Source organism: Oncorhynchus kisutch, linkage group LG4 (genome assembly GCF_002021735.2).
Source record: "Oncorhynchus kisutch isolate 150728-3 linkage group LG4, Okis_V2, whole genome shotgun sequence".
Lineage (NCBI taxonomy): Eukaryota > Metazoa > Chordata > Actinopteri > Salmoniformes > Salmonidae > Oncorhynchus > Oncorhynchus kisutch.
This window is the reverse complement of record NC_034177.2, coordinates 52,986,123-53,040,162: the sequence shown is the minus strand read 5'-3', so window position 1 is coordinate 53,040,162 and position 54,040 is coordinate 52,986,123. Positions and strand designations below refer to the sequence as shown.

Below are 54,040 nucleotides of genomic sequence, written 5' to 3'. Positions count from 1 at the left end.
CCGATCCAACTTTGATGTAATGTCCTTAAAACAAGTCAAAATGAGGCTCAGTAGTGTGTGTGGCCTCCACGTGCCTATATGACGCCTGGGCATGCTCCTGATGAGGTGGCGGATGGTCTCCTGAGGGATCTCCTCCCAGACCTGGACTAAAGCATCCGCCAACTCCTGGACAGTCTGTGGTGCAACGTGACGTTGGTGGATGGAGCGAGAGATGATGTCCCAGATGTGCTCAATTGGATTCAGGTCTGGGGAATGGGCGGGCCAGTCCATAGCATCAATGCCTTCCTCTTGCAGGAACTACTGACACACTCCAGCCACTGAGGTCTAGCATTGTCTTGCATTAGGAGGAACCCAGGGCCAACCGCACCAGCATATGGTCTCACAAGGGGTCTGAGGATCTCATCTCGGTACCTACTGGCAGTCAGGCTACCTCTGGCGAGCACATGGAGGGCTGTGCGGCCCCCCAAAGAAGTGCCACCCCACACCATGACTGACCAACCGCCAAACCGGTCATGCTGGAGGATGTTGCAGGCAGCAGTACGTTCTCCACGGCGTCTCCAGACTCTGTCACGTCTGTCACATGTGCTCAGTGTGAACCTGCTTTCATCTGTGAAGAGCACAGGGCGCCAGTGGTGAATTTGCCAATCTTGGTGTTCTCTGGCAAATGCCAAACTTCCTGCACGGTGTTGGCTGTAAGCACAACCCCCACCTCATACCACCTCATACCACCCTCATGGAGTCTGTTTCTGACCGTTTGAGCAGACACATGCACATTTGTGGCCTGCTGGAGGTCATTTTGCAGGGCTCTGGCAGTGCTCCTCCTGCTCCTCCTTGCACAAAGGCGGAGGTAGCGGTCCTGCTGCTGGGTTGTTGCCCTCCTACGGCCTCCTCCACGTCTCCTGATGTACTGGCCTGTCTCCTGGTAGTGCCTCCATGCTTTGGACACTAGACTCCGTCTCATGCTACCACTAGAGTGAAAGCAGAGTGAAAGCACCGCCAGCATTCAAAAGTGACCAAAACATCAGCCAGGAAGCATAGGAACTGAGAAGTGGTCTGTGGTCATCACCTGCAGAACCACTCCTTTATTGGGGGTGTCTTGCTAATTGCCTATAGTTTCCACCTGATGTCTATTCGATTTGCACAACAGCATGTGGATATTATTGTCAATCGGTGTTGCTTGTCAATACCAATTATGTGATGATCTGACCGCATTCTGTCCCCTATCAACACTTTTTGTGCTAGAGAGAATGACATAAGAAAGTAATCAAGATGACTAGGTTGATTAAGCCTCTGCCATGTATATCTAGGTCAGGGTATTTAAGCCTCCATATATCCACTAATTCCAATATATCCATGACATTCATGATTTCGGTAAGTGCCTGAAGGTGATAGTTTGTAGTGTGATTTCCTTTACTGTCCATAGAGGTATTTAAAACTGTATTAAAATCCCCCACCATAATAATAGTCTAGTGTTGCTTGTAGTGTTGATAAATTCTTATATATATTTTCAAAGCTTGGATCATCATTATTTGGACCATATAGCCATATCTGTTTATTGTCCAATAACATATTTAAAATAATCCATCTACCTTGATGATCTGTTTGGACAATTTGCACATTTGGATCAAAATTACTGTTAATTAGAAATAGAGAAATAGTTATTTTTCCACAAAACTTCATCTAAAATTGTTGAATGAGTTTTCTGTAAACAATAGATATTATATTCCTTCTCTTTTAGCCAGGTAAATACCGTCTGTTCTTGTTATCTGTTAAGCCATTACAATTGTAACTGGCTATACTTATTTCACCAGTTATCATAATGAGACACAAGTTTCAATTCTATTTATCATACTATATGTTTGTAAATGTATCATTAAAAAGGAACATGAATGAGGGTCTATACAGCTGTACCATGATATTTGCATTGCTACTAAGTAAACCTCCATTTGGTCCCTACTATTCCACCCACTAAAACCCCTCATCCCGAGTTGGGTTGTCATTCTAATGCCTGGAAGACCACCCCTGACCCCCTGGATCCCATGGCCCCGAAATGTTCGCAGATTATACCTTTAGCTCAATTCAGGTAAGCATTATTTGCCCGTTGTTCATATTGTGTGTGTGTGCGTAAATTGCTTCTGTGTGTGTTTGTCTGTTCAGAATACGGCATATTGCTACGGCACTGATACTATCCCGTCTCTGTAATAATAGAGGAGATCCAGGACACCAGAACTTCAGACAGCAAGGAAGAGAGGGGAGCTGTCAGGACAGAGCGAGTATGTAGAGAGAGGGGAGGCCCACACAAAACAAATATCATATATTCCTCTCAAGCCAGAGGAAGTAGTCCTTGGTAATCATTACCTCTCAAAAAAAGAATGATGCCACTTCTGACATGTCCTGTGTGTATAAATTGTTAGACCCTGATATGTTCACATCACTGAAAGCAATCATACAGGCCACACTGACAATCCCAGTTACCAGCTGTGAGAGATCTTCAGTGCATTAAGATGTCTACAAACCTGATTTAGGAGCCCAATGACCCAAGATAGAAAGAATCATGACAATTGACAAAGATATACATACTCACACACTTGGGAAAGAGTGAAGTCATAGACAAGTTTACACCTACATTTTATTTAATTACTAATCTTTATATACAGACGAACATCCTAGTTGTGTGTAAAATAACTCACAAACATTGTGAATATTTATCAAAAAGAAAGGACCAAGGCACTCTTCATATAATTAATTAAAATGGCATGTTCAATAGAAACAAGGTTTTAAAAATCTGACGTGTTTCGGCTGCATGACCTTCGTCAAGGAGTACAAAGAAATAATACAAATGTCCTCTTTTGAACAGCTTTTCCAATTAGCCCTAATTTGAAGAGGGAGTGGTTACAAAATTGATTGTACACACCTAGTAAGCAATACTATACACATTAAAAAGTGAAATACTGTAGCTATGTTATCATAAAAATACAACTCCAAGCTAGATGTATCAGAACACTTAGAAAGGTAGTTCTAACCTAATATGACTGGGAGAAGTGTCAAGAATAAGAAAGCAATACAGTGCCTTGCGAAAGTATTCGGCCCCCTTGAACTTTGAGACCTTTTGCCACATTTCAGGCTTCAAACATAAAGATATAAAACTGTATTTTTTTGTGAAGAATCAACAACAAGTGGGACACAATCATGAAGTGGAACGACATTTATTGGATATTTCAAACTTTTTTAACAAATCAAAAACAGAAAAATTGGGCGTGCAAAATTATTCAGCCCCCTTAAGTTAATACTTTGTAGCGCCACCTTTTGCTGCGATTACAGCTGTAAGTCACTTGGGGTATGTCTCTATCAGTTTTGCACATCGAGAGACTGAATTCTTTCCCCATTCCTCCTTGCAAAACAGCTCGAGCTCAGTGAGGTTGGATGGAGAGCATTTGTGAACAGCAGTTTTCAGTTCTTTCCACAGATTATCGATTGGATTCAGGTCTGGACTTTGACTTGGCCATTCTAACACCTGGATATGTTTATTTTTGAACCATTCCATTGTAGATTTTGCTTTATGTTTTGGATCATTGTCTTGTTGGAAGACAAATCTCCGTCCCAGTCTCAGGTCTTTTGCAGACTCCATCAGGTTTTCTTCCAGAATGGTCCTGTATTTGGCTCCATCCATCTTCCCATCTTCCCTGTCCCTGCTGAAGAAAAGCAGACCCAAACCATGATGCTGCCACCACCATGTTTGACAGTGGGGATGGTGTGTTCAGGGTGATGAGCTGTGTTGCTTTTACGCCAAACATAACGTTTTGCATTGTTGCCAAAAAGTTCAATTTTGGTTTCATCTGACCAGAGCACCTTCTTCCACATGTTTGGTGTGTCTCCCAGGTGGCTTGTGGCAAACTTTAAACAACACTTTTTATGGATATCTTTAAGAAATGGCTTTCTTCTTGCCACTCTTCCATAAAGGCCAGATTTGTGCAATATACGACTGATTGTTGTCCTATGGACAGAGTCTCCCAGCTCAGCTGTAGATCTCTGCAGTTCATCCAGAGTGATCATGGGCCTCTTGGCTGCATCTCTGATCAGTCTTCTCCTTGTATGAGCTGAAAGTTTAGAGGGATGGCCAGGTCTTGGTAGATTTGCAGTGGTCTGATACTCCTTCCATTTCAATATTATCGCTTGCACAGTGCTCCTTGGGATGTTTAAAGCTTGGGAAATCTTTTTGTATCCAAATCCGGATTTAAACTTCTTCACAACAGTATCTCGGACCTGCCTGGTGTGTTCCTTGTTCTTCATGATGCTCTCTGCGCTTTTAACGGACCTCTGAGACTATCACAGTGCAGGTGCATTTATACGGAGACTTGATTACACACAGGTGGATTGTATTTATCATCATTAGTCATTTAGGTCAACATTGGATCATTCAGAGATCCTCACTGAACTTTTGGAGAGAGTTTGCTGCACTGAAAGTAAAGGGGCTGAATAATTTTGCACGCCCAATATTTCAGTTTTTGATTTGTTAAAAAAGTTTGAAATATCCAATAAATGTCGTTCCACTTCATGATTGTGTCCCACTTGTTGTTGATTCTTCACAAAAAAATACAGTTTTATATCTTTATGTTTGAAGCCTGAAATGTGGCAAAAGGTCGCAAAGTTCAAGGGGGCCGAATACTTTCGCAAGGCACTGTATATTCCATAGAACACAGCAAAACATGAACAACAGTCTAAACATAGCTGAGGGCAATTGAGCAAATGGACCAATCACAACCCTACAGGAAGGGGGAGAAATCCATATCTTCATTTAAACCAGGGTATTTAGTGGCCTGTAGTTTGTAAATCCAAAAACGTTCCCTTTGGTTTAACTGTTTAAGACGGTCCCCTTTTCTATTAGAGGCCGGAATTTGATTAATACCCATAGCCTGTAGGGAGGCAGGGTTGCCTTGGTGTTAGGACTTGTAGTGCCTTGCCATGGGGTAGTCTTCATTGCCTACCCGTATGGCGTACTTGTGTTCCGCTAAGCGGTCTTGAAGGCGTCTCTTTGTCCATCCAATGTAGAACACCTTGCATTCCAATCTATAGATGACATGAGTGGTTTTGCAGTTAATGAAATGCTTGATGTAGGAGCAGGAACAGGGCGTACTGGACTGCCGAGGCGCACTATAGGCCTGGTGCCGGCACTGGTGGTACCTTGTCGTGGAAATTTCCTCTATTTACCAAATCATGAGTGCAAACCACACACAAGTCAGAGTTAGTTATCAAAGTCCATCTTTAATTATATCAGCTCTATCACAATCCTGTGACTCTCAGATAAATTCAGTGTCTCTCAATGAATTCTCTGAGAGCCCCCTCTGCATTGCAACTGCGATCCTTTAATAGCAAAGAACACACATAGTCAGACAGCATAGACATAATAAATTGTTCAGCTTTGTCTCCTTACTCAAACCCTAGAACCATAAACCAATCCTCCATATCAACAGGCATATATCAAATTGTCATTTAGATACAACCAACTTTAAATACAACCAATCCTGGACAAGCTCACGGAGAGGATAGAATGATTCCAGACACTGCCATCCTCCTTTCCCCGATGGGAAAAGTAGGGAGTGACTGGCACACAGACACAGTGGAGCAAAAGATATGTTTTCACATGATGACACTTTGACCTCTCCCCTCTCTGCGGCCCATGCAACTTAGTCTTGACATAGAACAGACACTGCAACCCTGCCATAGTATTATACAAAAACAACATTCTTGATGAGAAGTAACTTACAAACATATGATGAATATAAAACATCTTACCTATGTTACCCACCAATTCTGATTATTCCCCAACAACCTCAGGGCGAGTGCAGGGAGGAGGAACAGGACGTACTGGACTGTGGAGGCGTACTGGAAGTCTGGAGTGTAGAGCTGACACAACCCGTCCTGGCTGGATGTTTATTTTTGCCCTGCAAATGCAGAGCGCTAGCACAGAACGTACTGGGCTGTGTAGACTCACTGGAGACACAGTACGCAAAGCCGGCGCAGAATATCCTGGTCCAAGGAGGTACACTGGAGACCAGGAGCGCTGAGCAGACACCCTCCTTCCTGGCTGGATGCCCATTCTAGCCCGGACAATGCGAGGAGCTGGAATAGAGCGCACCGGGCGCTACACCGTGCGCTCCACCGCATAACACTGTGCCTGACCAGTAACATAAGCACGAGGAGTTGGCTCAGGTCTCCGAGTTGACTCATGCAATCTCCTTGTGTGCCACCCCCCAAAAAATGATTGGGGCTTCCTCTCAGGCTTCCGTGCTAGCCGTGTACTCTCATAACGTCGCCGTTCCTCCCGTGCTATCTCCAACTGCCTCCATGGTAGGCGATCCTCTCCTGCCAGTATTTCCTCCCACGTCCAGGATCCTATACCGTCCAGTATTTCGTCCATGCTGTCTGCTCCCTCAAACGCTGCTCCTCCTTTTCACGCTGCTTGGTGGGTTGTTCTGTCACGTTCATCATATTGAGGAGACCAAGGCGCAGTGTGATAAGAGTACCTAACTCTTTTAATGAGAAGAACGAACACTCAACTAAACGACCCATTACGCTATATGACTAGTGCAAACAGGCAACTAAACATAGTTTGTGGGTTGTTATTCTATCCAAGGAATATGTCTACCTAAATATGGTCCCCAATCAGAGACAATGAAAAACAGCTGCCTCTGATTGAGAACCAATCTAGGCAACCATAGACATAAAAACACCTAGACTAGAAAACCCCATAAACATACGAAAACCCCTAGACAATTCAAAAACTAAACAAACCACCCTTGTCACACCCTGACCTAACCAAAATAATAAAGAAAACAAAGATAACTAAGGTCAGGGCGTGACAGGTAGTGTACATAGGTAGACGTAAAGTGACTATGATAAATGCATAGCATAAGAGTTTATATGATATTGTGACCAACTGTTTGAGATTTTTTTTTATATGTAAATATGGTCACTGCAGCCAACGTGAGTAAAACATTTAAACATGATAAGCCTCGCAAGGTGGCAGGCCCAGACGGCATCCCCAGCCGCGTCCTCAAAGCATGCGCAAGAGGGCCACCATTGTTCCTGTTCCCAAGAAAGCTAATGTAACTGAGCTAAATGACTATCGCCCCATAGCACTCACTTCCGTCATCATGAAGTGCTTTGAGAGACTAGTCAAGGACCATATCACCTCCACCCTACCTGACACCCTAGACCCACTCCAATTTGCTTTACCGCCCCAATAGGTCCACAGACAACGCAATCACACTGCACACTGCCCTAACCCATCTGGACAAGAGGAATGCCTATGTAAGAAAAATGTTCCTCGACTACAGCTCAGCATTTCACACTAGTACCCTCCAAACTCGTCATTTATATCTCGAGACCATGGGACTCGACCCCGCCCTGTGCAACTGGGTCCTGGACTTCCTGACGGGCCGACCCCAGGTGGTGAGGGTAGGTAACAACATTTTCAACCCGCTGATCCTTAACACTGGGGCCCCACAAGGGTGCATTCTCAGCCCTCTCCTGTACTCCCTGTTCACCCATGACTGCGTGGCCATGCACGCCTCCAACTCAACCATCAAGTTTGCAGACGACACTTCAGTGGTAGGCTTGATTACCAACAACGTTGAGACGGCCTACAGGGAGGAGGTGAGGGCCCTCGGAGTGTGGAGTCAGGAAAATAACCTCACACTCAATGTCAACAAAACAAAGGAAATGATTGTGGACTTCAGGAAACAGCAGAGGGAGCAGCCCCCTATCCACATTGACGGGACAGTAGTGGAGAGGGTGGAGAGTTTTAAGTTCCTCGGTGTACACATCACATAGAAACTGAAATGGTCCACCCACACAGACAGCGTGGTGAAGAAGGTGCAGCAGCAACTCTTCAACCTTAGGAGGCTGAAGAAATTCGGCTTGTCAACAAAAACACACAATCGAGAGCATCCTGTCAGGCTGTATCATCGCAACTGCTCCGCCCATAACCGGAAGGCTCTCCAGAGGGTAGTGAGGTCTGCACAACGCATCACCGGGGACAAACTACCTGCCCTCCAGGACACCTACACCACCCGATGTCACAGGAAGGCCAAAAAGGCCATCAAGGACAACAACCACCCGAGCCACTGCCTGTTCACCCCGTTATCATCCAGAAGGCGAGGTCAGTGCAGGTGCATCAAAGCGGGGACCGAGAGACTGAAAAACAGCTTCTATCTCAAGGCCATCAGACTGTTAAACAGCCATCACTAACATTGAGTGGCTGCTGCCAACATACTGACTCAACTCCAGCCACTTTAATAATGGAAAAAATGATGTAATAAATGTATCACTAGCCACTTTAAACAATGCCACTTTATATAATGTGTACATACCCTACATTACTCATCTCATACCATCTACTGCATCTTGCCTATGCTGTTCGGCCATCACTCATTCATATATTTTTATGTACATATTCTTATTCATTCCTTTACACTTGTGTGTATAAGGTAGTTGTTGTGAAATTGTTAGGTTAGATTACTTGTTAGATATTACTGCATGGTCGGAACTAGAAGCACAATTATTTTGCTACACTCGCATTAACATCTGCTTAACCATGTGTATGTGACAAACAAAATTTGATTTGGATCTGTATAAGAGCCCTTTTTTTGTAAGTGATAATGTGTTATTTGTTGTGACCAACCAGTCTACAAAACTATTATACAGAAATCCAAAATAAGTCTGTCAGTATAGACCTGTCTACAGAATAGTTTAGTAAACAATATGATTTATCCAGATGTCTCTAAATCATAATTTCCCAAACTAAGTCCTTGGGAGCGCAAGGGGTGCACGTTTTTTTTTGTTTGTTGCCATAGCACTACACAGCTGATTCAAATAATCAAGTAATCATCAAGCTTTGATTATTTGAATTAGCTGCCTAGTGCTAGGGCAAAAAATAAAGAAATGTGCACCCCTTGAGGTCGGCAGGCCCGAGTTTGGGAAACACTGCTCTAAATTATAAAATTATGTCCTGCACTGAATGGTGTAAGGGGGGTCTAGACTAGAGGAACTAACTGCAATACATGAAATGCAGGCTAGAAAATACATTACATGTATTTCAGTCATGTCTCTGTTTGAGCTGTCTTTTACATTGCCTCTTATCTTTTGATAATAAAAATGGGTTGTGTGCCTATAAAGAAGTTTTGCCTCTGGTAGTGTTCTTGGGCCAAAAGCGGTGCTTAGTCTCCAGAAATGACCTCATTGGACAGAAAGGGGGACTCCTCCACGCAGCCTCAGCAAAATACATTTATTTCAAATGTAATTTATATAAATAATAGTACAAATAAAAAGTCAGTTTCTTTACATTAGGATGTTTGATAATTGACTGCAAATCAAGTCATTTTAGTAAAAATTATTAAATAAATAGAGGCACCGGCAAATAACAATCTCATTCATGTTTTAGCGCATCGGTTCACTCTGTGTTCTTTGCGATCTGGGCTCTGCTCATGTGACTGTCTGTTTCCTAAACTGGGAAATAGTATACGGATAGCTAGTACAACGAAATAGCGCCATGCAAGAAATTATGTTGAAATAGCTTTTCCAGAGGATATGAATGTAATCAATCGCAAGTATACTAGATTGTTATTTGTCAATCATATTGGTAAATGCATGAATGTGTCAAAGCTAAGTGTAGCCAGTACTCCCCGTACATTTGTGCTTGCTAGCGAATCAGCTAGCTAGTCTCAGCTAGCTTTAGTTGGTCCGCCTACGATGACAAATTTCAACAGAAATACAATAAATAAAGGTAGGCCATGGCCTCTGTAGACTTTTAGCAGATTGTTTGTTAGGTCTCATGTGTTAAAATACTTGTATAGCTAGGTAGTTATGCTAATATCCGGGACTGGCACTTAGGATTGCTAGCTACCCCCTCCTAGCTAACTTTAGCTAGATGCTAACTTTAGCTAGGTAGCTAACTAGCAGCTTTTTTTGTATTGGCTATTTACCAAGTCTAGCGGGTTAACATTGCTAGTTAGCCGTTTTCCCTGGGTAGCCACACACGCAGAGTCTGACAAATTAGCGAACGGAAGTTATGAAAAAACATTTGCAATTCGCTGGGCTTCTGGTTGCTAGCTATCATTTTGAAAGGATTGGTTGTGTTTGTCCACCGAATATGACACGTAGTTTAGTTTTCTATCTAGTTAATATTTGCTTGCTAACTTTGTTTTTGACTACTTGGTTGATTAGCTGACCATTTTCTAGCTCGTTGGTTAGCCCTAGTTGTTTCATAACCATGTCTTGAGTTCGCTAACATTAGCAAGCTGACCGCAGCGGTTTTTACTTTCGATATTTGGAGCACGGTCGTCAATAGCTCACTGACGGAAGGTCCTAGGATGACGGTAGAGTTTATTTGTATTTTTTTAATATATATATTTTTACCGATGGTCCCACTCTTTCCGAGCCAGCAAGGATGAAATATGCTGCTTTCTGGCGCTCCCGTTGGTTAGGGACCATCGTAAAAGTGCAATACCGGTGATTGCGTGTAAGCATTTTTTTGTTGTTGCAATCACATTTCTCTTCAGTGGGGTTTTAACAAAGGTTGGCATCCAATGTTTATGGTGCATTACCGCCACCAACTGTCCAAGGGTAAAACAAACAAACTCCATACAGTGATTGGGGGTGTAATCCAGATACTTTTTTTAATTTTTTTTTTTACAAAACTCTCTCCCACTTCTTCAATAGCTCCCTGCCCAGGCTCTTGGGCCTGAGAGGGTAGCACTGCTCGCAACAGCAGTGATAACTCCTTGAAATCCATTAGTCCCAGGAACTGCTCGGCCACATCCACAATTATGTAAATCTTCCCTCCACTTTAGCCATGCCGTTGATCACCATTGCCATAAATAGCAAAGTCCACCTTCTTTACATGTAATATCTCTGGCTCCTGCTGTGGTGGGAGGCCAACTCTGCAGCCTGCAGTGAATGCCTATCCAACTCCATGGAGTCCTTAGAAGAATCATTAATTCCCTCAGCCATTTGGATCACCTCTGCATATGAAATGCTCAGGACGGCTCTGACTTTGTCAACTTCATTCTCTTTCGACCTCGACAGGCACTCTGAAGATTTCCACCACAGCTGCAACACTTTACACGGTTTCTTCATTACATTCACCATGAACTTCTTTTCCACACCTTCCACCTTCAGACATTTTGTACATGTCCAAACATTCCACAGTACACCATTTACACTGCAAAATAAAAGCCGGGAAATAAAAGCTCTTACCAGGTTTACTCGGATCGGAGGGACTCCACAAAAAAACACAAGAATAAACACTTTTCTTTCTTGTCATCAACTCAAACATTCATCCTACGTGCATCAACCGCTCCATGAATACTCTTCAGCACTTTGATGCCTACTTCTTCCGAGACCCCGGAAATGAATGCCTTAACCGGTGCTCTTCTCCTTAGCTCAAAGCATGACGCAGCACAGCCATCCATTCGCCCGGGATTCCAAAACAAGCTTCTTCTGTTCAGAAGAAACACAAAAAAATCCAGGCCAACCCAATCCTCCTGACCACCTTTATTTCCACTTCTCTCCACCATCTTGGATACTTCCAACAAATTCATCAATTTGGGCCCCAAGCCTCCCAGAAACCAGACTCCCAACATATATGAGGTATTCTCAACACTAGGTGTCTTCTTTCCCACCCCAACTTTGTTCCTTTCCCATTCTTCCTCATTTCCACCTCCTTCTAATTCATGTTCCACATCCTCCTTCATCCCTGACTGTGCTCTCATCTTCTCCCGACGTGCTATTGGTTTCAGACATGTTCCTAACTTTTCCATCGGCCATGCTTCTTTCAGAGTTCGCTGCTTTCCCTGCATTCCATTCTTGAGGTTTAGCCCTATATGAAGATTATACACACTGCATAGGGCCCCCAGTCGCTGAAGGGCCCAGCATTTTTATAGGTTACCGCTAACTACTAAGGGTGATATATTTGAACCATTTACAAGGATACCGTTCAAAAGCTGAACAAGGTTCAAGGTGAACTAGAGATGTAAAACCACAATGTGAAGTAACAAACATTTCTCTGGATACAATCAGTAACATGAAACGAATAAAGACCCGCACACTGTCGAAAAATGGAATAGTTCCAAAATTGAGGCTTGAATGCAAAATAAGGATGTTCATTGAAACACGATGCCCAAAAAAACACATTGTTTTCAGTTTTTATTTATGCACCTTCTAGCACTATAATACATTTTTTGGGGCAACATGTTTCAATGAACATCCTTATTTTGCATTCAAGCCTCAATTTTGGATCTATTCTTTTTTTCGACAGTGTGTGGGTCTCTTTCTTCCAGTATTCTTATTTTGACTCCTACGCATCTGGAATATACACTTTTCAGTAGATCATTCGATAATATTCCTGGAAAATTTTGGGTAGGTGCAACATAAGACCAAAAAATGACAAGGGTTTGAGTGAGAGGACTAACTGGTGTCTCTAAGTGGCCACACACCAAGTGTGCCCAGTTCCTAATTAATTTCAATGCACTTTTATGACTCAAAGAAGAGTCTTCAACTATAAGGTGCTTTTATTTGTATTTTTTATTATTTTTTTGCTCTCCTAGCTGTGCCACTGAGGAACTAGAGCAAGCACACTTGTAGTTTAGTTTGGAACACAAACCTGAATCCCTGCAATTACACAATTACTGTTGTTGTTTACATAATCCAACGGCCCATTATAAATCACAATCTGTTATCTGTCATCTTGTTACAAATCATCAAACATAGTGATCATAAATGTTCACACCGTGTATGACATGTTTTATGATATGGGAATGTGAAGTGCACATTTGGATTCTCAGGTGTTTGGCTTGCTTGTATGACATCAAAGTGGTATTTATTATAATCCTCAACATCTCATCTTTCAAAATACAGAGTCCTCTTCATTTACAGTATTTCCCTTACTTACAAGTGTAAAGGGTTAATTCACGTACAGATCAAATTTTAAATAGCTTCCAGTACAATTTACATATACACCTAAAACCACTTGATGTTGGGATTCTGACCTTCCCCGCCCATAGGTACGACCATTAGAAATGCATTTTTTTATTGAACTGATTTTGCATGAATATATACTGTGATGGGTCTAATTTTCAATAGCTCACGATCCATATAAGCTACAGATCAACTTGATCTCTTATCAAAGTACATGTTTGTTTTGTTTTTTTAATCCTCCCGTTTGATTCGCCAGAAATATTTTTCATATTAGTGTTTTGGTTACTAATGCACATGCAGATCTTATTTTCTATAGTTAATATCCAGATGGTTTTGAAATCCAACACTGAAAATACTTTCCAATATTGTACATATTTATCATGTACAGTCACCTCAAATTTTTGCCACCCTTGATAAAATTGAGCAAAAAATACTATAACATGAATCATTTAAATACGGAACTATATTGTACGATCCCACAGGTGAAGAAGCCGGATGTAGAGGTCCTGGGTTGGCATGGTCTGCGGTTGTGAGGCCGGTTGGACGTACTGCCAAATTCTCTAAAAAGAAGTTTGAGGTGGCTTATGGAAGAGAAATGTACTTTACGTTCAGTTATTTGAAAAAATCTCTGGTTGACATTACTGTAGTCAGCATGTCAATTGCATGCCCCCTCAAACTTGAGACATCTGTGGCATTGTGTTTCGTGACAAAACTGCACATTTTAGTGGCCTTTTATTTTTCACCAGCACAAGATGCACCTGTGTAATGATCATGCTGTTTAATCAGCTTCTTGATATGCCACACCTGTCAGGTGGATGTATTATCCTGACAAAGGATGTAAACAAACTTGTGCACAACATTTGAGAGATATAAGCTTTTTGTGCGTATGAAAAATCTCTGAGATCTTTTACTTCAGCTCATAAAAAATGGAACCAGCACTTGTTGTTTATATTTTTGTTCCGTGTATATTGTTTTATAGTAACACAATTGGACAGACAAAGATATTGTTTAACAAGTAATACGAAAACATGTCAAGGTAAACAGCACCCCTGTTTTCGAAACTCCAGCAACCACCTACTGTAAAATATAGGGGTGGATATTTGATGTTATGGGGCTATTTTGCTTCCACTGGTACTGGGCATCATGAACTTTACCAAGTACATGGACATTTTAGCCAAAAACCTGGATTCATCTGCCAGGAGGCTGAAACTTGGCCACCAGGGGTTCTTCCAGCAAGAAAATTACCCCAAGCACATATCAAAATCCACAAATATATGGTCAGTTGACACCAAAATCAACAAAGTGACTTTGTTACAAGGGATTTTAGCTCTCAAGTACATGCAAGTAAGCTACACAGTAGGTTGCGTGCGAGTGAGAAACATCACAGGTTTGTTGTTTGACCTTGTATTTTACATAAAATTAATTAAAAATAAACTAGCTAAAATGTCTAAATGTAATTGTTGTGAGAAAAAATATAACCTTGGTTTAAGATCTCTAGATCATTTAATTGAGACAAAATTGAGGCCTTGTTAAGACAGGCCCCATGAGTGCATAATATTCCCCCATTGAAACCAATGTAAAGTCACTTTTTAAGACTGAATGGAATGGTAAAAACAAATGCTGTAGCTGCATTGATCTCTGTCATCTGATTATAAATGTATCACTCTATTCATCTTAGCTAAGATCTTCTATCGAAGAGGTATTGAGAGAGAACTCTGAATATCAAACCAATATCTAAATTGAAAACAAATTTACAGCGGTACCATGCTGTTTTCTTAAATATTTGTTAGATAGCTAGCTAGCTAATTACTTGTTTGTTGTTAATAAGTGAGATATATTAATCATTTTACCAATACTTCTAATTATTAGCCAGGTCGCGGTTGTAAATCAGAACTTGTTCCCAACTAGCCTACCTGGTAAAAAAAAAAAAATGAGGTTAGCCTAGCTACATGGTTAACAATGTAAGCTAAAGCTGACCTCCCAAGGTAGTCGGCCACTTATGATTTGTCTATTTTGAAAATATACTGTAGGTGCTTGTTTAGACCTTTACAGTGGTTTAATATTTTGTTTGTCAGTTGAGCATTTCAGCAATCAGAATGATCATTCTTATGCGATTTGAAATGTATTTCACCTATTTTTCTCGCCAACCTTGAACTATTTGACAGCTTGAGAGCAGACATTTTCCTTGAAAACCTGCAGTTGTCTATTTAATAACGACATGTACCTAGGCACCAGGCCTATGTTTATTCAGTGTCAATAGAGATGAAATATCAGCATTCCTTGAATACGGACATATAGACTAAGTGTTTAGTATCAGCTTGTAAAGGTTTGTATCTTGATAAAAACCAAAACAGCATTGCGTTTAGCCATAATAGATAGTTCACTGCATCATGACATGGTTATCACTTGGCATTCTCAGACTAACGGTATTGGAGTTGTAATATTGCAATAACACAGTTTGTAGTGCAAGTGGTGTCGTGTATTCGGGTTGCTTTTTAAACAACATATGGTGTGCACTTTGAGAAATCACCAGACTCTTCAAAGTCTGTTTTTGAGACTCAGCACCATAGACTCATACTCGGCACAAATACATATATCACTGGCCCTTCAAATACAACCCCAGTTGTTCCATCTTGAATTGTAATTTACATCAGTCTAACCACAGAGAGAGTTGATGAAACGCCACTTTTTGGAGTCCTGGAATACAATATTCCATAGCACAATGATCTGTGTTTGGACCCGATTTGGATGTCTGTCTTACTTGGAATTCCAATTAGGCCCACTGGTCATGGTTTTAAACTAATGTTGCACCGCCTGCCAAGGATTGTGTATTCCCAATCGGACTCTTGTGTTGGTCATCTTTGTTAATAGGAAAATCTCCCGCCCCAGTGTTGGAAAAATGGTCCCCTTGTTTAAAATGCCTTGGGGCTTCAACCCTAAGGTTGATGTCAACGCCCACCCGGAAATCTAATTAGCATAATAATAAAATATTTCTTAAAAATCCTTCATTTTAAGCTAGAGAGATCTGTTTTTTTTTTTTGTGGCATTGGATGCGTCTCAATCCACTGCGTCCGCCTATGTAACACTTCTGTATTTGCGGTGACAGAGCTAGAGTGGTGTTTGTCAGACCATGAGACATCCCGAAAATCGGTCTTCTCACAAAATCCTCTTTAGCGTCCGAATAGTTTGGCCTACAAACTATGACCCTTCTATGGAAAGATGACTCTCACAAACACAGTGGTGTTCTCCGTTTTGCTCCATGACCCCACAAGCGTCTTGGGACTCGTCTGAAGTTTGTACAGCTGATCTGCCAACTTCTGTCCGTAGCGTCTGAACATTTTGGGCTACACCCTAATATGACCCTTCTGTGTAAAGGTGAGACTCTCCCGAACACGTACGTACATGTTTTTCTCTAGGACGCCCATGGGCCTCACAAGACTCGCCTGGTACCAGTTGAACAAAATGAATGGAGGTACAGTGGGGCAAAAAAGTATTTAGTCAGCCACCAATTGTGCAAGTTCTCCCACTTAAAAAGATGAGAGAGGCTTGTAATTTTCATCATAGGTACACTTCAACTATGACAGACAAAATGAGAAGAAAAAATCCAGAAAATCACATTGTATGATTTTTAATGAATTTATTTGCAAACAATTTTTTTACTGAATTCTTGGCTGATTTCTTTTGATTTTTCCCTTGATGTCATGCAAAGAGGCACAGAGTTTGAAGGTAGGCCTTGAAATACATCCACAGGTACACCTCCAATTGACTCAAATGATGTCAATTAGGCTACCAGAAGCTTCTAAAGCCATGACATTTTCTGGAATTTTCCAAGCTGTTTAATGGCACAGTCAACTTAGTGTATGTAAACTTCTGACCCACTGGAACAGTGAATTATAAGTGAAATAATCTGTTTTAACAAGTTTTAATGACTCCAACCTAAACTATGTTATTCCATGTATGTAAACTTCCGACTTCAACTGCATCTCTCAGATATAGGATAAACACTTCAGAACAAACTTCCTTTGTATTTTTTATTTTGGGACTATGTTATTCCATGTAGTTATTATGTTATTCAATTTGTTTGAATGGGCTAACAGCGGTAAGGCCCAAATAATTATTCATCAAATATTTTTTCATGTTTTTTTTATACTTCAAGGGGTCTTAAAATTCAAATAGCAAGATTATCCTTGCTGTGACATTCCTAAAACATTTCCATATAGCTTAGTAGTACCCCATCCCCCGGCTTAGATGGGGCTTAGACTCTTATGGGTTAAGGGAGTGCTAAAGCTCTACTGTTTTGCATTGGCAGTGGTGTTTTGCCAATTTGGAACCAAAACATGACAAAATTGTAAAACAGCGCACCGTTTAGGCAACCTTCCAGATGTGAGGTTTTAGCTTTGGCTGCATGTGTATGCTAGCCAGAGAGCTGCAAACTTGCATGTTTTATTTAAGGACACAGAATATTTTAGTACTGATCTCCTAAATAGTTCCAATGCACGCATTGGGGAATGCTGCCTCTAGCTGTCAGTTTACATAATGGGCTATCTTCGCCAATCATGCTACTAATAAATTTCAGGCCTAGAACTGCCCCCTCACATCACACAGCACACACCCTCATGATCTTCAATGTGGTCCTCTGCTGTCAAACTCTCATTTTCTGTTACTTTTCAATAAAGTAAACTACTAGGCCACCCTCTTTTTTCCCTTCTCTTTCCCTGTGCAAAACCTATGCCTATCCCACCACAACAACTAACTACGATCTCCTTCTTGGCACTCTCTTCCCTCCCCAGCCTCTGCATGGCGAGCTAGCAGCAGCAGAAGTGACTCTCCCTAGAGCAGGCAGAGAGCAGTGGTGTGGCCCCGGCCTGTACAGGAGGAGAACCATGGCCTCTCGTCATCAAAGGAACTCTGTGTGGATCCTGTCCACCCGGGAGCGCGGCTCGCAGGCCTTTGGCTCCCAGCGCCTCCTGCAGCAGATGGTGGAGGAGAAGGTCCGCTGGATGAAATGGCAGAGTCAGGTAACAGCCAAAGACGACCCATTATCCCAGTAAAGAGAAGTCAAAACTGCTTTGGTTTCAACTAGGGCTGGGCGATATGGCCAAAATATTATATCACAGTATTTAAAAAAAATTGGATGGTAAAAATGAAGGTATTTTTTAAAAGTTTAAAAAAAGTTTTTGAATAATAAAAGTTATACATTTGCTTTATGAGTAGTGAGTGATTCTAGGGTGGCAACTCACACACATTCTAAGTGATTTCCATTCGGATTGTTTTATACTGTTCAATTCAACTTCAACCAAAACAAATTTCAGCACTTTTATCATTTCTGCCTTTCCTGCACTCAATTACAGTGGTGGGAAAAGTACCCAATTGTCATACTTGAGTAAAAGTAAAGATACATTAATATAAAATTACTCAAGTAAAAGTGAAAGTCACCCAGTAAAATTTTCTTGAGTAAAATCTGAAAGTATTTGGTTTTAAATATACTTAAGTATCAAAAGTAAATGTAATTGGTAAAATGTACTTAAGTATCAAAAGAAAAAGTATAAATAATTTCTAATTCCTTATATTAAGCAAACCAGATGGCACCATTTTCTTGTTTTTATTTATTTATTTATCTATAGCCAGGGGGACACTCCAACACTCAGACATAATTTACAAACAAAGCATTTGTGTTTAGTGAGTCCTCCAGATCAGAGGCAGTAGATGACTAGGGATGTTCTCTTGACAAGTGAGCGAATTGGAGCAATTTCCTGTCCTGCTAAGCATTCAAAATGTAACGAGTACTTTTAGGTGTCAGGGAAAATGCATGGAGTAAAAGTTACAGTATTTTCTTTAGGAATGTAGTGACTTAAAAGTTGTAAAGTACAGATACCCCCAAAAAATACTTAAGTAAAAATACTTTCAAGTACTACTTAAGTACTTTACACCACTGCTCAATTGAGATAATTTCCACACTGCCACGTAGGCTACACGATATGAGCAAATAATCGAGGACTTATTTTTAACCAAATGTTGCAATTGTGATTTGACTTGCGGATTAGAGCAAAACTGTTGGAATGATGGAAATAGAATGACTATTCTAATTCTATATTTTGAATACAATAGTGGTCACTTTGAATACAGTGTTGTTTGAGATGGCAACTAAAAAATGCCAGGGAGTTATTGTTACAGGGTAGGAACAAAGTGTTGATAAGTGTTTCCTAGGGCTACTTATGTAGCTAACATATTCTTGCTTTGCATATTCCTCTTTGACTTAGAAGATACTGTTGCACAAACAACATGTTGATTTAGGTCTACACCATCACTGGTGTTATCAGGCTGTATTAGCTAGCTAGCTAACAATTAGCGTCTCACAAGATTCAGGGCAACTTGCTAAGAAATGACAAACTAGCTGTTTGCTGATGTAAGAAACACAAACTAATAGAGTCATTATAGAACACTAGTAGAGTTCTATTAAGAAGCAAAGTGTGAAAACAGCATTGTTGTCATCAACATTGTTGCATGTGCTGCATTGACCATGCAGACTGAACACAAGTGTCTCGTGGTTGAGGAACATCAAATGCGCTCATTGAATGACAGGGGGCGTTTCTAGGTCTGTGTGTATAAATAGCGAAGGTAACTATAAAAATGTACATTACACATGGCGTATCACATTTAACAAACCAAACATTCAAATACCGGTAAAGAAAAACCCAAACCACTGCATCATTACGGGTATATCATAAAATACGGTATACCGCCCAGCCCTAGTTTCAACAGATATGGAATAGTAGTACGCGATCCATCTCTCGCTGCCCACTTGCTGCAGTAGGCGTTTTGATCTGGAGTGCATTATACAATTGATGTAACTCGTCACCATGGAAACAATGTCCTGTGCTTGTCTTTTTCATCTTCAGTCTATTTGGGGGCTGTTCTTCAAAATCCCTAATAATATGAAGTTAATGCATCACAATTCGACTTGAATCAAGTCATAAGTTTAAAAAACCTGTCTATTTTGTGTTTTTTCATTTTGTGCTTTTAATAATCAATGTGCTACATCCATGTAAGGCTCTGGCATTAAGTGATGTTTGTTGCCTCACACAGAAAGTAGAGCTGCCAGATAGCCCTCGCTCCACGTTCCTGTTGGCCTTCAGCCCAGACCGGTAAGGAACTCAACTGACCCAGCCGCATGAATCGATTCATGAGCACATTTGAGAGGCAGGGCTTCCTTTAACATTATAACAGCAGCAGTACCATTCACTCCATGCACCTGTTTTCTCTCTCCCCCTCTTTTATCCACTCTGATAGAACCCTCATGGCTTCCACTCACGTCAACCACAACATCTACATCACGGAGGTGAAGACTGGAAAGTGCCTGCATTCGCTCGTGGGCCACCGCCGCACACCCTGGTGTGTGACCTTTCACCCCACCATCCCCGGCCTGGTGGCCTCCGGGTGCCTTGACGGAGAGGTCCGCATCTGGGACCTGCATGTAAGTGGTGCCTTTTCTAAAACACAGACAGACCCCTATTAAGATGAATAAGACAAGTTTCAGGTCCCTGCTTGCTAAGGTGGATTGGCATATTTTATTGTTATGTTAGGTTGTAAGACTCCCATACACAGCACAGTCTCGACAGAAGTAAATGTTGAGGTGTACCACAGGGAACTCACCTTTGTCCGACTGGTTTGTGGCGGCTCCAGGCGTCATAAGGAAACTTTTCCATCTTCAATGTGTTGCTATTGGTTGCCTAGTTGATAAACCCTGATCACAGCAGTCCGCATTCCGTAAACATCAGGCAAATGTTTTCTATCCTGTATTGCCGTACCGTTCTTTTTTCTTTCTCTATTAAACCCCCTTCTTGTGTTTGTTTCTGCAGGGTGGCAGTGAGAGCTGGTTCACAGAGAGCAACGTTGCCATTGCCTCGCTTACCTTCCACCCCACCGCCCAGCTCCTCCTCATCGCCACCAACAATGAGCTACACTTCTGGGACTGGAGTCGGCCCGAGCCCTTCGCCGTGGTCAAAACCGGCAGTGAGACTGAAAGAGTCAGGTGGGACACCATTTAGGCACAATTATTTATATTGTGTTCTATTTCATTCTGTGTGACATATTTCGGGAAGATGGATTTTAAATATGTACAAAATGTCTAAACATTTATGTTCCATTCACATGCAACAACCCCCAGTGTAGTGAACATGTTGAATGGTTTGCTCCATCTCTCTCAGGTTGGTGAGGTTTGATCCTTTGGGGCACAATCTTCTGACGGCTATTGTGAACCCCTCCAACCAGCAGGTGAGTCATTCGTCGCTTAGTGCCTGAACGTCATGCTGAGTTGGGAATAAGGCACATTGTTTTCTGTCTAGAAATGAAAGAATCTGCTCAAAGCCTTAATAACATGGCTGTACCCTAATACCCTTAAACAATCAACATGACTGTACCCTAATATGTTCTGTAGAATGATGATGAGTCCGAGGTCCCCATGGACAGTGTGGAGATGCCCCACTTCCGCCAGCGCTCCTTCCTGCCCTCCCAGCCTGTACGCCGTACGCCAATCCTCCACAACTTCCTGCACATCCTGTCATCGCGCTCATCAGTGGCGCAGGCTGGGGGGGATGCTTCCCGCCCTGGCGGGGAGGGCAGCGGTGATCCTCCCAGCATGCCTTTGGGCCAGTACCCAGCCTCGCAGGACCGTGGACTTCCCTACCCAGGTTGCACCCAGCACCTGGGCATGGTGTGCCTCTGCAGCCGCTGCATGGCCAACCGCAGCCCCTCTCTGGGGGAGGGTCCCTCCACTTCCAGGCCTGTTGTCCACCCCGAGCTTCCCCAGGTGGCCTCTCAGCCAGCCCCCCACACCTCCACCTTTTCGGCCCATACGGAGCCCCGGCAGCCTTCAGAGCCCACTGGAGCCCAGCAGCGGCCCTCGGCCTTCACTACAGTCTACTACAGTGCCGGCAGCTCCCTGCACCGTGCCGTGCCTACCACCCACGTGGCCAGCCAGCCCCTGAGCCAGCAGCTGTTGCCCCCGCCCGCCAACCACCAACACCAACCCCCATCCCGCCCTCTGCCCGGACCTGACTGGACACGCAGCCTGCTAAACATGAGAAGCTCAGAGAGCGGGGCCGGATGTGGGGGGAGCAGTGGAGGGGGTATGGGTGGTGTTGGGGGTGGGATGCTGCCCCCCCGGACCAGCTCATCCTCTGTCAGCCTGCTGTCAGTGCTGCGGCAGCAAGACGGCTCCTCCCAGTCCCCCGTCTACACCTCCGCCACCGAGGGACGAGGCTTCCCCCCGCAGCCGGGCGCCGAACTTGGCCCCAGCCCAGTGGCCAATCAGAGAGGAGGAAGTGGTGGTGGAGGAGGAGGGGTGGGCTCCAGCAGTGGGCACCACCCTTTCTGGGATGGCACGCGCAGCAACCCGGCCTCGTTCCGCAATGTGCTCCAGTGCAATCTTAGCCGCTACTTCATGGAGTTTGACCGCATGCAGGACCTGGAGTTGCCGCTGGGGGCCGCCAGCATGGATGTTGGGGGAGGGGAGGGCGGCCAGGAGCAGATGCAGGAGCTGCTCAACAACAACATAGACCCAGAGAGACCCGGGCCCTCCGTGTCCTCCCACTACCAGCCCCAGCCACCCCCACCTGCCCCTACCGAGAACAACCCCCCTCCCTTCTCTAGCGCCGCCCACTCCTCCCGGGGCCACCTGAACCGCTGCCGGGCCTGCCACAACCTGCTCACCTTCAACCACGACTCCCAACGCTGGGAGCGCACCAGCCCAGCGTCCTCCACCTCTGCTGTCTCCACGCAGGAGGGCCCCAGCTCTCCCTGGCGGCAGCCCCCCAGCCCTGCCTATGAGGAGCCCCATGCATCATCACGGAGCCGGGATCCACACCCCCATCCCCAAGAGAGGGAGAGGAGTGTAGCCCAACCCCCTGAGCCCAGCGAGCTACAGCCCTCCCCAGGCCCTCACGTTGCGGCCATGCCCTTCCCCACCATTGCGTCGTCCTCTGCCCAGCCCGGGGAGCAGACAGTGGGCCTGGTGTTCAACCAGGAGACAGGCCAGTGGGAGCGCGTCTATCGCCAGGCCGCCTCCAGCCGCTCCACCGACGCACCGTCAGAGGCCTTAAGCCAGGAAATGCCTGTGGATAACCCGGATGAGGACTCTCTGAGAAGGTAGAGTAATGAGAAAGGCCTTGGTAGTCTCTGGGGTGTTGTTTTTCGTTCAGACCAGGGTCCTGTTTAGTAGGGCACAACGCAGCAAAATATTTTGAAAATGAAAATGAGCATTTCTTATTGAATGAGCTCATATTGTACCACTCTGTTTCGGACTGTTTTCATCAGTTTGGTATCTACTGAACACCACTTGTCTCACTTTATCTAGCGATCCACTTTGGCATGATAACATTACAGCAAGTGACTACTGGTCTGCTTTACGCAGTATTTCCGTAATAGACTTATATTGTCCAAATAGTAGTATTTGTATAAAACAAATACACTCCCTTTGCAGAGGAGATTAATTGCTGATCCATTGCTTGGTGGGTTTGTTCACAGAAGGCTGTTGGAGTCCTCCCTCCTCTCTCTCTCCCGCTACGACATGGGAGGATCCCGAGACCACCCTATCTACCCAGACCCCGCCAGGTACCAATCTTAACCCCAATTAAAATGTTATAATGTTTGATAGGACAAAACCCATTGAGTAAGGTTGAAAAGATCCTTAAGTTTCCAGGTGTGTTAACAACCTGAAAATTTGGGTGAAGTTTCTGGAATTTTGCAAGCCTACTATGAACCCTACAGCTGTAATCTCCCATTGAACCCTTCTATCTGCGGTTATTTTTTCGTCAGGTTGTCCCCGGCTGCGTACTATGCCCAGAGGATGATTCAGTACCTGTCAAGGCGGGATAGTATTCGCCAGCGCTCGCTGCGCTACCAGCAGAACCGGCTGAGGACACTCTCCTCTTCGTCAGACAGCCCTGCCGGCAACCCCTCGGCCGCCATTGAGAACAGCGACGTGGAGTTTGAGGAGCTAGAGTGAGTTGGCGGCAACCCATCCTGGGTCCGGTTGCCTGATAGTGATTCAACTTCGTCTTACATGTGTTTTAACGATGCATCTTTCCTACAACGGCCCAAGATGTAAATTGCGTTTCCCAAAACACCAAGCAGAGAAAACTTTGCTAAGTGCGTCATTGAGGCATGTGTCGATACTGATAGGGTCGAAAGAAAGGGAGTGCTGCTCTCGGATCAGCTTTCTCCATTTAAATCTTACCTTAACATTATAATTATTCCACAATACTGATGATCAGCTCCAAGAAAAATATTATCACCTATGGCCGCGAATATTGAGGTGGCTTATTCGAAGGCTTGCCCGATAATAATTCACTAAATCACAGATTTGGCACATCATTGCACACATGTTAGGCTAGATATGAACTATATTGAGACAAATTACAGACAATAACAAGTATTATAATATAACTAAATTTATTGAACATGAAATGTATTTCAATATGATTGAAATAGGTCTATGGCCTACTGTTTATATTTTATTTCTGTTATCTCGGTTTTCATTTTGAAGCATATTTTTATATATTGGTTGTTGGTAGAAATTGCAACTTTGTATTTGTAGTCAATTTGTTCTGAAGTTATCGGCGGTCTCAGAGAGAAGGATGAACCGTGTGTTTCTATGTTCAGCAGAGATCCTCTGTGTAGAAAGTAACGCGGAAGGGCAAAACAGTATCTATCGATGCACTTAGCTGTTCTACGAGTGATCTGAGGCAGGCGTTAGATTACGAGCTTTTTCAGGTGCAAGGTTAATAATGATGGTTTTGGGAAACCGCTCCAGAGATTTAACGATGCTTCTATGAAGGTTCTAATGATGGGAAACCGGGCCCCGGCCCCTTAAAGCTAGAATCCTTAATAGAAACAGTAAAAAAGCGGTCACGCCGCCTCTGTTTTGGTAAATAACTGAGGGATGGAGCTGGAGAGATGTTACCACTTTCAAATTCATAGATAGAGATATGAATGTAAGGACACATCGGTGGTAGTGCATGCAGGCTGTCGCCAATTTTATAAATGCACAATTTGCCTAAATGGATCATGGAAACAATAATGGAAACACAAGTTTTATTGTTTAGTTATAATGTCCTTACATCCAGCTGTTTTTATCGACACAAGACTGCACCATACCAGGCAATTGTCGCATCTGTTTTCTATGTTTTAAATGTCGACAAAAAGTGAATGGTAAACACGCTTATATTTTGGGTTCTGATGGGGTATGACGATCGAACTAAGCTCATGAGGTTATATATGTTATATTCTTCAATAATTAATGTATATATAATTAATATATATAATACATTTTTAGGTCCAAATATTTTTTTAAGGGATATTACGCTCTTCAATCAAAGTATGCCAGTTGTTTTCAGACCTCAAAGTTGTCTTCTTTTGAAATAAGTGGAGGGGGATATAAAATGGGTTAAGTAGATGTCCCAGGCCATCTTGTTGGAAAAGATAAGAACCATATACTGTCCAGATTTATGTTGCTTATCTATTCTATTCATTTTGGTTGAGGCATATAGCTGGATCTACACAACCGATGGTGTGGGAGGTGGACTAGTCTTGAAATCAGAGTTCAATGATCCTATTTTGAACCGTTTCACCACAAGTCTCCCAATAGCCTCTGTTTTCCCAATAACTGTGGGTTTGTTTAACAGTGATAACGGCGACAGGACGAGGCACAGAACACCGCGCAATGCCAGGATGTCTGCTCCTTCGCTGGGGCGCTTCGTTCCCCGGCGGTTCCTGTTGCCTGAGTATCTGCCCTACGCTGGGATCTTCCACGAGAGGGGACAGCCTGGCCTTGCCACTCACTCCTCTGTCAACAGGGTCTTAGCAGGTAATAACCAAGATTGTCCCACTAAAGTGCACTCTGCTTATAAAGCATGTGGTTTGAAGTGATCCAATTGTCCTGTACTCATATCATTATTATAGTGGTCTATAAGACGAGTGCACTGTAAAACCCTTAAACCAATACTGTGTCAAGCTGAGCTGTATTTCACTGGCCTGATTACCTATCCTTTATAGTTGGTGGAACCATTCTGAAAGGTGTAGAAGAGGATATCCAAGCTAGCGCAGTACAGTTTAAGTGTGCAACAAGTGCAACAACTGACTTGTTTACTGCTCTCATACATCTCAATGTTATCCATTTGATTGTGTTCATTTCTGCTGTCTGCAATAATGGTAGCCAGTCCTTTTCCTACTTCACTTCCAATGCTCTTTTTCACTGACCAAAATGTTTTTCTCCTGCCTCTCAGGTGCCTCCATCGGGGACGGCCAGTCGGCGGTGGCTAGTAACATAGCCAACACCACCTACCGGCTGCAGTGGTGGGACTTCACCAAATTCGACCTGCCTGAGATCAGCAACGGTATGTGAAATGTTCAGAATGTTGCAGGTAGAAATAGAATGAATCAAGATGCCATGATTCCATATTCCATCTGACAGGCAGTCGTATCTGTTCTACACAATGCACTTCTCTAAACATTCTGTAACGTTACATTCTCCTAAACAAGCCCCAGCTTGTTTTCTTGCCCTGATTGCGTTTACCTTGGTAGAATTATACTGTAGTATTGACGTGTGTGTGTGGGGGGGGGGGGGGAGTTATCCTATTCTTGTGGGGATTTCTGGGCATTTTAGGTCCCCACAAGAATAGTAAAACCAGGACAATTCGCCGTCGTGGGACAATTTGCCGTCGTGGGGACATTTCCCACGTCCCCATGAGGACAAAAGCTATTTTCAGCTTAGGAGTTAGGTTTACGGTTAAGGTTAAAATTAGGGTCGGCATTAGGGTGAAGGGTTAGGGTTTGGGTTAGGGAAAATATGATTTTGAATGGAAATACATTTTAGGTCCCCACAAAGATAGAATAACAAAGTGTGTATGCATGTGTGTGCGCAAAATTAAACTGTAGTATTGACATCCTGTGTGTGCCTGCGTGCTTGAGTGTATTCCACACCCCTCCAGCCTCTGTGAATGTGCTGGTGCCAAACTGTAAGATATACAACGACGCCAGTTGTGACATCTCAGCGGACGGGCTGCTCCTGGCCGTGTTCATACCTAGCAGCCAGCGGGGCTTCCCTGACGAGGGCATCCTGGCCGTGTACTCCCTGGCCCCTCACAACCTGGGGGAGATGCTCTACACCAAGAGATTTGGTAAGTCATATCACGTGGTCCTCTGTAGCTTAATTGGTACTTGCAATGCCAGGATAGTGGGTTTGATTCCCGGTTGGTTTCCAGTGGGATCAATTTATCTGTACTTAAATAATGTATGCATGCATGGATAAAAGTCACTTTGGATAAAAGAGTTTGCTAAATGGGGTATTATTGCTATATATTATTTAGAAAGTATTGCCATCATGGACTTGACCTCCAGGATAGAACTATAGCAGTCTTTCCCAAACCTTTTCTTCAAGTACCCCCGGCCAATCCACGTATTCCAGGTATTCCAGTGATGGCAGACCTGATTCCATTGTTCAACTAATCACCTCATTAGTTGAATCAGGTTTGCTAGTTCTGGAATACGACAAATGCGTGGAATGTCTGGGGGTACTTGAGGAGAGGTTTGCGACACTGAACTAGAGAATCTATACTGAACAAAAATATAAATGCAACGTATCAATGATTTTACTGAGTTACAGTTCATATACGGAAATCAGTCAATGTAAATAAATTCATTAGGCCCTAATCTATGGACTTCACATGACTGGGAAGGGGCACAGCCATGGGTGACCCACCCACTTGGGAGCCAGGCCCAGTCAATCAGAATTTGGTTTTCCCTACACAACGTCTTTATTAAAGAAATAAATAACCCTCAGTTTCATCAGCTGTCTGGGTGACTGGTCTCAGATGATCCCGCAGGTGAAGAAGCCGGATGTGTAGGTCCTGGGCTGGCGTGGTTACATGTGGTCTATGGCTGTGAGGCCGGTTGGACGTACTACCAAATTCTCTAAAACAACATTGGAGGCGGCTTATGGTAGAGAAATTAACATTCAATACTCTGGCAACAGGTCTGGTGGACATTCCTGTAGTCAGCATGCCAATTGCACGCTCCCTCCAAACGTGAGACATCTGTTGCATTGTGTTATGGGACAAAACTGCACATTTTAGTGGCCTTTAATTGTCCCCAGCACAAGGTACACCTGTGTAATGATCATGCTGTTGAATCAGCTACTTTATATGTCACACCTGTAAGGTGGATGGATGATCTTGGCAAAGGAGAAATGCTCACTAGCAGGGATGTAAATAAATTTGTGCACAAAATGTTGGAGAAATAAGCTTTTTGTGCTTATGGAACACTTTTATTTCAACTCATGAAACATGGAACGTTTATATTTTTGTTGAGTATAAAACATTGAATCTAATAAATTAGTGCACAAAAGAGAATATTATTTTTAGTGAACCTAAACTATACTACAATATTAACCTAGAAGAATCTTACCAACCTTGTCAGTTTGTCTTTCTTCCCCCTCAGGTCCCAATGCCATCTCGGTGAGCCTGTCTCCCATGGGCTGCTATGTGATGGTGGGCCTAGCATCTCGCAGGATCCTGCTACATCCCTCCACTGACCACATGGTGGCGCAAGTGTTCCGGCTGCAGCAGCCCCACGGCGGCGAGACCTCCATCAGGGTGAGAAAGATATTTTTGTTTCTGTTGTATTCCATAGTGAACATGACCCTGGTTACATGTTGCTGTTAACCTATGTCAGTAGTGTGTGGGTGTGGAGGTCAACAATGAGGGAGAACATAGTAGGATAAGTAGGGGGGGGGGGGTTTAAGATGGTCACACCATGGATCATTTGGCTATTTGATTTTGCATTTTAGGATCCATATAGGTGTCCAAGAAAAATAAAAAATGTGATGAAATATTGAGTTTGGCCTTTACTACTGTAGAAACGCATTGAATAACACATTCATGAATGACAAAAAATACACACAGTGTGTGAAGTGTCATATTTTGAAGTGTCATATATCAAGGAAATATAAGAAGGCTCATGAAATATATACAGTACCAGTCAAATGTTTGGACTCACCTACTCATTCAAGGGGTTTTCTTAATTTTTTACTATTTTCTACATTGTATAATAATAGTGAAGACATCAAAACTATGAAATATCACATAAGGAATCATTCAGCCAATGAGTGCTCAACATCTGTGGGAACTCCTTCAAGACTGTTGGAAAAGCATTCCAGGTGAGGCTGGTTGAGAGAATGCGTGGTTGAGAGAATGTGAGAGAATGCGAGTGTGAGGGTACAAAATCAACATGCGATGGCGCACTCAGTGGCGCGATGGCGCACTCAGGCACACGCGTGCGTCTGGTTTGGGTCAGCATGTAAAGATGTCATCGAGGCAAAGGGTGGCTACTTTGAAGAATCTCAAATATTCAATATAGTTTCACACTTTTTGGGATACTACATGATTCCATGTGTTATTTCATCGTTTTGATGTCTTCACTATTATTCTACAATGTAGAAAATAGTACAAATTAAGAAAAACCCTTGAATGAGTACATGTATCCAAACTTTTGACTGGTACTGTAGATCCTGACCGATATATCGGTTGACTTATATTATTGGCCGATGTTGATCTTTTAAATTCTATATTTGTATTGGCCGATCATTTTTCCGATATACAATAAATAGGATGAAAAAAGGGAATCTCATGCTTATCTAAACACTTGCAGCCATTCTCATGATGTTTCACAAGGTAGTATATACATTTGAAACATATTTCTTGGATAATTGCTGTTTTGGATGCCAATTTAGGTTTAAAGCTTATTTCAATCAATTCTACTCCTTTGTGACCGACCGGCTCAAATTGGTCTTATCTAGCAACATTTTTACATGGATAAAAGTAAAGACTCAGAGCTACAAAATGGTATATCTTACACTGCATTTGAGGAACACTGGGAAAGAAATTATTCTTTGAAAGTTGCTAAACTTGTAAACAAATTTTTGAGAAAAGTGCCTTTGAATATTTTGGTACCTACTGGAGAGCACTCCTTTGTCAACACCCATGCAGCATTGTTCACACCCACCCAGCCCCATCCATTTCTTTAAGGATTCACATGTGAGGTCATGTGCTAAACAGTGAGTAGTATAGTAAAGATTAAAAGTAGTAGCCTACAATAAGGGGAAATTCCAGGTAAACAGAAAGTGTTCAGATAAAAAATATTTTACAAATATTAGATGACGCTTACCCAGACACACTTGTCTAAATTGATTGGTCATGTGAAAGAAATGCTATAATCCCCAGCCACATCTGGTGGAAAAAGTACTAAATTGTAAAGATACCTTAATAGAAAATGACTGAAGTAAAAATAAAAGTCACCCAGTAAAATACTACTTGAGTAAAAGTAAAAGTTTTTGGTTTTAAAAATATTTATGTATCAAAAGTATAATGGAATTGCTAAAATGTAGTTAAGTATCAAAAGTAAAAGTATAAATAATTTCAAATTCCTTATATTAGCAAACCAGACGGCACAATCTTTTTTTTTATTGACGGATAGCCAGGGGCACACTCCAACACTCAATTTACGAATGAAGCATTTGTGTTTAGTGATGCAGATCAGATGCAGTAGGGATGACCATGGATGTTCTCTTGATAAGTGTGTGAATTGGACAATTTTCCTGTCAAAATGTAACGAGTACTTTTGGGTGTCAGGGAAAATGTATGGACTAAAAAGTACATTATTTTATTTCGAAATGTAGTGAAGTAAAAGTTGCCAAATATATAAATAGTAAAGTACAGATACCTCCAAAAAATACTTAAGTAGTACTTGAAAGTATTTTTTACTTAAGTACTTGACACAACTGGCCACATAACGCTAGATGTGTAGATGGGTCTTTACAGATGGTGTAGATGGTACAGCCAAATGGTTACTTGAATAGTAGCGATATCAGTAATAGATAGTGTCAATATAAATCAAATAATATACAGTATGTACAAGAACAATATCAATAACGATATCAGTGAAAGATGAGGTAGTTACAGTTGGGCAAAAAAGTATTTAGTGAGCCACCAATTGTGCAAGTTCTCCCACTTAAAAAAATGAGAGGCCTGTAATTTTAATCATAGGTACACTTCAACTATGACAGACAAAATGAGAAAAGAAAATCCAGAAAATCACATTGTAGGGTTTTTAATGAATTTATTTGCAAATTATGGTGGAAAATAAGTATTTGGTCACCTACAAACAAGCAAGATTTCTGGCTCTCACAGACCTGTAACTTCATCTTTAAGAGGCTCCTCTGTCCTCCACTCGTTACCTGTATTAATGGCACCTGTTTGAACTTGTTATCAGTATAAAAAACACCTGTCCACATCCTCAAACAGTCACACTCCAAACTCCACTATGGCCAAGACCAAAGAGCTGTCAAAGGACACCAGAAACTAAATTGTAGACCTGCACCAGGCTGGGAAGACTGAATCTGCAATAGGTAAGCAGCTTGGTTTGAAGAAATCAACTGTGGGAGCAATTATTAGGAAATGGAATACATACAAGACCACTGATAATCTCCCTCGATCTGGGGCTCCACACAAGATCTCACCCCGTGGGGTCAAAATGATCACAAGAACGGTGAGCAAAAATCCCAGAACCACACGGGGGGACTTAGTGAATGACCTGCAGAGAGCTGGGACCAAAGAAACAAAGCCTACCATCAGTAACACACTACGCCGCCAGGGACTCAAATCCTGCAGTGCCAGACGTGTCCCCCTGCTTAAGCCAGTACATGTCCAGGCCCATCTGAAGTTTGCTAGAGAGCATTTGGATGATACAGAAGAAGATTGGGAGAATGTCATATGGTCAAATGAAACCAAAATATAACTTTTTGGTAAAAACTCAACTCGTCGTGTTTGGAGGACAAAGAATGCTGAGTTGCATCCAAAGAACACCATACCTACTGTGAAGCATGGGGGTGGAAATATCATGCTTTGGGGCTGTTTTTCTGCAAAGGGACCAGAACGACTGATCAGTGTAAAGGAAAGAATGAATGGGACCATGTATCGTGAGATTTTGAGTGAAAACCTCCTTCCATCAGCAAGGGCATTGAAGATGAAATGTGGCTTGGTCTTTCAGCATGACAATGATCCCAAACACACCTCAGGGCAACGAAGGAGTGGCTTCGTAAGAAGCATTTTAAGGTCCTGGAGTGGCCTAGCCAGTCTCCAGATCTCAACCCCATAGAAAATCTTTGGAGGGAGTTGAAAGTCTGTGTTGCCCAGCAACAGCCCCAAAACATCACTGCTCTAGAGGGGATCTGCATGGAGGAATGGGCCAAAATACCAGCAACAGTGTGTGAAAACCTTGTGAAGACTTACAGAAAACATTTGACCTCTGTCATTGCCAACAAAGAGTATATAACAAAGTATTGAAATAAACTTTTGTTATTGACCAAATACTTATTTTCCACCATCATTTGCAAATTAATTAATTAAAAATCCTACAATGTGATTTTCTGGATTTTTTTTCTCATTCTGTCTGTCATAGTTGAAGTGTACCTATGATGAAAATTACAGGCCTCTCTCATCTTTTTATGTGGGAGAACTTGCACAATTGGTGGCTGACTAAATACTTTTTTGCCCCACTGTATATGCCTACAATAAGGGGTAAAGTGGCTGAGCAGCAGGATAAAATAAAATAAACAATTGTAGTAGTGTGTTAGGAGAGAGTCATTATTCGTCGCAAAACTCTGTGATCTTCTCAAAGTAAGTTTGTCTAGCTGTGTCCAGTCCAGGTGGTGCTTATACAGGCAGACCATCTATGGGAGGAAAGATGTCAGTGTTGCACAGCAGCTGAAACCTGGTCCCTACAGTCTGAACACGCCTTGGCGACAACACCAGGCTCCAGAGCATCAAAGCTGTAAAAACAGGAAATAACAAAAGAAATGTAGAAGACATTACAACATCAATTCACCTCCCAAGTTTAGATAAGAAGAATAACCTCATACAATGCAATGAAAATGGTATTCACCTGAAGTGCTGATACTGCTTGATCTATGGCAGCGGCCTGAAGTACGGAGTCAGGTGTTGATGCCAGCCATAGCTTTCCACCAGCACTGTACCATACTCCAGTCTAACCATCTGTTGGATGTTGACCCCTATCACAGTGCTGTCCTTCACATGACTGCGCTGCTGCCTTTTGCTGGTTGACGCCTTCGTCAATCAAGTAGTTCACTTGTTGTGGTATTCCTTCACAGCAGACACCAAACAAGCAACACTTTCAAGAGTTAAAAAGTAGATGGGACCTGGCTGCATTGGGTCAGAAGTATAGTGCACCTGTAAACAGCAAAAGAACATTAAGATAAATTACAATTAATTGTCTCACCCCTGTCAGTCTATCTTTACACAGCTCAGTGAAAGGTATTTGCCTGTCTCATACACTACTTTTCAAAAGTTTGGGGTCTCTTAGAAATGTCATTGTTTTTGAAAGAAAAGCAAATTTTTTGTCCATTAAAATAACATCAAATGGATCAGAAATACATTGTAGACATTGTTATGTTGTAAATGACTATTTTGGCTGGAACCTGCTGATTTTTAGCAAACTGAATATCTACAAAGGCGTACAGAGGCCCATTATCAGCAACCATCACTCCTGTGTTCCAATGGCACGTTGTGTTAGCTAATCCAAGTTTATCATTTTAAAAGGCAAATTGATTATTAGAAAACCCTTTTGCAATTATGTTAGCACAGCTGAAAACTATTGTGCTCATTTAAGAATCAATAAAACTGACCTTCTTTAGAAGTCCTACCCCCTTCACAGAACAGCGCAAACAGGCTCTAACCAGAATAGAAAGAGGACTGGGAGGCCCCAGTGCACAACTGAGCAAGAGGACAAGTACATTAGAGTGTTTAGTTTGAGAAACAGATGCCTCACAAGTCCTCAACTGGCAGCTTCATTAAATAATACCTGCAAAACCAGTCTCAATGTCAACAGTGAAGAGGTGACTCCGGGATGTTGGCCTTCTAGGCAGAGTTGCAATGAATATGCCATATCTCAGACTGGCCAATAAAAGATTAAGATGGGCAAAAGAACACAGTCACTGGACAGAGGAACTCTGCCTAGAAGGCCAGCATCCAGGAGTCGCCTCTTCACTCTTGACGTTGAGATTGGTGTTTTGCGGGTACTATTTAATGAAGCTGCCAGTTGAGGACTTGTGTGAGGCGTCTGTTTCTCAAACTAGACACTCTAATGTACTTGTCCTCTTGCTTAGTTGTGCACTGGGGCCTCCCAGTCCTCTTTCTATTCTGGTTAGAGCCTGTTTGCGCTGTTCTGTGAAGGGGGTAGGACACAACGTTGAACGAGATCTTCAGTTTCTGTGTATCTTTTGCATCCCACAACTGTTCTGGGCTGTGTTTGGAATATTTATTTCTCGCACAGAATAGACTAGGTTAACTTTTGTACTATGGCGATAGTAGATTGACATAGGCTAGTGCTTTTGCTGTTTGTTAGGCCTACTCATCTTGTTGGCTGACGAAGTAAATGTGGACAGTTTTTCCAATAACTTCAATATGCACCTTGGAATTGGACAAGGATGCATGCGGTTGTGTCTCCGATGTGTCTGTCTTCACTTGTAGCCTCGATCACGTGATCGTGATGGAGAGCCATGGGTGTGAGAGGTTCTTCGGAGCGTGCACCACTCAATGAGAAGGGCACAATACAGCACTCCTGTCCAAGAGTGCAACAGCCACTGGACGCAAAAGGCATTCATTTTTTTTAGGATGCTTTATGGCCACACAAAGAGGATGCCGCCGTGAAATTCAAGCCATTATCAAGTGCTTGTCAAATTGTGAATGCAAGACTGATGAAGTGTGTACAGCAGAGTTCATGCCTTTCAAGCAACTTTTTTCAAATCATCATTAATCGCATCTTGCAACCTTACAATGTATTAGAAATCAAAACGCATATGGTCAGTTTTACAAGGCTATGTTTGGCAGCATGAGTGAAGGATGCTTTGTTGCTAAATAGGAAGCCAATTCTAGATTTAACTTTGGATTGGAGATGTTTGATGTGAGTCTGGCAGGAGAGTTTACAGTCTAACCAGACACCTAGGTATTTGTAGTTGTCCACATATTCTAAGTCAGAACCGTCCAGAGTAGTAATGCTGGACAGGCGGGGAGGTGCAGGCAGCGATCGGTTGAATAGCATGCATTTAGTTTTACTTGCCTTTAAGAATAGTTGGAGGCCACGGAAGAAGAGTTGTATGGCATTGAAGCTCGTCTGGAGGGTTGTTAACACAGTGTCCAAAGAAGGGCCAGAAGTATACAGAATGGTGTCGTCTGCGTAGAGGTGGATCAGAGACTCACCAGCAGCAAGAGCGACATCATTGATGTATACAGAGAAGACAGTTGGCCCAAGAATTGAACCCTGTGGCACCCCCATAGACTGCCAGAGGCCCGGACAACAGGCCCTCCGATTTGACAATCTGAACTCTACCAGAGAAGTTGTTGGTGAACCAGGCGAGAATTGTAGAATTGAATATATAGAAAATATGAAATTGTGAGAATTGCAAAAATATCAAATCGGCACCTAAGTATTGTGATCATATCGTGAGGTTGATTCCTGGCAATTCCCAGCCCTACTATTCACTGTAGAAGCACCATAAAACTACTGATACATTCTTCAATGGCTTTTAAATGACTGTCTGTCTGGCCATTACAGACATTATAAAGCCATTCAATTATTCAAAACCAGCAGGAAAAGGTTAGATCAGATGGAACATAGACATTTTATTTGCTTAAAAAAAATATATATTATATATTTCTCCAATGACCCCTTGCTTTCCAGTAAGACAAAATCTGTTCTTGACTTGTACGCTTGTTGATGTTTGTTTGTGTGTGTTCTCTATTTGTTCCTTAGATGGTGTTTAATGTGGTGTACCCCATGGCTCCGGACCAGCGGCGACACGTCAGCATCAATTCAGCCAGATGGCTTCCAGACCCGGGGATGGGCCTGGCCTACGGGACCAACAAAGGAGACCTGGTCATCTGCAGGCCCGTGTGAGTAGTGCTCCTGTCTGTCCATTGTAACGCTTATACCTGATAGACTGGACCCTATCGGGACGGTGTATGAGTGAATTGTTTGCTTTGTTGTCATCAAAATACACTTTGTGCGCAAAGGTGTATTCCCGGTATCTTGAGTTCAGGGCAGTCCTTACCACCACCTCCAACGCTGGCAGTCATTTGGATTAATTTGGTCTCTGATGTTATTATTCTAATAGCCAGTAGAAAAAGGAACCCTCCAGATTGGACCAATTATTGGTCTGTAAAGAGGTCATTGTGTGTGATGATTACATTAAAAACAACCTGAGGATTGATTATAAAAAAATGTTTGACATATTTCTGTGGACATTACGGATACTTTTTGGAATTTGTCTGCGTTGTCATGACCCCTCTTTCCTGTGGATTTATGAACATAACGTGCCAAACAAACTAAGGTATTTTGGATATAAAAATAATCTTTATGGAACAAAAGGAACATTTATTGTGTAACTGGGAGTCTCGTGAGTGAAAACATCCGAAGATCATCAAAGGTAAACGATTAATTTGATTGCTTTTCTGATTTTCGTGACCAAGCTACTTGATGCTAGGTGTACATAATGTTTTGTCGAGCGATCGATAAACTTACACAAACGCTTGGATTGCTTTCGCTGTAAAGCATATTTTCTAAATCTGACACAACAGGTGGATTAACAAAAGGCTAAACTGTGTTTTGCTATATTGCACTTGTGATTTCATGAATATAAATATTTTTAGTAATATTATTTGAATATTTGAATGCAATTCAGCGGTTGTTGATGACAATTATCCCGTTAACGGGATGGCAGCCATAAGAAGTTTAAAATATATAATCGATAATATATCAACCTCAACTGTCTTTTTCAGTCGGAGAGGGAAAGGCAATGGCTGCCCAAACTCTGTTACGCATACAAAGCGCTGCTGGCACCCGGCCATATAATGAAGCGATGTTATCTTTCTCGCTCATTTTTCAAAATAAAAGTCTTAAACTATGTCTAAAGACTGTTGACACCTTGAGGAAGCGATAGGAAAAGGAATCTGGTTGATATCCCTTTAAATGGAGCAAAGGCAGGCTATGGAACATGGAGTTTTCAAAATAGAAGCCACTTCCTGGTTTGATTTTCCTCAGGGTTTCGCCTGCAATATCAGTTCTGTTATACTCACAGACAATATTTCCACAGTTTTGGTAACTTTAGTGTTTTCTATCCAATACTAATAATAATATGCATATATTAGCAACTGAGACTGAGGAGCAAGCCGTTTAGTTTGGGCAACTTATTCATCCAAGCTACTCAATACTGCCCCCCAGCCATAAGAAGTTAAGGAATTTCTCATTAGAGAGATCTGATTATGACGACATCGTCGGTGCCAATGAATAATGATGTCGTGCTGTCTGTCTGTTCTCCAGGTTGTACCGGAGTGACGGAGAGAGCCCGGCCGAAGCGAGCACCGAGCCCATATTCACAGTCAACAACAGCGGTGGTGGAACCAGCAGGACCCGCGGTACAGATCGACCAGGGTGAGGAGTCTAGGACCAAAGAGATGTTGACACCTCTTTCTCTTACATGTCCTCTCTGGTCTGCTCACTGTGTTCACTGAACTATGTCAAATTACAGAAACTTTCCCAAAATTCCTAGGTTTTCCAGAAATCCTTCAACTTAAAAAAAAAGGGGGATTTTGGGGAAGTTTCAGAAATTTGCAACTCTATACTGTGTAATGAGTATCCATCCATCACGTCATGTCAATCTTCTCTGTTGTGTTTGCCCACTCCAAGGGCCCCCAGTCGCTCCAGCTGGAGACTTGACAGAGACATGGGTCTGATGAACGCCATTGGCCTCCAGCCCCGTCACCCCGCCCCCTCGGTGACCTCACAGGGCACTCAGACGCCCATCGTGCAGCTGCAGAACGCCGAGACGCAGACAGAGATGGACCTCTCCGGGGCCAGCACCTCCCACGCTGCTGCTTATGGTAGGAGGAGGCTTTCATTGTTTCCCTGTGTGAAAACAAAACACTGAGATCCAATCAGACCCATGCTCAATGACACATTGCCTTTCAATTAATATGAATTAATATTAATATTATTTAGTATTTTAGTATTTTACACAGCTGTTAACCTTCAACACAATTCTGTCCCATCTAATTTACTGTGCAGTTTAGTGTTGCAATTTAGTTTTGTTGAAGAAATGTTAGTGTATCAATGATTTCTCTCTCACTACCAATCTCAGTAGAAGCCCGTCAAGAGGTCCCGTCCACAAGCCGTGAGACCCAGGGAGGTCTGGAGCAGCCACAAACCAGCCGGACCGAGGCCAGTGCCATGGGGGACTCTTCAACAGAAGCCGGAATCTCCACAGCCAACACCGGTAATCCTCCCAGTCCCACCTACTACTCTCCCTTTCAGAATGCCTAAAGACCCCTCTTATTGTACGTTCATACATGGTTTTAAAGCAGTCTTTCCCCTAGTTATATCTTCAGACAGGGTGGCATCAAAAGTCAATTGAAGGGTAGGAGAAACACTTTTACAGCAGGGAAAAGTCATCACCCCCCTTGAAATTCTGTTACATTTTAATCCCACTTTGTAAATGTATTTGTCATTTTTTGTCAACAGTCTACACAAACTGTTCTGTAATGTCAAAGTGGAAGAAAAGTGTTTTTATTTAATTTAATTTAAGATTTACAGTGCATTCGGAAAGTATTCAGACCCTTTGACTTTTTCCACATATTTCCCACACCCCATAATGACAAAGCAAAAACTGATTTTTTTAAAGACATTTTTGCATATGCATTATGAATAAAAACAAGGACATTCACAGTCTGAGGGCCTGAGCGCTCTGGAGCAGGTTTTAATCTAGGATCTCTCTGTACTTTGCACTGTTCATCTTCCCCTCGATCCTGACTAGTCTCCCAGTCCCTGCCACTGAAAAAATCCCCACAGCATGATGCTGCCACCACCTTGCTTCACCGTGGGGATAGTGCCAGGTTCCCTCCAGATGTGACGTTTGGTTTCATTAGACCAGAGAATCTTGTTTCTCATGGTCTGTCCTTTAGGTGCTTTTTGGAAAAATCCAAGTGGGCTGTCATGTACCTTTTACTGATTAGTGGCTTCTGTCTGGCCACTCTACCATAAAGGCCTGATTTTTGGAATGCTGCAGAGATGGTTGTCCTTCTGGAAGGTTCTCCCATCTCCACAGCGGAACTCTGGAGCTCTGTCAGAGTAACCATCGGGTTCTTGGTCAAATGGGCGTCCTAGGGAAAAACGGAGAACACCCTTATGTTTGTGAGAGTCTCAACTTTCCATAGAGGGGGTCATATTAGTGTGTAGCCCAAACTGTTCGGACGCTACAGAAGAAGTTGGCAGAAGAGGCTGTACCAACTTGGGAGGCCTAGAGCAAAACGGAAAACAGAGAGTCTCCTCTTTCAATAGAGTTGTTTGTCGGGCAATCCGTTCGGATGCTACAGGCGTTTTTGTGAGTAGACCGAATTTAGGGATATCTCATGGTCTGACAAACAACTCTAGCTCTGCCACCTTTCATAGCCGATGCGGAGGGCGATATTGGCGGATGCGGTGGATTGAGATGCAACCCATGCAAAAAAACATCTCTCTCTTAAACAGACTGATTTTGATGGGGATTTTTTTAATGTTAATTAGATTTACGTGGGGGCGCGACAATTGTAGTCCAAGGGTTCAAGCAGATTTAAGTTAAAAATGTAACTTGGCCACTCAGAAACATTCACTGTCTTCTTGATAAGCAACTCCAGTGTATATTTGGTTGTTGTCCTGCTGAAAGGTGAATTCCTCTCCCAGTGTCTGGTGTAAAGCAGACTGAAGGTTTTTCTGTGGGATTTTGCCTGTGCTTAGCTCCGTCAGTTTCTTTTTATCCTGAAAAACTTATCAGGCGTACCCATACCATGATGCAGCCACCACCATAGTTGAAAATAAGGATGCAGTTACTCAGTGATGTGTTGTGTTGGATGTTCCACAAACATAAGGCTTTGCATTTAGGTCAAACAGTGTATTCCTTTGCTGTGTTTTTTTGCAGCATTACTTTAGAGTCAGTGATAAATTTCAAGTAATATGTGATAATTTTGGTATAAAACATAAGTTAGATTATGTCATATGTGATAACGCTGCACGTAAGAAAAAGCCCTTCACAGTTTGTTTCCCTAAAGCAAGCAATGATCATGATGATTTGGATAACCCCAGCCTATGGGAAGAATGTGGTGAAGAGTACAATGCCGATGTTGAAGCTATCCAAACCAACTGCAGGAAACAGATCTTACATTGCTTTGCCCATTCATTACAAATGGTGATTAGAGATGGACTAAAGGAAACAAAAATGATACACAGTATGATGGCTAAGGTAACTAAACTTTGCAGCTTACTACATACTACCTGTGGTCTAAAAGAAGCATTTGAAGCTGAGTTCGGAGTAAATAGTAGTGTCCCTGCTGCTGTGTCTACCAGATGGAATTCTATCCTCCGGCTTGTTAAAGTAGTCACCAATCTGAATCAACAAAGTCTCAGTACTCTACTTGAGGTCCAAGGAGCTCTGCTTATCACCAAGGGAATGGAGCCAGCTATTGGACCCTTTTGTCCAGGCCACTGACTTTACTCAGGGGGAGAATGTGGTGACCCTTCCTTGGTTATTGTCACTCAACTATAATCTGCGGAGTATACTGAGCACAAGTCATCACCTAGTCAGTCTAGTAAAAGCATTGCAGCAGTCACTCAAACGCCGATTCCAGGGGGTGTTTGTGAATGTCAGAATGGAGCACTTGGATGAACAGGCAACAAAACCTCCATTTGGTGACAATATTTACATAATGACTGCACAGCTGGACCCATCTTTCTGCCTGTTCTGGCTTGATCATGATGTCCTCATACCACATGAAGATAAAGCTGAATTGAAGGAGAGTCTGATTGGTAGGTACAATGTCACCATGTCACTTGCATTCAAATAATAATGATATTTTTTTCATGTATAATATATACTGTTATTTTATTGATAATATACATCATTTAATTCCTTTTTTTCTGACCTTGTTTCGGCTGAGGCACGGAAAGTCACCGTTACGGAGAGAAGTAGTGAAGAAAAAGAAGAACAACCACCTGCCAAAACCTCCAGACTGTTCTCTGGCTACCGCAACAAGATCAGCAAGAAGAAAGGAAACATACAATCATCTGTCAGAGCAGAGATTATTCGCTACATTCAAGTATATTCTGTAGAAAATGAAGTTGATTGCTTGCATTTTTGGAGAATCCATGCAAAAGTCTTTCCAAGACTCAAGCAGGTAGCAATGACAGCGTTGGCTGTGCCTGCCACAGTGCCCCAGTGGAGAGAGTGTTCAGTCATGGAGGCCTCATCATGTGCCCGCATCGTGCCAGGCTCAGTGCAAGAACGCTGACAACTTGATCTTTCTGAAATGTAACCTGTCTGCAACAGATATGTTCTCTGTCTTAGGGCACAGGATGTCATTTGCTACTTATTACAGGAAATGGTATTTCTGTTAAGTGTCCAGGTCAGTAAGTATATTTTAGGGATAAAGGTAATTATGTTTAATATATAGGACACTTTAGTAGTGTAGTTGTTGAGCCGTTGTCAGGCATTTTGGTTTACATTAATATTTGTTATTTATCTTCCCTCACCGACAGATTTTCTGTTTGTGTGACACAATGAAGTGAAATATAGACAATGTCTGCCACAAAATACCATGCATGATTTTTTTCATATCCAGTACAATTACTTTTATTAATGTAAACCGTCTACATTTTAAAAGGAAATGTATTTTGATTTAAATAGTGCCTGATGTGATTTCTTTCATACAAGTATGGACTAATGACCAAGGGAGACCTAACCTACAGCAGGTAGAAAGCCATTGCCAAAAGGGACTTGAGACTTGACTTATACTTGGCCCTAAAAGACTTGACTTGGACTCTACCTCAAAGACTTGTGAACATCTCTGGACCTTACAGATGTATGTAAGGAAGGGGTAGTCATTATTTCACACAGTGAGTCTACAACTTATTATATGATTTGTTAAGCCACGTTTTACTGCTGAACTAATTTAGTCAACAAATATATTTTAGTACATTTCTATTAATTTCTTAAAATGTGTCAAATTTTCTTTTGAGTATTTTGTCTAGATCAGGATAAAAAAATAGGGAAATATAGTTCATTCCCACTTTGGAAAAATACTGTATATGGTCATTATGACAGCAAATGGTAAAATGTTCTGGAAGGGGTGGTTCAACTGTCGTTTTTGCAGAGGAGGGAATCAGTGAAAGGTATATTCTCCACTATATGGGTAGAAGGCTGGACTGGGTCTTGTTTCGCTAAAAGGACCAGTCATTAACTTCCTCCCCGGGGCCAATTAAGTTGTCATTACATTGTGTGGCAAAGTCACCAATAAAAAAAACAATCAGCAGCTTGAAAGAGTTCATTATCATCGCTCATATGATAATGAACTCCTCCCTCCTCTATCCAGGCGAGGCCCCAGAGTATGCCCCGGGAGAGGACGCCCTGGCGCGGATCCGCCGGCTCATCGCAGAGGGCGGCATGACGGCGGTGGTCCAGCGGGAGCAGAGCACCACCATGGCCTCCATGGGTGGCTTCGGCAACAACATTATCGTCAGCCATCGCATCCACCGCGGCTCCCAGACCCGGACCGGCGCCGCAGCCTGTCGGCCCAGCAACAGTGACCCCAACCTGCCTGTCCCCGGCCACTCTACAGCCTCCATTTCCACCTCCTCCGCCTGCCCCCTCACTATCACCCAGCCACAGCCTTCCCAGACCTTGCTTCTCAGCCTGGAGAACTTGTCCGCTCCCACAGAACCAGGCCCGGTGTGGGGGCTGCCCTTTGTCTCCCAACCACAACCCCCCAGCCATGCTTCAGGTGCTGGTGCCAGGCTCTCAGTGGCCATGGACATCGACAACGTGTTTGAAGTAGCCAGCCGAATGGACAATTCTGAGCCAGGCCCCTCTTCTTCCCTGATCTTCTCCTCTTCCTCCTCCTCTCGCAGGTCCTACCCTCCCAGCAGTGGCACAAACGGCAACGATAACAACAGCAGCAGCAGAGATAGTTACCCAGGTGACCCTTACAGCAGGTAGAGTGTGATTGGACCATTATTGCTCAGGAGTGGGAGAGAATCCCCCAGAGCAGACAGTGGGTGTCTGATGCTAGTGACGATGCTTTGGGCCATGAGAAGGTGTATCAGGAAACCTAATGGAACTCAGTGTGGCCCTGTCTAACAGGTGCGCTTCTCCTCAAAGCCTTATCGCACAATAAATGGGTTCTCAGACACTGCGGGGTCTCCAGCCCCCCCATCCCCCCACCCCATCAGCTTCAGTGGCATTGTGACCCCCTCTGCATTGGTGTGCACTTACATTTGCACTTAAAATGGACCTTATCTGTATGATCATTCCATGTCAGAAAGGGCTTTTACTTGAATTGTGAGTTTTTTTTCAGTCCTTCTCTTCGCATAGGCGTGACTGATAGACAAGGTTACTCCATTCAAAGTGCCATGTAAGGGTAATTGTAAAGAACAACTGAAAAACAAAGTGTAGTGTTCTGGTGCCATGTGATTGAATTTGACATGAATTAGTGTGTTTGCTATATTTTGAATCCTCTTTTTTTGGGGACCATGTTATAGGACGTGTATTTGTAATGTGATGATAATGCATAGCAGGAAAATAATCCTATCGTTGTATGAATCATGATATGATGTGTGTGGCATGACTAAAGCCATGCCTTTCAAGAGAGAATCTGCAGCTGCCTGCTTTCATTATAGATTATGTCAGAGGGGTCCCCCCAAAAGGATCATGGTCATATTATGAGTCCCCAAGTGTACAGAGCATCTGATTTGATGGTACAAGTCTAAGCCCCTTATTGCTTCATGTTCAAACAGGATACAGTGGACAAAATGGTGGATGTGATGTTTCAATGTCTAGTGAATCATTTCTGACTGTATTGATACTGTAGTATTGTTCTACTGCATGTTTTCAATCATGCTGTATCGTTTCTGAAGAAAAAAGGGAACGCCATCGGTACAAAAGTATTGTGAAATATGGACAAATCGGCAGTGAGGGAGCGAAAGAGTGTTGGGGGGAACTAACTCGCACACCTGTTTGGGGAGCGTTAGCCAGCTCTCTAGACAGGCTTGTGTCATGCTAAGAGGCAGCACCATCATTCCTCTTCTGTTGCACTACAGTGACTGGGTTTAGTGCCAAGAGGCGTGCAGTGAGGCCTGGGTCAGGATTTCTTTACCATCTGGTCCCTGGTCACCCATCCCACAAACATCCACCATCCCCCCCTAAATATGTGATGTAGACCAAGACCAGACCCAGAGCCTCCTGTCTCCTGCACTCACCACTGGTGCTCCAGGGACACCGTGAGAGCCGAGAAGTTACCACTAGGATCCAGTGAAACAAACTTGACTGTTGACTTGTTATGCCCAGTGACCCTTCCCACAAAGACTGAGGAGGAGCAGGCAGGGGGCTAGCTGGATTGGCTCAGCTGTATCTGTCTGTCAACAGGGGGAGGGTCTTCACTGAGCTTCTTTTCAGTTAAATCCCCAGCACAAACACACCCAGTGCTTAGGAAGCACTGAGGTGGAGCTGTTCCGTGTGTGTGTGTGTGTGTATGCTTGTCTCTGTGTATGCGTGTGCAGTTGTAAGTGTGTGTGGGGGTGGTGTATGTTTATTGGCTCTGCAAAATGTAGGCATTCTGCAGTGGAAAAACAGGAGAGCAAGTTTGCCTTTTGCCTATAACCGTGTGTGGGTGGGACAGAAGGCTTGTATATGTAGCATCTCTTAGTCAAAGTTACTTTGCCCTAATGGTGTGGTTTGTCACTTGGGGTACGTCGGGGTGAGAGAGCTTTTGATTATAATCTCAATCAGCCCCGTGCTGAACCAGGAAATTGATTTTTTTTTAAAACTTGAATTATCGATTACCATTTAGATCGAGTTTTGTACTGTAATGTCTTCAGGGGTGTGCCTGGCCTATTGTGACAGGCAGAGTGTCCTTAGCATATCATTTCACTAAAGCCCCCCTGACCACATCGGGTGCTTACAGACAAGAAAAATAAATGCCCTGCACAGTATAACTTTTATTTTTAAAACCCATAATGCTTAGCTATTTACATTTGAATCGCTTTGTAGGGTTATTATATTGTTAGACCTCTGAGTAGAGAGAGAAAGAGCGAATGGAGCGAGTGACCCGATTGGTTGTTTTTTGAGCTGTGCAGCGAGTCCTGAGTGTGACTCCAAGCAAACTGTTTACTGCATGTATGAAAACTGCTACAACTGTCAGTAAGACAGTTGTAGCAGGACACTGATTAGAAGAAAGTCAAATTGCCTGGCAGGTGAAAAAGAAACAAACTATCTGAATTGTCCTCCTGGCTTTACTTGATTAATGAAGATTTTAAAAACCTTTTGTCGGCTGTTCATGTGTCTGCTTTGTGTGAAAGAGCGCTGTCTCCCATATGTCCCTCACCCTGAATGATACACATACTGTAGGTCCACAACTAAACTTTTAACAATGCAAATCAATGGTATACAAAGTCTCACCTTATATTACAAAACTTCTATATCAAACTATCAAGTTTGTTCACTTTTTTGGCTTTGACTTTTCTGTGGTGTAATTAAAGAGATTTGTTGATATAAAGATGAAAAATGTAACAAGTATGTTCTGTGAAGAGATGGCAATCTTATTGGTTCCTAATGGAAAGCTACAGCTACTGTAAATTGTATACAGTTGCTATGACCTGCGGTATTGAACATCTTAAAGGCCCAAAGCAGCTGTTTTTATACTCGTTTCTGGGTAACAATTTTGTACCTTACAGTAATAGATTTCCATTAAAAAGGGCAAAAATAGCTTTATAGCAAAAAATAATATTTCTCAAACAAGAATTTTGCAAGGACTGTCTGGGAATGGTGGGAGGGGACAACTGAAAACCTGATGTTATTGGCAGAGAGGTTTGAAACTTTTTTTGTAATTGGTATATTAAAGCTGCAATATGTAACATTTTGGGCGACCCAGCTAAATTCACATAGAAATGTGAGTTATAGATCTGTCTTTCTCATTTAAAGCAAGTCTACGAAGTGGTATATCTGTTCTATGTATTTTATTTTTATGCTTCCTGGGTTTCGGTACTTTCGGTTTTGTACACCAGCTTCAAACAGATGAATATACAATATTTCTGGTTATTGAAAATATATTTTACAGTGGTTTATATGGTACAATGATTCTCTACACTATGCATTGCTTGCTTTTTTCACATATGGCACGCTGATATGGCAAACTATTAGAATTTTGGCAAACAGAAAATGGCACAGCGATTTCTGCATCTTGCACCATTAACCAATTTACTGCATGGCGATGTCAACATTGAAAGTCGAAACTCCCGCCCATGCAAACCTGTTCATTAGATGGTCCTGTGTAGATTGTGTTTTCAACCAGCAACTATCAAGAAATAACACTGATTAAAAAAATGTGTACCGTATATACTTTTCCGGTGTTAGTTTCACTGTATGATACAAAACACAGGAAAAAATTATTTTGACGGCACTGGGCCTTAAAGTAACCAAATGTCATCTATACGGTTATTGTATGTGTTACCAGCAGTGAACAAATCCTATTCTTAAGGTGAAATATAATTGGTTTTCTACACATATGCAAATAACAGTGGTTTGAGTTCTGTGGAATGGAAGAAATTAAAGTGTATTTAACATAGTGGTAGTATAAACTAATTGGATACATGACACTGCATTTAGACACTAATGCTTTGTCAAACAAATCATACTCCAGACTCCCAATATACATAGGTGTTTTTGAATGTTTAATATAAATTGGGAATACTGCTGATTCATCTTAACAAGTGGAGTTGTCCCTCTGTACTTACATGTGTTTGGCATGTAATTCATTTAATTAATTGAGATCCAATAATGGAATCTTGTGGAACACCACGTTTGATCTCAAGAGGGGGGAGTTTATTCCTTTTAAAGTGACAGGTTGCGTTCTTTCCTTTTAAGAATGCAGATAATGGTCCCCATGTACTTATTTGGTTTTATATTATGAATGTCATGTTTTACACTCCATATTCTTTAAGGCACTTGTGGGGACACCTGTGGTATGTGTGAAACAGATACAAACACAGTTTTGCCCACTGATACAATATATTTTGCTTGACAGTGATCACAGCATTGTCCCAATCATGTTTAATGTCATCCTTGGTTTTTATGAATTTATATTTATACTTGCCCCTTTAGGGCCACCACATTTCATAGTCTCTGAGCTGTTTGTGAGCCTTATTTTGTTGTGACAGTTTTTAAACCATGTGAGGCAGAGTCTTTGGCAAAATGGTTTAGTTAATTTGAGGGAGAGCGGTAGAGGTTTTGGTCAGTGCCTGTATGGTTCACACTAGTTACTGCCACTACTTATTCTAAATCTACTAAAACTCTTGGCGCTAGTATGTAGCCAAACAGTCACTTGTTGATTATACTAATCAATTACAAATTATTGGTCTTGTTGCTTCCCTTGTTAGTGTACAATAGTCTCTGGTCTAGCCTCATGCTATTCTTCCTATGTTTGGAAGGTTGATTTTATATAGATTTGAATGTAGTGGATTTTTGCCCAACACATTTCTGTTATAACTTACACCTGTGGTGCTTCAGTCAGCTACTTGTTCAACTGCTTTCACAGAAGACCTATGCTGCATATTATAACTAGGAACAAACTAGGGCTGTTTGAAAAAGCAGTATCACACATGACTTCAGTATGAAATTGTCCAGGGGGCTAATGTTTAGGGTGTGTTGCTGTGTCACAATACTTTAAAACATAATTTCCTTATCCTCTTTCATGACCACTGACCAGTGAAAGGACTCAATAGGTTTTCACTATACTGCTGTGCTCTCATCTATCGAGTCCTCAGGTCAGTAGTGGTGAAGAAAAGGATACCAGGTAAGGTATTTACAGTATGCGTATGACTTGGGATATAGTCTTGACTGCTATGTCTCTTCCCCCTAAACTGTTATCAACGGTCTCACATGTTTTAGAGTGCTGATGTGAGGAAGATTTTCTGTTCTTTTAAGCTAAATTAAGATTATAGTAAAAATCCAACAAGTTCTATATCATATATAGGAACACCAAAGAGCCTATGTAATGTTGACGATGAAAAAAGGCAAATAAACAATAAGAAACTTCACAAAGGTGTTGTTATTAAGGGGTTGTGATACTTGGTTTGTACCATTTGACTGATCCATAGATTGAGTTTATTAGTAATTATACAATGGGTGGGTCTAATCCTGAATGCTGATTGGTTAAAACCGTATTTCAGCCTGTGTCTATTCCACAAGTTGCCACCGGCTAAATCTAACTGACTGTGCTATCCACTGTCTCATCAGCCCAGCCAACTTATAAACTTGATCTCCACTATAAAAAGCATCTAGATATTATCAAATTTATTTTAGACTAACTGTTAGTTTTCAACAGCGGAGATTTGTATAAACCTTGCTGTCTGTTTCTCTGACATTTGCAACGTTGTTTCAAAATTCAAATTCGATCTCCTGCTGTCCCATAGTAATGAACATGTCGGGACGAGACAGACAGACAGGCAGCGTTTCTCAACCTGTCGAAATCATGAATCAGCTGGCATCATTTTTATGGATATATACAACAAAATATCAAATAACGAAATATTCTGCAAAGTGTTATAATGGGGGCAGTAGGTAGCCTAGTGTTTAGAATACTTATTTTCCACCATAATTTGCAAATAAATTCATAAAAAATCCTACAATGTGATTTTCTGGATTTTTTTTCTCATTTTGTCTGTCATAGATGAAGTGTACCTATGATGAAAATTACAGGCCTCATCTTTTTATGTGGGAGAACTTGCACCATTGGTGGCTGACTAAATTACTTTTTTTGCCCCACTGTATGTACATATAGGTAGGGGTAAAGTGACGAGGCAACAGGATAGATAATACACAGTAGCAGCAGTGTATGTACAGTTGAAGTCGGAATTTTACATACACTTAGGTTGGAGTCATTAAAACTTGTTTTTCAACCACTCCACATAATTCTTGTTAACAAACTATAGTTTTGGTAAGTCGGTTAGGACATCTACTTTGTCATGACATAATTCATTTTTCCATCAATTGTTTACAGACAAATAACTTCACTTATAATTCACTGTATCACAATTCCAGTGGGTCAGAAGTTTACACACACAGTTGACTGTGCCTTTAAACAACTTGGAAAATTCCAAAAAATGTCATGGCTTTAGAAGCTTCCGATAGGCTAATTGACATCATGTGAGTCAATTGGAGGTGTACCTGTGGATGTATTTCAAGGCCTACCTTCAAACTCAGTGCATCTTTGCTTGACATCATGGGAAAATCAAAATAAATCAGCCAAGACCTCAGAATGTATTTTTTGTAGACCTCCACAAGTCTGGTTCATCCTTGGGAGCAACTTCTAAATGCCTGAAGGTACCACGTTCATCTGTTCAAACAATAGTAGGCAAGTATTAACACCATGGGACCACGCAGCCGTCATACTGCTCAGGAAGGAAACCCATTCTGTCTCCTAGAGATGAACGTACTTTGGTGCGGAAGTGCAAATCAATCTCAGAACAACAGCAAAGGACCTTGTGAAGATGCTGGAGGATACAAAAGTATCTATATCCACAGTAAAATTAGTCCTGTATCGACATAACCTGAAAGGCTGCTCAGCAAGGAAGAAGCCACTGTTCCAAAACCGCCATAAAAAAAGCCAGACTACAGTTTGCAACTGCACATAGTGACAAAGATCATACTTTTTGGAGAAATGTCCTCTGTTCTGATGAAGCAAAAATAGAACTGTTTGGCCTTTATGATCATCGTTATGTTCAGAGGAAAAAGGTGGAGGCTTGCAAGCCAAAGAACACCATCCCAACCATGAAGCAAGGGGGTGGCAGCATCATGTTGTGGGGTTGCTTTGCTGCAGGAGGGACTGGTGCACTTAACAAAATAGATGGCATCATGAGGAAGGAAAATTATGTGGATAAATTGAAGCAACATCTCAAGACATCAGGAAGTGAAAGAGCTTGGTCGCAAATGGGTCTTCCAAATGGACAATTACCCCAAGCATACTTACAAAGTTGTGGCAAAATGGCTTAAGGACAACAAAGTCAAGGTATTGGAGTGGCCATCACAAAGCCCTGACCTCAATCCCATAGAAAATGTATGGGCTGAAAAAGTGTGTGCGAGCAAGGAGGCATACAAACCTGACTCAGTTACACCAGCTCTGTCAGGAGGAATGGGCCAAAATTCACCCAACTTATTGTGGGAAGCTTGTGGAAGGCTACCTGAAACGTTTGACCCAAGTTAAACAATTTAAAGGCAATGCTACCAAATACTAATTGAGTGTATGTAAACTGCTGACCAACTGGGAATGTGATGAAAGAAATACAAGCTGAAATAATTCCTTCTCTTGTCACGCCTTGGTCTTAGTATTTTGTGTTTTCTTTAATTATTTGTTCAGGCCAGGGTGTGACATGGGTTATTGTGTTGTCGTATTGGGGTTTTTTGTAGGCATTGGGATTGTGGTTGATTAGGGGTGTGTCGAGTGTAGGCTTGGCTGCCTGAGGCGGTTCTCGATCAGGGTCAGGTGCTTCTCGTTGCCTCTGATTGGGAACCGTATTTAGGTAGCCTGAGTTCGCTTTGTATTTCGTGGGTGATTGTTCCTGTCTCTGTGTAGTGTTCACCAGATAGGCTGTAATATGTTTCACGTTCCGTTTGTTGTTTTTGTATTTATAAGTTATTTCATGTATCGCCGTTTTCATTCATTAAAGACATGAGTAACCACCACGCTGCATTTCGGTCCGACTCTCTTTCGACAAACGAAGAACGCCGTTACATCTCTTTATTATTATTCTGACATTTCACATTCTTAAAATAAAGTGGTGATCCTAACTGACCTAAGACAGTGAATTTTTACTAGGATTAAATGTCAGGAATTGTGAAAAACTGAGTTTAAGGTGTATGTAAACTTCCGACTTCAACTGTAAGTATGGAAGTGTGTGTGCCTGTGGGTATGTGTTATGTGTGAGTGTATGTGTTGCAGTGTCAGTGTAAGTAATAAGTATGTGTAAGTGTGTGGGTGCATAGAGTCAAATAGAGTTAGTGCCGAAAAGGGTCAATGCAAGAAGAATTATAGTAGAAGGCTTGTGTCCAAAAGTGATTGATGACCTATTTTATGTGTCACGTGGTTATGCCCATTTATGTACATCCTGTCCGGATGTTGTCATGCTATCGAGTGAGGGTTATGTAACCTGATAGTGCAGCTGTTTTGGGTTAAGCATGTGTTTACAATAAAGCTGTCCTGGTGATTGGTGTGTAGGGACCTTGTTGAACTGTGGAATGTGCTTGATCATTTGAAAGAGTTCGTAGTGAACTTATGGATCTGCTGTTTGGGAGAAAGGAAATATGAAACAGTCATTTCTGGGGTAGGTATACCTCAGTATAAGTAAAAGCTGTGAACACTATGACCGACAAGAAACCTCAAGAGAGATAAACCACAGAAGACTCTAAAGAAGAAAGAAGTAAAACATGGATTTGTTAAGTACTGACACGCCCGTGACGACCTTAACATCGGAAGTAGGATCACGGTTAAAACATAGAGAAAGGGATGAGTATAAAGCCTCAATATACGATGCGCCAAAGAAATTGTTTATAAATTTGTATAGAACCCAAATACCTCCTGTAACTGTGCTAAAGGACCAAGTGTTGATGTCCAATGGACAACTATGGGGGTATATGTTTGATTACTCTGATTGTAGAGGGAAACTCTCTACCATAGCCGAATGAGAAGAATATACAGACCAGACCTTAGGAGTGGACTACAGGCTTGAAGACAGGCATGTGTTTTGCAAGGTGGTGTGTCCTGAACTGAGAGTTATCGCAAAGGGGTATAGCTTGTTCACAGGCTACGAGACCCGTTGGGAAGGTTCCCCTGACTCCTCAGGAAGAATATTTCATAGGGTGAAAATTACAAAGAAAGAATGGACTTCCATGTGGGTGCGTGGAGTTCTATATCAGCAACGAGAAAATCCGCAATGGTAACATCCGTGATGGTGGGCTGGCTGGGGATTTTAGGTTCTGTATGCTTATTCCTTTTAAAAATGTTGGCATATAATGGAATTGAATATGTTTGAGTTAGTGGATGCTCTCTTTGTCTAGAGCCAACGCCGGCAGAATATTGTTAAAATAAGGAAGTGCATTATGCATATGAATCCTAAGGATGTTGATTCAAAGGAACCCCCAGAAGGGTCATCCCCTGAAAAAAACATATATGTGGATGTTACGTTAACCACGCCCCGATCCCCAAGGAATGGTTCAACAATAAAAGGGGTGACCATAACTCAAATGGTTCTTAATTTCAGCGTATACCATAGATATTCACATATCAGGACTCCGATACGTCATGGGGACCAGAGTCCCTAAGGCCTGACAGCCCTCCTTTCTACTCCCCCCAGGCAAGCCCCCAGGCACCCTCTGCATGTACACAGCATGAGGATGTGTTTTATGGGGTGGTCAGTACTATTTCTGTGGACACCATCAAGGCCTCTGTAGCCTCACGTTTAGATGTGGTGATTGAAGAGTATATAAGAGAGAAATGCCCCGGTTGTGAGATCAGTCACTCCAGCCAATGACATCCGTGTTTATACGACCCGCCCCGGTGCTACTTCAACCACTTTGAGGAGCTGGTGAAAAGACTGTGGTCCTGCCTCTTTATACCATCAATGGTCAGAGCCCTGGAGTCTATGGGTCTTGTGCCATCTATTCCCAGGTTTTATGGTGTAACAGAGGCTTTCCTACATGAACTGAAGGAGGCAATCTTCATCCATCCACTCAAAGAAATCAGGCAAGCATTGGTGGACGACAACAAATACCAGGAAGCTTTGGTGGCTGATGTGGTGACTTTCTGGCTCAATAAACCCCAAGAAAACAAGTAACATTATTTAATGTTTTAAGATAGATATAAAGCAATGGGTAACTATCTGCATACTATGTCAGAGAGAATAAATACATTTTTTCTTTTGAGAAAATGTACAACTCTTATTCAACAAATTATTGAAAATAAAGTGGACAACGCTATCGCTCTACACATGCAAACAATACAGGGGTTAATGCAGTGTGTGTTAAAAATTGAACAAATCATGAGTCATGTAAGACATACGGGGAAGACTCTATACTGGTCACAACAGGTATCCCGTCTTGTGGATGATTCTGAAGAACTAGAAACATCCATGTTTAAGATTTTAGTTCATTTGTTTTAACCATCATTTAATTGTAACGTATCATATTTTTCGTTTATATACTTATATAATGGATGTATGTGTTTTAAAAATTCAGAGATATATGCCTGTAAATGTAAACCAAGTATACCATGTATTGCATGCATGGGTCAGTGCTTCTACACCTGCATTGCTTGCTGTTTGGGGTTTTAGGCTGGGTTTCTGTACAGCACTTTGAGATATCAGCTGATGTACGAAGGGCTATATAAATACATTTGATTTGATTTGATAAAACGGGTACGAATATCTTGCTACGTATCCTGAATTGTCTGGATACTGTGGCATACAGCAGGTCAGTCACTAGGGGGAGACTCGTCGAGGCCTGGTGACAGACGGAGTATACATCACGAGGCGATGGCTCCATCTGCTGGACGTGCCAGGTCTCGACGGACTCTCTGGCCAGGGTTAATTGGGGCTGATTGGGAGTTGGTGAGTAATCATGGGCTGATTGTTGGGGACGGTACCAGAGGTAACAGGAGGGAGTTCAGTTTTGATCCCCACAGGATACAGCGAGACCCGGAGCCCAGAAGACGGTATACCGGAGAGGGTCTCTTGGGGGAGACCTATTCTTTTCTTTTGGACTATTATTTGAATAAACACCTTTGAAACTGAGCTAATCCTACTCTGTCTGGTCTGTGTAAATGTTTTGACCCAACCCCCTGGTCTGCCAATACGTAATACTTAAAAAGGTATG

General features: G+C 42.3%; 1 protein-coding gene across 3 annotated transcripts; it reads left to right on the top strand.

Moving 5' to 3' along the window:
* The first annotated feature begins 9,456 nt into the window (after positions 1-9,456).
* LOC109889691 (activating molecule in BECN1-regulated autophagy protein 1) lies at positions 9,457-47,288 on the top strand. Of its 3 annotated transcripts, none has more exons than XM_020481305.2 (18): positions 9,457-9,784; positions 17,766-17,993; positions 20,062-20,120; positions 20,266-20,449; positions 20,835-21,007; positions 21,183-21,249; positions 21,413-23,121; positions 23,500-23,586; positions 23,791-23,976; positions 25,659-25,840; positions 26,259-26,369; positions 26,964-27,152; positions 28,471-28,625; positions 35,857-35,996; positions 37,423-37,533; positions 37,789-37,982; positions 38,240-38,374; positions 42,498-47,288. In XM_020481305.2, exons 2-18 carry the CDS (start codon positions 17,859-17,861, stop codon positions 43,118-43,120), a joined length of 4,440 nt encoding a protein of 1,479 aa, XP_020336894.1. In that variant the 5' UTR covers positions 9,457-9,784; positions 17,766-17,858; the 3' UTR covers positions 43,121-47,288. The 3 variants fall into 3 exon arrangements, with proteins under 3 accessions (XP_020336894.1, XP_031679078.1, XP_031679077.1); XM_031823218.1 differs by having other exon boundaries at positions 9,458-9,594; positions 38,243-38,374; XM_031823217.1 differs by having other exon boundaries at positions 9,458-9,594.
* The last annotated feature ends 6,752 nt before the right edge of the window (positions 47,289-54,040 follow it).

Bases quoted from the DNA above. Each gene is read 5' to 3' on its own strand.
- LOC109889691 (XM_031823217.1), top strand. The intron at 27,153-28,470 runs GTAAGTCATATC...CTTCCCCCTCAG, and splicing joins GCTCTACACCAAGAGATTTG to GTCCCAATGCCATCTCGGTG. The intron at 35,997-37,422 runs GTGAGTAGTGCT...TCTGTTCTCCAG, and splicing joins CTGGTCATCTGCAGGCCCGT to GTTGTACCGGAGTGACGGAG.